Below are 72,089 nucleotides of genomic sequence, written 5' to 3'. Positions count from 1 at the left end.
GGGCTTGGATCGGGTTGTGACCTAACACCCGTATCTATTTTGCAACCCATCTAGTTTAATTCTCAAATTCTCAAAACTTATGTATTATATACGCATTATGATTTATATAATGGTTTTGGAGTTTTGAACCTTTGTAACTCTAACCCTAATGGCTAGAATTGATGACATTCGATGACCCTAGTGATGTTAACCTCCATGGCTAAGGCTCTCTCCTACTAGTATAAATAAAGGTCTTTCTCTTCCAACTTAGTAGGTTGTTTTAGAAAGGTTTTGTGATGGAAAATGAGATGGTGTTTTGAATTAAAAAGTTAGAGATGATTTTTTACACCAAAGAAATTTTTTCCTATCTTCTTTTGTTAGCCTCTTCTTTGGTTCTTGTTAGAGAGAGTACATCCATTGTCAAGTTCGCCGAAGTTATTCAGAAGGTGTTTCTGCATTATCTGGTTTCGACCATTGTATCTTGGGAGACAGACGCCGGCGTACCTCTAACATCCATCGAGAGGCGATAAATCTGTTTTAAGGAAACTGTTGTATCACACGAGTTTCGATTTGCTTCTTTTCTTATTATTTGTTCTTTAATTTTTCAGAATTTAGTTTACCTCGACTAGTTCTAATTTTTAGTTATCTATGTTAATAATTTGTTCTTCTAGTAATGTAATCTAATTTATTTATGTATTTAGTTGTGTGATTTATTTTGTATTTTATCCTTTAATAAATAAATAAACAATTATTTTCTCATTTCTATTTAATTTATTTTATATATTTTTTGTGTATTATTATGAAAAAATATCACCACTGCTTATAATCTCCAATTGAATAAAAAAGTGTTATATGTCTTGCAATAAATAATAATAAAAATTATAAATTTATGATGTCAACAGAATTTTTAAATTTATATAACTAAAGAATTGACTTAGTAGATAGAGCACTCCCTTACCAGGAGTGATGATTATAAGTGCCACTTTCCTTGATTGTAAAAAATAAATAAATAAACTTTTGGATTGTATTTGTGTCATTTATACAACTTTTCTTCTATTAATAGGTTTATTTTGAAATATCTTTTTTCAGTACTATTTGTTTTAATACTTTTCTTAAACTTTTTAGTATTTAATTTTAGATTGAACTCAATTTCATATTTCTTATAATTTTTTTTGTTAATTATTTTGTACTCTACAAGAATAATAATTAGTCTATTATATATATATATATATATATATATAATCCTCTATGGAAGGCAATTTAGTCCTACTATTATTTTTTAGAATTTTCATATTTTTTTATGAATTCAAGGTTTTGTCTCCTGAATTCCAAAAAAAAAAGAATCGGATAAATACACATATCATTTTTCAAATTTTAATTTTATTAATTTGTCTTTAAAATTTTTAACCTAACTTAAGTTGGTCCAATTTCAAGTGGTGGTCAAAAGTCATTAATGAAATAATAATAAAATTCATCTATAATCTTTAGTCAAAAATCATTTCACTTACTTTTTCTCATTCCTTTTATTAAATTCCTATTCAAATTCCTATTCAAATTCATAATCTAAATACATTGTAAAAGTATATGTTTTTTATATCTTTAGTCCTCAAATTTTCAATTTATTTATTTGACACTAAAAAGCTCTATTTCATGTCTTCCTAAATGTGTAGGAACCAAAACGATAAAATTAAAATTTTTGAAAACCATAATGACACAAAACATACTTTAAATCATAGTGTACTTTATTTTTATTTCGTTCATAATTTAGACAATTCATTTGAAATGCGGTCAATTTGGTTCAATCTGATTCAAATTAATGATAAAATTGATAAAACTAAAACTTAAACAACCAAAAATGTCACATTACATATGTGGACTATAATTATCTTTTATCATCCCCCCCCCAGGTTAGATTTTAGGATTTTGGGAAATTTATGTCCATATTCCTCTTTGTTCACCCGTGGACAATACTTATGTCTAGCCACATAAAAATTAGTGAAATAAATTTTATTTTGTCATTTTATTTCAATTTTACATGTCTCTATGTAATAATGTCATATTTATATCTATACTAACGAGCTGCATATGCAATATGTGTGCAACGAGAAAAAAAACATTATAGTATAACAATTATAATAAAGAAATATATATAATATATATAGTGTTTTTTATTTAAGTAGTAAGAGCTCGCTTTGCTAAACTCATGGTCTTGGTTTCAATATTGGTTCTCTTCTTTTTTACAAAAATATCAACTATAGATGCATTTTCAGAATACCCAAAATATGAGACATAAATATGTCAACACCACCCGGAGCTTTCACTTTATATATTAAAATAAATATGACTCACCACATTTAAAAAATAGGGACAATTACATTATAAAAATAATAATTAAAAAAAAAACCCAAGGTTTGAGTATTGTAACAAAATAAATCCTAAATTTTTTATTTTGTCAATTTAAATCCTAATCTTTTGATTTCTTTTCTATTTAAATCATTTGCCTATTTTTTGTTAAATAAAATCGACGGAAAAAGAATATTTAATTATTAAACTTAATGTAGGCATTCATAAAATGTCTAAAATATATTTTTCATTTAGTTTTATGACTAAAATATCTATTTTTGATCGATTTTATCTAATAGACATAGATAAATGGTTTAGATTAAAAACAAATCAAAATTTTAAGATTTAAATTAATATTATTAAAAACTCAAGATGTATTTTGTTACAAAACTCAAACTCTGAATTTTTTTAAAATTTCTCTTAAAAAATAATAAGGCCCACCATGCTATATAAAACCATTAAAAAAATGTACGGTTTGAATGAAATACTTAAAAGTTATATAGACTAGAGTGCTTGCAGATGAGTTTGGATATGATGACTCGGACTATCGAAATCACTCATTTTGTAATGAATCGGTTTAGATAATTTGATTTTAGAAAATCTATATAGACACTCATTAAAAATTATACTCAAGCTTTGTTTAGGAGCAGATTTTTTTAGTAATTTTTTAGTTGGTTAAAATATGATGTAAAAAAAGTAATATATTTAAGATGACTTTTTTATTTTTTACGAAAGATGTGCAAAAAAGTAGAGAGAAAATGAAATTTTTAACTTTTTAATATAAATTATTAACTTTTTAATAATTTTTTAACTTTTAAACTAAAAAGAATATTGCCAAAGGAGGCTAGTGGTTTGTTTTTGCATCTGCATCAAATTTCTATTCCGTGTTTAGGCATGTAAATTAGACTCGTGACCCATGGGCTCAGGGCAGCCCAAACCCCTTCAGGTTGGGTCTAGGCAGATGTCTTTGAAACTGGCTCAAGGCCCGGCCCATCAGAGAAAGTCGTTTAATTTCTTTTGAAAGAGTTGTGCACTACGAGCAACAAATTATATTTCGTGGATTATTTTTTTGAGAAATTTACATGTAAATTCTAATAAGTAAATTTATTATTTACTGATTCTGTGAGAATTAATATCGCTTTCATCAAATACTACTAAAAAATATCACTAATTATTAATTTTTAACGATAATTTAAAAATTGTCACAAAAAATGTCACTAATTAAAAGTTTTAGCGACAGTTTAAAAAATTCGTCACAAAAAAAGTCACAAATTATAAATTTTAATGACAATTTATAAGAATCTTGACATCAAAAAGTCACTAATTATCAATTTTTAACGATATATGTAAAAAATGACCACAAAAAATTATTTTTAATTACAATTTTACTATAACTTATTTTTAATAGGATTTGGTATAATTAAATTCAATTATTAGGATATATTAGTAGTTTATCCTATTTTTTATTGACACTCCGTTTGTTTCGGAACCAAAATCATTTTTTACGAAAAAAAATTTCTAAAAAATATTTTCAGTAAAAAATATTTTGTTATGTTGGGTTGAGTCTTTAAAATTAAAGTGTTCATAATTGTAGTAGTATGACAACGAACGTCACGATACTGGCGTTGGTGCTGGTGTTGAGAGGAGTGGTGGTATTAATAAAACTGCTTAGAAAATATTTTTTACTTTTTAAAAATAAAATTTATTTTTCACTCGAATAAATTTGTTTTTATATTAATCAGAAAAAAATATTTTAGTTTATTTTCATTTTTTATTATACCAAACACCATAATTTTTCAAAATCACCCAGACAAGCAGGGCGTCATAACATATGGATGCTCCCTTGAATAATTTACAAATTAAAAAATAATAATAATAAATAAATAAAAAAAAGAGTTGAATAAGTTGAATAAGTAGTTCCAATAAGTACAATGCCTCACTCATGTTTTGAGAATCAATTTTTTTAATAATTTTTAAATTTTTTATAAAAGGTTGTTAAAAAATAATAATAATTTTTTAGAATATTTCTTTAACTTTTTAATGAAAATAGTAACTTTTCAAAAAAGGCCGCAGTGGGTGGCCAGTTATTCCAAAAGGCAACTAATCGAACTCATTTTGTTTGGATACGTAAGGGGTGTTTGGCGAAAGTTTTTTTTTTATTTTTTGGGTTAAAATTCACAAAATGATAAAATAGGTTAAAATAGTTAATAAGACAAAATATCACATCAATTCTATAATTATTTCACTTTTTCTCTCACAAACATCATATCCAACTAAAAAAAATCCAACTATCTTCCCAAATATAAAAATTTTAACTTACTAAAATAGTCAAAAACTAAAATAGTAACTTCTCAAACACCCACTAACGCTTATATTATGGGTCACGCTTCTTTACAATTCGAGATCGAACTGGAGTGTACTAATAGATTTGTGGAGATCTAGTACAGGTCTTGTTTTGATAATCCGAACCGTGCAATATGTAAAATTCGTCGAGTATTTTATTCATGTAAAAAATCACATTGATCGGATATCGATAGTTACTTGATCAAATGAGATTTCTGTCAATGGTAAATATAATTTTCAAAATAATTATTAACAAAAATCTGATCCAATCAAGTAGTTATCAATATCCGACCAACGTGATATTTTACAGAAATAAAGTACTCAACAAGTTCTATATATTAAACAGTTCAAATTATCGACACAGAATCCATGGTAGATCTCATTGACTCAACAGTACCGTCTAATTCATAAAGTGAACTAAAAACAAGCCTAGCATTACCTTATATATTCTTTCTTCCTTGATGCCAAATCTAACTCGAAAACTTGAAGAAGTTACACTTCTTAGCCATAAATCAAGAATTGAAGGGCAATCAATATCTACACGACACGTCATCCAAATATTAAAAGTAAGTTACACTTTTTCTCTCTCTAAAATGTCTTTTCCTTTAATCTCTTCTAGTTCGAAGTCTTCTTTACCAAATTACATATTTTGAGGACCTAAAGCAGCAATGATAGATGACCCCGTATTGCAATTTCCAGATCACACTAAGCCATTTGAAGTAAACACGGATGCATCAGGCATGCCATAGGCGGTGAGCTAGTTTAATAAGGTAAGCCTATCGCATATGAGAGTCAAAAGCTCAATGAGACTACGAGACGCTATCCAAGAAAGGAGATGACAACAATAGTGCACTACTTAAGAATGTGGAGGTGGGCCATGATTCGCGATCAAGACAAATAATGTGGTGACAAGTGACTTCTTGCCCCAGAAGAAACTCACGCCAAAGCAGGAACGATGGCAAGCAAGACAAACTTGACAAGTTTGATTGATATGGTGCTAGAGTATAAACTTGGACGGACTAACCAGGTTGCGGATGCCTAAAATAGGAAGGCAAAGCTGGTGGCATTTAAGTGTGAGGCAGTGGCAGCCACCAGCATCCCGAGTACCCTATCACATCATATTCGAGATGGACTTGAAAAAAGACTCGCGAGAAGCCTTTTGCACCAAGCTAAGGAATGCAAAACTCAGCTTGGATCAAGGATGGGTTGCTGGTGACAAAAAGGGAATCTATTTTTTTTCTTCCAAAACCTTTCTTTTTTCGCGTTTCATCATCCAAATCTCAATAATCAATTATCTCTTCTTTTGATCTTACAACCCTTACCAAACTTCTCATTATCGACTGCTCCATATAAACCACACAAATGCCCTCCACAACCTCATATCATGGCTGAAAAAGTCTAAAAACAACACAGATAATAATGTTGATGATAGAGAACTCTAACTCGAAGAACGATGATGAGAAGAAGTCAACTACTATTTCTCAAAAAATACAAGTTTTCGAACCAAATCAAGAATTTTTTTAAAAATGATTTTATTTATGGATGAGATTAATTCAAAGAATTTTTCATTTTGAAACTCACAAAACCCACTTTTCAGTTAACTAAGCAAGAGACCCTTATCATTTTGTTGTCTATCTTTATTTTTCACTATCATTTTGTTGTGTTTTTTGTGGATGGTGACTGGTGATGTTTGTGAATAATTATTTTTCTTTTAATTATTTGATGGTGGTATTTATCAATTGAAAGAATCTGCTTCGAGTTTATGTTAATGGCGAATGGTAGTGTTTGTGATGGTGAGTACTGGGCAGGACTTGGATGGGAGAGACTTTTGAGAACTAAAGAGAAAGGGTTAATTTGACAAGTTCGGGATCCTCTGTACGATTTTCTTGCAAGTGATCCTGTAGTGCAAGCAAAATGATGTCGTTTTACTACTTTTTTTTTTTTTCAGCTCCTTATCAGAACCCCATCTTCCTCTTCATTTTCATCTTCCTCTTCCTCTACCTTTTCAATGAAACAAGAAGAATTATACAATAGTCTCGGTATACATGTAGTCATACTTCTTCACCAATCATCATTCATTATGTCCCCTTATATTTCTCAATTACTTAACACAAATAATCAATATTTCACTTTCACTACCAATCATACTATTATGAAATATCATGTGACCATACTTGCAAATTACTCAATAATTACCCAAAAGACAATATCTTACTGTGGGCCATACTTTTTGCTTATGTGTCAAATACATATTGGCGGTTCATAAAAAGCATTTCACGGCACAAGGCCACGTTTGGAAATATACTATTTTAATAATTTTTTAACTTTTTAAGAAAAGATATGTAGAAAAATAAAGAGAGTGATATGACAACTTATAGTAACTTTTTGACTTTACAACTAAAATGTTTAGTAAACACTACTAGAAATATGGTTTTTTGCGACTGACTATTTAAGCGTCGCAAAAAATCACTTTTTACTAATTTTACTTAAACTCCAAACGCATTATTTCCCAATCCTATCTTCATTTCATGCTTTCTTCAGCTGAAGAGAGACCTCCAACAGTATGTCTCTCTCTCTCTCTTTCTCTCTCTCTCTCTCTCTCAAAGTCTCACACACACACACTCTCTCTCTCTCTCTCAAAATCTCATTATCCACTCTCTCTCACTCAACTCTCTCTTTCGATTCTCCACTCTCAATTTTGTTGTTCATTTGAAAATTTCAATCAATTGTTGATGAAGATTTGAAGATTTTGATCGATTGTTGATAAAGATTTGAAGATTTCGATCGATTCATAATCGGTAAGCCTAATTTCTAAGAATGAATCCAACTCTCTCTGTCTCCCTCCGCTGCACCTTTTCTCCGTCACGAACGCTTCTCTTTCTCTTTCTCTTTCTCTTTCTCTCCAGAGCCGACTATGTAGACCTCTAATTTTTCAAGTCTAGGGTTTAATAGAGTATTTATTTTCAAATTCTTGAGATTTCTGGTGTGAAGCGGAGATCTCACAGCGCTTCCTCGAAGCTTCTCACTATAATGATCTGAAATCTACGCTTGATTGCATCTCTGATCAGTTCGTTGATGTTAACTTCGTTGGCGCTGTGTGCTTGAAGGTTTGAAAGGCGGAGCTATCATGTCGCAATGAATTGGCGAATGAGGTTCGTGTTGAGTATAAAGAGTTCAAGACTGATGTCACGATATTTTTCCTTGTTATTCATGCTTGAACTATGACTCTCATCAGGAAACCACTGGTAATGTGATTTTAGTCTTTGATTTTTATTGTATCTGTTTGATCAACTTCTTGTTTCTTGCTCTGTTCTGTATCACAAAAGTCATTTTTTATTTCATTCTACTTATTTTGAAGTGTTTCATATGTTAAAAATGCTAAGTGTTCGATGTGTTCGTTTACATATTTGTTTATCTGCATTTTGTTAATCTTTACCTTTCTGTTTTTTGTTTCAATCTCTTCATGTTTTTTGTTTGAATCTCTCATTTTTTCTCACTCTCTCTGCTTTTGTTTGAAATTATTTATTAAAAATGGACTTTGGTTCTCTTCTCTGTTTTAGAAACAATAATCAGATTGTTTTGCCTCTTAAACCTCGTCACCCTCTCTTTCTCTCTCTAGAATCGCTATTGTTAGGCTCAAAGAACTCATCTATATCCCGATCATTTTGCTAATTTCAGTATGTATTTGCATTTCTGTAACTTATATCTCGGTTTTAGTTTGATGTATTAGATTTTAGAAATTTTCAAGTCATTATCTCATATGATATGTCCCTATTTTGGTAGCTAAAAGACATTGTTCTTGTGAGTGTTTGTGGTTTCGGAGTCGATCTGATCTGATGTTTGTGATGTAATAAATTAATTCTGTTTTCATAGGAAATCTTGTAATTAAAAAGAAAATTGGGCCAAAAGAATAATAAAAGAAACTTGCAATTTCTTATTCCTTCAAATTGATGTGAATTCTTCTCTAATATGTACCTTCTTAGAAGAGAGAGAGTATGTCCGACGTGTGTTGGACACAAACACATCACCTTCTTAGAAGTGTCAATGCTTTTCTAATATGTACCTTTGGAATGGGTGAATTATCCTAGTTTGACTGGATGTAGGCTTAATGTTATTTGGTTACTGATATATGCTTGTTTAGATTATGGTAACCTTTCTTAGGTAATTGATTTCAGGTGAAGCTTGAAGCTGTGAAACAAAAATTTGGACGAGAAATCTGTGTGCTTGAAACACTAAATGCTTCTCCAACACCCAACAATGTGTCTAGGAGTGGTATGACCACTAAACCATTTATGCCATTATTGTTCATCATTACCTATGGAGTACTCTAATAATGTGGAATATGTATTGGAGTACCCTCTTCAAATACATAATTCACTTTGGTTAGCAGAGGAGCCAGATGACTTCTATGAATTAGTTTTGTGAGGAAGATGATAAATGTGTATAAGTACCATTTATGTAAGAATTGAAAACTTTGTCCTATTTATACCAATTCAAATGCATATCTGAACCTTTATGGAAATCGAGGGATGAGACTTAGCATATCAGTTCACTTATAATGGGGTCATTAAATGTAACCGCAAATTGGTATAAGCGTTGGTGGTTGTGCTATGTAGGATCTCTATATATCTATATTCCCACATATGTAATTCAAAGGTTTAGATTGTCTTGATTTCAATCTCTGCTATCACTGCTTGAGTGTCCCTATCTCTCACGGTTTTATTTATTTATATTTTACTTTTCTTGCTCTATGTTTTAATTTAAATGATCACTGATCCCTTTTAAAGGATGAGAAACTTCAAGATGTTTTTAGACATTTTCAAAAAGATTTTGAAGGTGGAGTTTCAGCTTAGAACCTGGGCAAGTCAAACACAAAAACTACAAAATTTTGTCGTATTCAAAGACCCACATTTATGTAGAGCTATGCTATGAAATGATGCGTTTAGGATTTATTCATTTTAACTGGGACAAAATTTGGCGGTTATGGTTCATTTCTACCCACCTATCAGCGCTTTCCTGTTTGGTCTCATCCAAGATCTCCACCAAAAAATCATAACTACAGCACGCCCAAATCCCCAAACAATTTGCACCTAGAGGTAGAAAATTAATGAATTTGGGCCTTCTTTTGTTTTTGTGAACTGTTCTTTGTTGTTAAGGAGGAAGTAGGACCGTCTTGGTTAAAATGAGAATTCTGGTTTACCTGAGCAATTTGAGTTGTCTAATTATACAGGGTAGCTGTCATAACTCTGTAGTTCCATATAGTGCATCTCTGTCAGTGAGACATGGGCTGTCTTCTACAAATGCCGCATTGCTCCCTTTGCTGAGGTCTTCCAATAATGTTTCATCAAAAAAAGACATAGGCATGTCATCAGCACATTGTGCTGAGGAATCTAGTTCAAGATGTGAACTTGTGAAAAACTGTGCTCAGCCTTCTGACCAAAAAACACTGAACGTTCGAATCAAAGTGGGTTCTGATAATTTGTCGACACAAAAAAATGCTAAAATCTACACTGGTCTTGGCCTTGATATCTCACCCTCTTCGTCATTGAATGAAAGCCCCACCGACAGTGAAGGATTTTCACACGAACCTTTGGATGCCCCAGAAGAATCCCCAACTAGTATTCTTCAAGTAAGTCATGTCCCTGTATCAGTTTATTATAGTATTCCAGTTTCTATTTTCCTAAATTGACCTGAAAATTATCTGATTATCTTACTTGTTTTGGCTTATATGTTGGAGCAGATTATGACATCATTTCCAGTGCATGGCAATCTATTGCAATCCTCTCTTCCGGATGATCTGATTTACATGACTAAGAAGGAAAAGCTTAAAGGAGAAATTAAACCTAAACGTGTGATCAAAAGTAGCCAAGAAAGTTCAAATGGATTTGATTCTGCTAGGGGCAATGACAAAGTTTTAGGAGGCAAGAAACTTAAGTCATTTGAGAGAAATGCCGTTTCAGTGGAATTGAAGAATCATATTGATAAGGGCACTCAAAACGACATTGGTGTTCTGTTGAAGAAAGAAACAAACATTGACACTTCGGCTTGTGAAGAACTTGTTGCTAATACTCTAAAGCTTCCACTTCTCTCTAATTCATATTCTAATTTTGCCAACCCTAACAAGGGTACTGCGAGTAGGGCTGTGCATAATACCGCCAAAATCGCACCAAATCGCTCTCAATTGTGCAAAATTTCAACTCTGGCAGGCGGGTTGGGCGGGTGGGAGGCCCAACACTGGCAGGTTGGCACGGGTGGCTATAGACGCGCCCTCGGGCCTCACTACAGTTTGGACTTAATTTGTGTCATGGTCTTGTATCTAATCTCGCAGAGTACAATGCAAGACCGATGAATCATCAAAGAGTCCAAATCTGGCAAATCGTTTTTGAAAATAGATTTTTTTGAAAGAAGTGCCAAACATGGACTGCTTTTCCAGATACAGAGTCGCCACCTAAATATTTTATTTTGGAAAATTTAGGAAACCCTGACTCGTTGCCTAAGGCCACGTGTCCGTCATCACCAAAGTTGCCTCGGCTCGGGAACTTAGGTACGATTGGGGAAGGTCACTTCGTGAGCACCCCCGCTCGCCCGATCAAAGATCGGCCTCTACTAACCATGATATCAAGTTTTGAAAACATTATGTGATCTTATTCCGGTTATTAGCCTAGATTTACTACGTGATGCGCACAGCATACAAGTATAGACTGGGTCGCCTGAATTGGAACAAAACATTTCATGTTTGTTTATTTGAAAATGGTTTGATGGTGCTACCCGCAAGTAGGCTAAGATGTGAATTTGCCACCCTCGGGTGGACTTAGAAAAATATGATTTTGCCACTATCTAGTGGGTTTTAAAACTCGCATTTAATAAATTGTTCCAATTCGAATAACCCAACCTTCACCCACGGGCATTCAGGCAGTTATGTCACATAAGTAATTAGCCTCATGGTAAGCATGCTATCATGGCAGTCACTCACACACATGCAAGGATGCTAAAGCATAAAACTTACCGAGTACACCAAGCCAAAACAAAAGCTATGTTAGAAATCCATGCATGATCCTAACTATGCTGAAATGCCTAATGCAACACATGCAAAATGCAACTAAGATAGGTTCGGCTATTCTAAACATGGCATATGATGATGCTACAGCTAACACGTATTCAATTTGGAATTGAAATACAAGTGCAGTTAGTATGATGCGCCGAGCCCGGTGCATGCAAGACAGATGAATGAATGCAAACATGCTATCATACTGTATGCTAATTGAAACATGCCATAATCTAACCATCATAAGCTGGTAAATAAAAGGGAGAAAGACGTGGGGTTGGAAGACATATATCACACACACGCACACTTATTACAATTGTGCCCTCGCTCGGAGGGTCCGAATAAATAATATACAGTCCGAAATGAATAATAAAATATTACAAAACCCTAATTAATTAACAAATTAACTAGGAAAGCGATAAATCAGCATGCAAGCCTATGGACTGCCTCAGCTCTGTTCCGAATGATGGGAGATGCATGCTTGAGTTGCCTTGTGCGGAAATCGATTGCGATGCCTTGATTCACCTCTGTTTGCAATTGTTTTCGGAATATTGCGCAACGCTCCAGAAGGCCGCTGATTTCTGATTTACTGCAACAGAGAGCAACAAAGGGGCATGGCAAAGTATTTCACACATGTATGCATGACTACTCTTCAAGGAGTGTAGTCCTCGATCCTCGTGCCACAAATCACGCATATCGATGCATGATGGTCGAGGAGTCGAATTGCACGACTCGATATGAAATGAATGCACATATAAACACAACAAGACCTAAACTCTATCATGGGTAATCCGGAGTGTCGGCGACCGGGAATTGAGACACGTTCCGTCACTCGGAGTACGAAACGTCCCTCGTTTCCCATGCTTGGGCTAACTCCTATCCCAAACACAATGCAAATGAGATGGCATACACAATGCGACTAACATACAACCTAGCATACGCAATGCTATGAAATGGCATACATAATGCTCGATGCAACATGGCATACACAATGCTCTAACATGCGACCTGGCATACGCAATGCTATGAACTGAAATGGCATACAGAATGCATGATGGACTTACACCAACATGAGTGGACCTTAGCCACACTCACATCAGTGGCCATAAGATGAAAATGAGATGACCGAAATGCGTGCACACATGCACGCAAACCGAGGACCGAACCAAAGGCATTAAATGCCACTCTACCAAAACATGGCAAGGATGAAGCATGGTATTCAAACATGTAATTTTCAGCACTGAAAAATAATGCTAAATGGTCCCGAAACATGGAAATATGGCACCCGATGCATGGAATAAGCCCCGAAACTCAAAACTAGTCCAATGCATTGAACCACAAGTATACAAAGCAAGCATTATTTGATCATGAAGTCTAAAGACAGAGCCAAGGCAGTCCCAAAACATGCACATTTCTAGTTTAGAGCATAGCCAAAAGATGCTAACATGATGGACTAAAATAGCATGCAACGTTGGCTAGCAAGCATGGTTTACATGGCATGTATATGAAGCAAATGAGAACTCATCAAACCAGCCAAAAACAGTGAATAAAACATGCCAAAATATGCCTAAATAATCACTAAAATGCAACCAATGCATGCAAAAATGAGGGGCTTCTTTGGAAGGCCATTCAAGGGGTCGTTAAGCACATATAAGATAGACATGTAGCATGACCAAAACAACTCTAGAAATGAGTTATGATAGTCCTAAAACTCACATAATTGGCCCTGAAATCAGTCAAGGAAGCATACGATGAAAGGCCCCCTCAAAAGGCCTTGAATGAAATTGTTCTACACATGCACTATAGAAATAAAATATGATCAAAAGGGCCCCGGACGGACCTAAGGAAGACCTTAAAACCCACAAAATTGGGCCCAAAAAATGACTTCAATGCATGCAAAATAGAGCCCCTTTGGAAAGCCAATGATGCTAGTAAAGAAAATGAGGGGTGAGAGGGTCACCCCTCTATGATTTCAAAGCTCAAAACCTCATTCAGTGGCTAAGAGGCCAAAACAAGTCCAATGCAAATGCTCTAATGCATAGCCCTAAATATGAAGGAATGAAGCATGCAAGGAAGGAGATGACTCCAAAAAGAAAAGTGACCTCAAGAAAACTTAAAGAGGAGGTCAAAACAAGGCCTTTTCTAGTTTATAACAAATCTCGAAAATGTTCACAAGTAAGGATAAAGTATGATGCAAAAACAGCCCTAAAAGAGAGATAGAGGGTAAGGGGAAGTAGATGACCTCAAACAGCAAAGTGCCCTTAAACAAAGTTGAAGAGGAGCTCAAAATATGACACTTTCTAGTTTATGACAAAGCCCAGAAATACTTGCAAGTGAATCTAAGTAATGAAGAAAAAAAATACAAGTTTAAGGGAAATAGACCCTTACCCTTGAAAAGCTGACCTCCAGCTGCTTTTAGACCAAGTTGGTGAGCTTTCAACCTCTGCAAATGACTTCCAAGGTACTGGAATGGATGATGGAGGTGTGGTGCTAAGGGTTGTAGTGCAAATGGACCAAGAAAATCAGGGTTTTGGAGCTTGGAATAGTGACAATGGAGAAGGGAGGTTATAAGCCTTAAGCAAAAATGTTCGACCCCCTCATATGAAGAGGAGGGCCTCTCTTATAGAGAAGAGAGGCCAAAGCTTCTCTTGGAAGCTTCAATGATCCTCCATACACGTGTATAGATGATGCACCAAATGCCCCCCAGCTGGCACAGCTGTAAAGCATTCAGAGAGGGCAAAAAGCAAGAAGCAGGCCGGCCAGTTCAAGTGGCCGGCTCGCCACCCCCCCTGGTCGGCCAACTGGGGGTCAAAAGGTTCAAGCCCCAAAGCTGGTCTTCCATGAAGTCCTTGAAGTTAGCTTTCCAAGGCTGCAAACCTTGCATTAAAATTCCTCCTGTGCAAAAAGTTATGCTAGTTTTGGTGAAGCCGCGTAGATTCGGTCCAAACGGACTTCAACCAACCATATCTCCCCTACCAGGACTTGTCCTTAGGAGATTCTTGAGTGAAAAATGAAGCCCCAGAAGTAAGCTTTCCAACGGTGATGGCCTCATATCTTAATTCCTCCTATGCAAAGAGTTATGCCCGTTTTGGTGAAGCCGCGCAGATGTTTTCTCTCCTTCCTAGATTCATACTGAACCACTTTTGACCAAAACAGCTGGTCGGCCATCTGATTTTCTGATTTTCCATGTGGCCATATTGAAGCCCCAGAAGTTAGCTTTTCAATGGCGCCAACCTCGCATTAACATTCCTCCTGTGCAAAGAGTTATGCCCGTTTCGGTGAAGCCGCGCAGATTTGGTCCTATCCGGATTCATGCTGAACTTCTCCCAAACTAGTTTTGCTTTCTCTTCTCCTCTTTTCTTCAACTCCAAACCCCTAGACAAGGTGTTTTGAAATATTTTTGAAAGATTTCATCTCTCTTTCTTTCATTTCCACTTTGTCCTTGCTCGGTTTACCGAAAAGCGCAACATTTGACAAAATGCGAGCCTCGGAACATCGTAAAAACTTTATTTCAAAAACGTTTTGAAAGAGAGGGTTTTAAGGTCTAAAATATTTTGATTAAGATTATTTTGGTCCAAAAAGGGGTATGAAGTTGAGATTTGACTCTCCTCTTACCGAAGAAATTGACCCTTTGCACTGCACAACTTCCAAAACCGTCAGTCGCGTCCAAGTCTTAAAGGCGGTCAAAAATGGGGTGTCTACAGTTGCCCCTCTTTGACAGAACTCGGAAGTCAAGAAGTGACGGGAGTGAGTGTCAAAGTCCAGAGACGACCCATTTTTTACAAGGCCAAAGACTTGGACAAACAAACAAAATAACAAAGACGTACCCGCAGGCATGCCTGCAGGCAGGGGCAAAATGCAAAACGATATGCACAAAGCCGAATATAACTCATGATCATGCAAAGAAAGCTGTGACGAAGCATAACATGCAACAGTTTTAAGCAAGCATACACAAATCTAACTACATTACATGCAGAAATGGTGTAAGAGAATTACTGCGAATACAGTGTGCATGTGTGATAGATACACAAAGTGAACGTGTGATAGATACACAAAGTGAGTAAGCACGTGTGATAGATACACAAAGGGTGAACACAAGGTGTGATAGATGCACTTAGTGAACAAGTGTGATGGATACACAAAAGGATGAACACAAAGTGTAATAGATGCACTAAGTGAACAGAGTATGATAGATATACTGAAAATGAACACAAAGGGTGATAGATGCACTATGTGAACAGAGTATGATTGATGTACTAAATGTGAACACGAAGTGTGATAGATGCACTTAGTGAACAGAGTATGATAGATATACTGAAAATGAACACAAAGTGTGATAGATGCACTATGTGAATAGAGTATGATTGATATACTAAATGTGAACACGAAGTGTGATAGTTGCACTTAGTGAACAGAGTATGATTGATGTACTGAAAATGAACACAAAGTGTGATAGATGCACTATGTGAACAGAGTATGATTGATATACTAAATGTGAACACAAAGTGTGATAGATGCACTATGTGAACAGAGTATGATTGATATACTAAATGTGAACACGAAGTGTGATCGATGCACTTAGTGAACAGAGTATGATTGATATACTGAAAATGAACACAAAGTGTGATAGATGCACTATGTGAACAGAGTATGATTGATATACTGAAAATGAACACAAAGTGTGATAGATGCACTTAGTGAACGAGTGTGATGGATACACTAAATGTGAACACGAAGTGTGATAGATGCACTTAGTGAACGAGTATGATAGATATACAAAAGGTGAACACGAAGTATGATAGATGCACTTAGTGAACAAGTGTGATGGATACACAAAAGGTGAACACGAAGTGTGATAGATGCACTTAGTGAACAAGTGTGATGGATACACAAAAGGTGAACACAAAGTGTGATAGATGCACTTAGTGAACAAGTGTGATGGATACACAAAAGGATGAACACGAAGTGTGATAGATACAGAAAATGAGAATGTGTGTGATACACTAAGTGAAGAGAGTGTGATTGATACACTAAATAAATGAAGTGTGATTGATACACTAAACGAATGAAGAAAGTGTGATTGATACACTATGGGGGAATGAGGTGTGATTGATACACTAAATAAATGAAGTGTGATTGATGCACTAACTAAATGGAGTGTGATTGATACACTAAATAAATGATCTCAAATGGAACTTCTTTGAATGAACCGTACATACAATATCGTGCATGAATGAGAAAGAAGCTTGATAGGTACAGTGCAATACAATGCATGATATTTAAAGAACGCAATAAACAAGCGTAGCGGCGCTTTAGAAAGCACCTCATGGGGTGAGTGGCGATGAACCGCTCTACTCTGATGGGGATCTCCCCTTGTGCTCTTCGAACACTTACCTTCAACTTACAGTATAAAGGCTCTGAAATATTGACAAGGGCTTTTCACGTAGAACACTTTGAATGTTGCCTTTCTTCCTGATCATATTCACAACTTTCCCTATTCTCCAACGGGGTGACAGACTAGGTTGGTTCGGTATCCAGAATTGAGGTGCATACACGCTATCTTAAACTATGAGGCTTCCATACAGATTTCAAGTTGAGGACACGCCTCTGGGTATTTAAACCAGACTTTAGTCTCGGAAATCCTGAACCTTTGCATTCTAGGCAACAGCCATTCGAACTCTAGTTTCCACCGTCGCAGTTGGTCTCCTAGGAACTCATTGCAAACATGGCCACAATGCCTCTGGCAGGGAATGGAACTCAGGGAGAGCACTTTTGATCGCCATTCTGGCTTGAAGCAGACTTGATCTTGAGCTTGAGGTAGAGGCACACTTGTACTTTAGAGCAATGGCAAGACCCGAAGAGGTACACACGGAATGTAGTCTCAGAACTTACTGAAGCTGAAACAAACTCAGATACCCGACATTTTCCCTTTTCTTTTGCTTTGTAGTCTGGAACCCATATAGCTTCAAATAGGTCCTGGTTTTACTGTTCTGACATGACCTAGGTTGAACCCTGCGGTTTTATGAAAGAACGAATCTTGTTTTGTACAGATGTGGAGAACGGCACGGCACTCGGAGCGCAAAACGATTTTATTTTGAAATTGATAAATGAGTTCTCGACCGGGTATTGAGCCTACGACTGAACATAGCGCACTACGACTCAACAACGGAAAACAAAAGGTAAACAACCTAAACACAAACACAGACACTCAAAAACGACTCAAGACAAGAATCGAGATAAAACAAAAAGACACGACACTCAGACGTGCACAGGGAGCTTGCTTCTCTGGGTATTGTTTCTCACCCTTTCTCATTTGTGATTCTCACATCACTCGGCCCTCAAGCTCTGTTTTTCTGAAAAAGTCATTTTCCTCACTTTTTCTCTCAGCGCACATCTCTCTATTTTTCAATCTCTCTTTTTTTCATCCCTCTCTCGAGTGGCTGATGGATAAACAAGAAATTGCGGGCTCTTGTCCCTAGCTTGCTGCTAGATTCTTTTTGTTTCGCTCACAGCCAGTGAGTTCCTCCCACAGAGGGGTTGCACTAAGACTGGGCGTGTAGCAAATCTGCAACTGACATCCGTTGATGATGCTTTGCTGGGGAGTTTGGACGTGATCAGATCTGTCCAGACGATGGAGTGGAATATCTTGCCCCATTCAAGTTCGTGCTTCGCACTTGGCTTGATACCTCGCTGCTCAGAGGATATGAGAGCTTTCAGCCCTTTTGTGGTCAGCTTCAGTGGTCCCCCTTTCTGGGAGGTAGAATGCCCTTCTTGGCAAGTATGGTGCCCTTTCTGGCAAATGCATTGGCAACGGGGAACAGACAGGAAACCTGACTCAACTGTGCCCCTAGTTCATCATTTTGACCATTTTTTGTTTTTGACTTTCTGTTAAAACAATTTTGACCAAAATAAGAGTTAGATTAACACGCTTGTTCAATTTTCTGATTCAAGATCATGTAAGTCAGGCTATGAGCACTGAAAATTTTCCTTTTTTTGGGTCCAAGAAAAAGGTCCAGTTTTGAAAAAATGAAATAGTTTTCGAGAGAAAGTCAACCTTAGTAAAAATTCTCAAAAACTGTTTTTGCAAACGGCCACTGCTCAACGAGCATAGAACCCACTCTCGAGATGCACAACCTCAGATTCAAAGGAAAATTGCCCCTTACTTGAGGGGAGTTGCATGGCAACGGAAAGTTGCCCCTTGTTTGAATAACGCCACAGCACGTGGTATGGCAACGGAAAGTTGCCCCTTGTCTGAATGGCACTGCAGCGCATTGCAATCAACCCTCAGGGTGATGATCACAACCGAATTCTCGGATACAAAGAAGACAAAGATGACCAGAACCATCACATGGACACAGTCGGATTTGAAGTGTTTTACGGCTGGACTTCAGAATGAAGTTGCCTACGTATCCCAAAGACGGGAATCAAGCCTTACGTAGTTCGAGGTTAAGGTACACTCATGTATTTAACCTCTCCTTTTGTCAAGGCCGCCCTTTGCGGGTTTTCAACCTTGCGAGCTCAGTTCTTCTTTTTTCTCATCTTTTCTTTTTATTTTCTTCTTTTCTTTTCTTCATTCTTTGCATTTTTCTTTTTTCTTCTTTTTTGTTCTTTTTCTTCTTTTTCTTGCTCTAACTTTTGCCTGGGTCGCCCTTTTGGGTTTTCGGCCCAGCGAGCCTCTCAAGCGTAAAGGTGCAGCTTTGTCCATGTCAAATGGTTTTGAGATCCTGAAGTCATCTGAATCCAGGAGAATGGCTGTTGTTCGCTGACGATGTAGAAGTCTATCCAATAGAGGGTGAATTTGCCCCTAGTGTTGTGGATAGGAACTCGGTTGTCCTTTAGCAATGTCTTCTTCTTTCCTCCCTTCTGGGGTTTGGCATTCTTGCCGATCTTCGTCTTTGACTTCTTCGAGCACATCTAACATTTTTGCCCTTAGTTTGAGGGTTGCTCCTGATCTAGCTTCACAAGCTTCTTGATCTGACTCTTCTTGCCCCTAGTTCGCGGGCTGCTTCAAATCTAGCCACACATCATGATTGGCCTTGGAACATTCTGAATCCAAGTTCAAGGTTTTAAAATTAATAGGGATCGAGTCTCGAGGCTGAGAGCGATCCTAAGCAGCACAATCTCAAGAGTGATTCCACACAAGTCTTCGTAGGACCGCGCAAAATATTTTTTGAAATCTTTTAAGAAAGCGACTAGTCGCTCGCGCTGAAGACAATGTTGAACCAATCTGGATCAAGCCAGGATCCTTCTCAGTACTCACATTAACAAGCATGATTTCATTCATTAAAGGCTTAGCATGCTTCTCTTTCTCTCAATTGATCAAACTTCACAAAACCCGAGGAATTCCTTCCTCTTCGTTTTCACTGCAGTGTACAAAAAAGTTTTGAAAAACTTAGGACAATGCAACAATTTCAAGGCACAGAAGAGCAGGTGAAAAGTATTGCCGCTTTATTCAAACTTTTTGGCACAACTGGCGCAAGGCAGAAGCAAACACAAGAGTGTGAAAATCACTGCTGTTTCATTCAAGTGTTTTGGTGTTACTGGCTCCTTGGCAGAAACAGACTCAAAAGAAAACAAAAAGACAAACACAAAACAAGCAAGTGATGTCCGAGATAATACCCCCGAAATCACCCGACTCTAACAAAACAGGACTGACTCGATACAACAAGACAAACCCAACTAACTCAGTACAAAAAGACTGACTATATACAAAACAACAGACTGACCCAATACCCAAGTCAGAAAGTACAAAAACTAGCATTCACAAATGCTTGAAACAGTGCGTGCCATACGCTACATCAGGAGTAAACTGAGCGCCGCCCGCAGGTGATTCATCCCTTGATCACATCACATTGTCCCCCACAAGTTCACTGATCAAGTGCCGATAGACTTTACAGAACCTGGTGCGGCAATGACCCCGTTGTCAAACAGATCTTGTACATCATGGCACAGGCGAAAGCAACTGTCGGTGTCATGACCGGTTTGTTGATGGTAGGCACAGTATTTAGTCTGATCATGCTTTGCAGGGATAGGATCGGGTAAGGGTCGTTATTCCAATGGTTTCAGATGTCCTTTCCGAATTAAGACCTCTAGAGCCTTTGACAAAGGCATATGAAGTGGGATGAAAACCCTTTTGACTCGAGGTGGGTATTTGGTTTCTTGTGAGCTACTTCCGAACGCACCGGTGAATGGGGTAGCTGTTTTTTATACGATGGTGGTGACCATGCCCACTTCAGAAGATCTTACAGCTGTATCACCATTGGTGGTCGCATTCGAACTGTGGGAAAACGCCCTCCTGGGCTGCTCCTTCTCCTGGTCAAGAAGGCCCTGCTTCGTAGCGTCCTCGATCTGTACTCCCATCTCATGTAAATCTGAAAAGGTAGGGAAGGGGAGAACAATCATCTTCTGCATGAGCTTGGGCTAGAGGTTGCGCACAATCATCCGGATTTGATCCTTATCAGCGGGCCTACGGGTCATCATTGAGGCCTTGGCCCTCCAGTGGGCTACGAAATCAGAAAAACTCTCTTTAGGCTCTTGCCTTGTTGTCTCAAGATCACGAGTTGTAATCTCGATTTGCGTGTTATAAGAGTACTGCGCAACGACGGCGTCGGCCATCTCATCCCAGTTCCGTTTGACATCATCTTCTAATTTTGCATACCAGATAGCGGCCACACCCGACAGGGTCCGGCCGAATAATGAAAGCTTCTGCGGTCTGGTAAGGCCCATTGGCTGTAGTATATCTGAGAACAACCGGAGATGCACCATGGGATCCCCAGATCCGTCAAAGCGGTCGATATGTGGCATTTTAAAGCGGTCTAGCAGCGTCACAACCGCATCGGTATATCCATCCTCAATGTCCGGGATGGACTTGACGCCCTGAGATTTCTTGAACAGTTTTTCAAGCTTGCTTACTTTTAGTGCTGTGGGGCCCACCTCAGACTCAAAGGGAGAATCCGGCAGGTTGGTGGGTGTTTTGGATAATTGGGGTAGGATTGGGGGCGGAGCAGGCCCCATCGAAATGTCCGTACCTTCCTGGACATTTGGTGTCTCCCCAGGTGCTGGAGCTCCTGGTGAGGGAGGAGCCTGATGCGAAGCAGATGCTTCGTTTTGCTGTTGCAGTCTGGTGATTAGCTCAGCCTGCTAGGCCATGATTGCAGCCTGCTGTTTGGCAAATTCCGTCTGGCGGGCAGTATCTTGCTGCATGAGTTTCATACTTTCTTGGAGTTGACGCATCATTTCCTCCATCTTTACCATGTTCTGTTGTTCTGGCTGGCTGACTGACTGGTGGGGTGACTAAAAACTGATAAAAACTGAGGCCTCAGCCTGACTATTCACTGGTGGGGTGGATAAGGGCCACTGATCTGGTAACTGCTGAACCGGTGATCTGTGCCTAACTGGCCCCTTTTACCCTGCCTCTGGCAGAGGAACACTGATTTTCCCTTGAACTGAATCTCTGACCTGACAAAGTCTATTAGCACAAGTCCGATGAACCTCGGGGGATATCGGAGCCTTCTGAAGCTATGGTTCCAAGACTACCTAGCAAAAGAGAAAACATGCAGCATCTCAGCCTGATTTCACCTGAACAGATATGAGAATAGTTGAATGAGTGTGCTCTCTACTGAATTCTGCCCAAAATTCTGCCGGTGAACTGATACCCTCAGGTAAAACTAATTCCCAGATACTGATGCCCGCAGGCCTAATACCCAGACTTGCAAACAGTTACTTGCATTCCTGTAGGGACACACCTTAAAAGCACATAGCAAGCAAGTGAGAGCCAAAACAACCCTATGGAGGGGTAGGGTTTCCCTGTCCTATTTTGTCAAGAGCTAGGGTTTCACTACGCACACAGCGGTTTCAAACAACCTATGATCGGGTAAGCAACCTGTCCTAATTTGGAATTGTCACTATGGATTCCGATATGCACTAGGTCGAATGGTCAAAGAGGGTGCCTCGGTAAAACCAGGGTTTGTGTTCCCGTCGTGGCAGAGCCCGCAACCGGTCAGCCTTATGGCACATTTCTCGAAACGAGCCTCCGGCAAACCGTTCAGAAATAGCATACGGCAAACACAGTGTCCTAGGCGCACCAATGCAAATGCAATGCAAAGAAACACATAAGTGTAGTCAAAACAAGATATCATGAGTTCGAGTCAAGTTCTCTAAATCCCCAGCAGAGTCGCCAGAAACTGTAGACGCGCCCTCGGGCCTCAATACAGTTTGGACTCAATTTGTGTCATGGTCTTGTATCTAATCTCGCAGAGTACAATGCAAGACCGATGAATCATCAAAGAGTCCAAATCTGGCAAATCGTTTTTGAAAACAGATTTGTTTGAAAGAAGTGCCAAACATGAACTGCTTTGCCAGATACAAAGTCGCCACCTAAATATTTTATTTTGGAAAATTTAGGAAACCCTGACTCGTTGCTTAAGGCCACGTGTCCGTCATCACCAAAGTTGCCTCGGCTCGGGAACTTGGGTACGATTGGGAAAGGTCACTTCGTGAGCACCCCCGCTCGCCCGATCAAAGATCGGCCTCTACTAACCATGATATCAAGTTTTGAAAACATTATGTGATCTTATTATGGTTATTAGCCTAGATTTACTACGTGATGCGCACAGCATACAAGTATAGACTAGGTCGCCTGAATTGGAACAAAACATTTCATGTTTGTTTATTTGAAAATGGTTTGATGGTGCCACCCGCAAGTAGGCTAAGGCATAGATTTTCCACCCTCGGGTGGGCTTAGAAAAACATGATTTTGTCACTATCTAGTGGGCATTAAAACTCGCATTTAATGAATTGTTCCAATTCGGATAACCCAACCTTCACCCACGGGCATTCAGGCAGTTATGTCACATAAGTAATTAGCCTCATGGTAAGCATACTATCATGGCAGTCACTCACACACATGCAAGGATGCTAAAGCATAAACACTTACCGAGTACTCCAAGCCAAAACAAAAGCTATGTTAGAAATCCATGCATGATCCTAACTATGTTGAAATGCCTAATGCAACTAAGATAGGCTCGACTATTCTAAACATGGCATATGATGATGCTACCGCTAACATGTATTCAATTTGGAATTGAAATACAAGTACAGTTAGTATGATGAGCCGAGCCCGATGCATGTAAGACAGATGAATGAATGCAAACACACTATCATACTGTATGCTAATTGAAACATGCCCTAATCTAACCATCATAAGCTGGTAAATAAAATGGAGAAAGACGTGGGGTTGGAAGGCATATATTACACACACGCACACTTATTACAATTGTGCCCTCGCTCGGAGGGTCCGAATAAATAATATACAGTCCGAAATGAATAATAAAATATTACAAAACCCTAATTAATTAACAAATTAACTAGGAAAGCGATAAATCAGCATGCAAGCCTATGGACTGCCTCAGCTCTGTTCCGAATGATGGGAGATGCATGCTTGAGTTGCCTTGTGCGGAAATCGATTGCGATGCCTTGATTCACCTCTGTTTGCAATTGTTTTCGGAATATTGCGCAATGCTCCAGAAGGCCGCTGATTTCTGATTTACTGCAACAGAGAGCAACAAAGGGGCATGGCAAAGTATTTCACACATGTATGCATGACTACTCTTCAAGGAGTGTAGTCCTCGATCCTCGTGCCACAAATCACGCATATCGATGCATGATGGTCGAGGAGTCGAATTGCATGACTCGATATGAAATGAATGCACATATAAACACAACAAGACCTAAACTCTATCATGGGTAATCCGGAGTGTCGGCGACCGGGAATTGAGACACGTTCCGTCACTCGGAGTACGAAACGTCCCTCGTTTCCCATGCTTGGGCTAACTCCTATCCCAAACACAATGCAAATGAGATGGCATACACAATGCGACTAACATACAACCTAGCATACGCAATGCTATGAAATGGCATACATAATGCTCAATGCAACATGGCATACACAATGCTCTAACATGCGACCTGGCATACGCAATGCTATGAACTGAAATGGCATACACAATGCATGATGGACTTACACCAACATGAGTGGACCTCATCCACACTCACATCAGTGGCCATAAGATGAAAATGAGATGACCGAAATGCGTGCACACATGTACGCAAACCGAGGACCGAACCTAAGGCATTAAATGCCACTCTACTAAAACATGGCAAGGATGAAGCGTGGTATTCAAACATGTAATTTTCAGCACTGAAAAATAATGCTAAATGGTCCCGAAACATGGAAATATGGCACCCGATGCATGGAATAAGCCCCGAAACTCAAAACTAGTCCAATGCATTGAACCACAAGTATACAAAGCAAGCATTATTTGATCATGAAGTCTAAAGACAGAGCCAAGGCAATCCCAAAACATGTACATTTCTAGTTTAGAGCATGGCCAAAAGATGCTAACATGATGGACTAAAATAGCATGCAACGTTGGCTAGCAAGCATGGTTTACATGGCATGTATATGAAGCAAATGAGAACTCATCAAACTAGCCAAAAACAATGAATAAAATATACCAAAATATGCCTAAATAATTACTAAAATGCAACCAATGCATGCAAAAATGAGGAGATTCTTTGGAAGGCCATTCAAGGGGTCGTTAAGCACATATAAGATAGACACTTAGCATGACCAAACCAACTCTAGAAATGAGTTATGACAATCCTAAAACTCACATAATTGGCCCTGAAATCAGTCAAGGAAGCATACGATGAAAGGCCCTCTCAAAAGGCCTTGAATGAAATTGTTCTACACATGCACTATAGAAATAAAATATGATCAAAAGGGCCCTAGACAGACCTAAGGAAGACCTTAAAACCCACAAAATTGGGCCCAAAAAATGACTTCAATGCATGCAAAATAGAGCCCCTTTGGAAAGCCAATGATGCTAGTAAAGAAAATGAGGGGTGAGAGGGTCACCCCTCTATGATTTCAAAGCTCAAAACCTCAGTGGCTAAGAGGCCAAAAAAAAGTCCAATGCAAATGCTCTAATGCATAGCCCTAAATATGAAGGAATGAAGCATGCAAGGAAGGAGATGACTCTAAAAAGAAAAGTGACCTAAGAAAACTTAAAGAGGAGGTCAAAACAAGGCCTTTTCCAGTTTATAACAAATCTCGAAAATCTTCACAAGTAAGGATAAAGTATGATGCAAAAATAGCCCTAAAAGAGAGATAGAGGGTAAGGAGAAGTAGATGACCTCAAACAGCAAAATGCCCTTAAACAAAGTTGAAGAGGAGCTCAAAATATGACACTTTCTAGTTTATGCCAAAGCTCAGAAATACTTGCAAGTGAAGCTAAGTAATGAAGAAAAAAAAATACAAGTTTAAGGGAAATAGACACTTACCCTTGAAGAGCCGACCTCCAGCTGCTTTTGGACCAAGTTGGTGAGCTTTCAACCTCTGCAAAGGACTTCCAAGGTACTGGAATGGATGATGGAGGTGTGGTGCTAAGGGTTGTAGTGCAAATGGACCTAGAAAATTAGGGTTTTGAAGCTTGGAATAGTGACAATGGAGGAGGGAGGTTATAAGCCTTAAGCAAAAATGTTCGAACCCCTCATATGAAGAGGAGGGCCTCTCTTATAGAGAAGAAAGGCCAAAGCTTCTCTTGGAAGCTTCAAAGATCCTCCATACACGTGTATGGAGGATGCACCAAATGCCCCCCAGCTGGCACAGCTATAAAGCATTCAGAAAGGGTAAAAAGCAAGAAACAGGCCGGCCAGTTCAAGTGGCCGGCCGGCCACTCCCCCTGGTCTGCCGACCAGGAGTCAAAAGGTTCAAGCCCCAAAGCTGGTCTTCCATGAAGCCCTTTAAGTTAGCTTTCCAATGCCACAAACCTTGCATTAAAATTCCTCCTGTGCAAAAAGTTATGCCAGTTTTGGTGAAGCCGCGTAGATTCGGTCCAAACGGACTTCAACCAACCATATCTCCCCTACCCGGACTTGTCCTTAGGAGATTCTTGAGTGAAAAATGAAGCCCCAGAAGTAAGCTTTCCAACCGTGGTGGCCTCATATCTTAATTCCTCCTGTGCAAAGAGTTATGCCCGTTTCGGTGAAGCCGCGCAGATGTTTTCTCTCCTTTCCAAATTCATGCTGATCCACTTTTGACCAAAAAATCTGGTCGGCCATCTGATTTTCTGATTTTCCATGTGGCCACATTGAAGCCCCAGAAGTTAGCTTTTCAATGGCGCCAACCTCGCATTAAAATTCCTCCTGTGCAAAGAGTTATGCCCGTTTTGGTGAAGCCGCGCAGATTTGGTCCTATCCGGATTCATGCCGAACTTCTCCCAAACTAGTTTTGCTTTCTCTTCTCCTCTTTTCTTCAACTCCAAACTCCTAGACAAGGTGTTTTGAAATATTTTTCAAAGATTTCATCTCTCTTTCGTTCATTTCCACTTTGTCCTTGCTTGGTTTACCGAAAAGCGCAACATTTGACAAAATGCGAGCCTCGGAACATCGTAAAAACTTTATTTCAAAAACGTTTTGAAAGAGAGGGTTTTAAGGTCTAAAATATTTTGATCAAGTTTGTTTTGGTCCAAAAAGGGGTATGAAGTTGAGATTTGACTCTCCTCTTGCCGAAGAAATCGACCCTTTGCACTGCACGACTTCCAAAACCATCAGTCGCGTCCAAGTCTTAAAGGCGGTCAAAAATGGGGTGTCTACAGTGGCGGGTGAAATTTCCCAACCTGCAAGTCTAACCGACCCGACCCGCCTATGTTTCAAAAAAAAAAATTCACTTGTTATACACACACACACAATAATTCCTCAATTAAACCTAATACCCACACATTTCAATTTCATTTCATTCACACACACACATCGTCGCTGTTATGCACAACATTGCATCGATTCACACACACACAGATTCATCGTCGTTGTTGTGCCGATCAGCTCACCGATGTTCGCCTATCCTCACCGCCGCTGCTCGTTTCTCTTTCCCTTGCTGATCGGCTCACCGCTGTTAGGCTCTTCTCCTCGTTGTCGACTCGTCGGTACTCTCGCTGCTCTCTCTTGCTCTCTCTCTCTCTCTCTCTCTCTCTCTTCTTTCACTGCTCTCTCTATTCTATATACATATACTAGTGTATGCTCGTGCCTAAAGGCACAGTGTAAATAATATTGAGATTAAAATGTAGTTGTAATTTGTACGTATCATATTAAAATTTGTAAAGTCTGTAGCACCTGATAAAAGTTTAAGTCAGCACTTCTACCATTAGTTTGTGGCTAACACCTAATACATTGGTGAGTTTCATAGTACCCCGAACCATAAATATCTGATTGAAATAATATAATACACAGAACATAAATACCATAACCTCGTAAATAGTAGTCTTTAGAAATTGTTTACAAATTAAGATACGAAAATCAAATATTTTGAAATAATTTTCCAATCAAGATACAGAAAGCATTGAAAAACTAAATGCATCATATCATGAAGAAGAAATCAACTCTATGCTATAGCATCCCAACAATAAATGGTAAAAAAAATAACTCCCACAACTCATTTGGTTTGTCAAATTAATGTGAAAATCATCAATTACATCAACTGTAGAATACAAATTGTTGCTTTACAAAATAGTCAAATTAAAAAGATTTTAAAGTCATCTAATAGCAATCAAGTATTTCTAGTATCAATACTTGAAAGAGTAAATTAAATAGGAAAAATTATAAATAGGTGATAACTTCAAAAAATATTTAAATACTCATTAATTTATAATTTTCTCAATGAAATAAGAAGATGAGTAAAGAGAGCCCATATAACAGTTTGGTGCAAATCTCCATCATCCTATGAAAATAAAAGAGAACATAATTTTATACAAAAAGGGGGAAAAAAAAGTGTATACAAAGTAGTGGCAACTGACATGTCCAAAGTAGTGACAACTTACATGTCCAAAGTAATAAATCAACTTACATGTCGTAATAACTCAATTGTAAAAGATCAAGTCAGCACTCTTAAATCAAACTTAGCTATACTAGAAATGCAAAAATATAGGGGAATAAAAGGCTTCACAAAAATATTTGAAATGCAACAAAGTCCACATAGGTGGAGAGCTTTACAAAAAGTGGGTCATAGCTTTACAAAATGTATATACTTTACAAAAATATGTGTTTGATAATGTCTTCAAATTTGTTCTTTCCCACAATTCTTATGAACGCCTCATCAATTTCCGAAAGGTCTTCATAACAAAACTTCAGGGTAAACAATATTTGTAGTGGAATCTGGCTCATCATTAGGCAGGAGGATACTTATACGATCGAAAGATGTGCATCTGGATAATGCCACATATAGTTGCCCATGACTAAAAACAGGTGTACGCAAATCAACCCTAACAAATTTCACAGATTGTCCTTGAGATTTGTTAATGGTCAAAGCGTATGCCAATCGAACTGGAAATTGACGTCTTGTCGTTCTGAAAGGCATTTCTGCAGAAGACGGAGTCAATGATATCCTTGGTATAAATGCCAAATTGCCAAACTTCTCTCCAGTTAAGATTCGAGCTTCAATTATGCGAGTGTCGCACCTTGATACCATCAATCTTGTGCCATTACACAGTCCATCTTTCAGTGCAATGTTTCTTAATAACATTATAGGACAACCCACTTTCAACTCTACCTTAAAAGCTGGTAGCCCAGGAGGATCCAATGAATTTAAAAACTCATTAGGATATCTGTTTGTAATGGAAGGATCAATTTCATCATCTTCAGCCATCTTAGCTGCAGCAAGATACGTATATGTATTCCCTGGAAAAATATTCAACGCAGCAATATTGATAGCACTGACATCATCATTTCGTGCAGAAAGAATTGTACGTTCCGTTAAGAATGATGGGGTTGATGTATCTGCCATATCCAATTGTGGATAAACTGCTGAGAGTAATTCCTTTAGATCCTAGTATTTGTGTATTGTTGATGGAATTTTAATGATTTCTTGCGGATTGGTTCCAATCTAATAAATAAAATAAAATAAATTTTTAAAAATAGTGTAATCAAAGTATCCTCAAATGGTATAATCAAAGTTTGAATGAGTATAACCTCCGTCAAGAATTTTGCAAAAATAGCATTTCCAAGGTTTGCATGATTCAAGCGCATATTCAAATCTAAAGATAAAACATGTAGATCCTTCCACAAAACAGAGTGTCTCAATGATGCATTCACAATTTGCTCACGAACTCCTTTGGTTATAACTGGTAAGATTTGTCGAAAATCTCCACCAAGAACAACAGTGATACCCCCAAATGGCTTTTCACAATCACAAATATCTCGAAGTGTGCGATCAACCGCCTCAACACAATGTCTATGTTGTATAGGAATTTCATCCCAGATTATGAGTTTTGTTTCTCTAAACAATTCAGCCTGTAATGATTGCTTGCTAAACCCACAAACTGAATTTTCCAAGACATCCAATGGAATGGAATGGAAAATATTGAATGTGCAGTGCAACCTCCTACTAATAACAATGATGCAATTCCAGATGAAGCCACGGTAACAACAATATGGCCAAGGCTGCGACATTTTAATGCAATCGTATTGTACAAAAATATTTTTCCCGTTTCGGCACGCCATTCAAAAAGAAAATAGTCCCTTTACTTTCAAAGACTAAAGAAGTGATTGCGTTATAAGCAGTTCGTTGTCCATTATTGAGGTGATCAATAGTAATTTGCACATCTGTCTGTTGTGCCTCATTATGTAGTTGTTGATGTTCGAATATCAATCGGTTACCAACTATTGCACTCCAATTTGCTCTAGGTTGTGGCATGGGCGGGAAGTCAATTAAACTCTTTCCTGATTCTTGAAGCATTTGATTCAAAAGATACAAACCATAATCTTCAATTTGAGCCTCAGTTGGGTTAGAAATGGCAAACAATGTACGAAGCTTATGTGCAAGATCATCACAGATATGCATTGAAAATTGATTCCATAACACATGTTGTTGTAGTGGAAAACATTGGGTCAGAATAATACAAAACAATCTCCTCAATTGATATCCGGTTTTCATAACTGCAGCCTCTTTCAGGCATTGTATCCATTCTTCATCATCTTCTAAGAGTCCTCTTGCAACACATGCTGATTTAAACATCTCATGCAAAACATTGTTAACTGTACGTAAACATTGAAACGATCTTGGCCCTTTGACAACAGTTAACAACAAACGCAGATAAAATCTTTCACCACAGTTAGGGCTAGCAAAGTACATTCTACCAATTGCATATCCATGTTCTCTTGGTTTCCATCTATGTTCTGACTTGAGCCAAACAAAATGTTGCAAAAATTCTTGGTAAGTGAATTGACATTCATTTTCATTAGAAGCACAATAATCAAAAAAACCAGTAAGAGTCGATTTTTGTTGCGCAGCTCTAGAAAGAATCATTTCCAATGAGTCATTAGGATTGAAAAGAACATGATGCATTCCAGGTAGAAGAAGTGCCAAGCGAACAACTGTTGCCATCTCTGCATGCAAATGATGGCCGAATATTCGCCAAGTAGCTTCTGGTGGTCCAATATACCTCGCATCAAGATATTGTCGGATCTCATTAATCAATCCCAAAACCATTGTTGTGCGATCATAACCCTTGTAAATATACTTATGTATATACTTAACACATCTCACTCCAGCACAAACTTCTACATTTATATGACAGTTGAACCATTTAGAAAGATATGCATTGTACAGTACCACATCCCTATTAGCAACTTCCTGTCCTCTCACAGTATATACTTGACCACTATTGCGACGACGATAGATTGGATATCCATCTTGGTCCATAGTTGTTGATTCTTCAAAGGCTCGAGGGTATTTCTTAGTACATCTACCATTTTCCATACATGGTGCTTGGGGATTTCGAGCACCACATGGTCCATGTACCATGCAACACTTGACAGTTTCAAAAAGTGTAGGATCATCTTTTGGATCTGAAAATTCTGCACAAACTAATTTGTCTACTTGAGCACATGTTCGAATTTTGTCTGGACCTTTAAGAAAGAGAAGCGCATGCATATGTGGTAGGCCTCGTTTTTGGAATTCAATTGTAAAAACATGTGCAACTTTATTACCGAACACTTTGTTTGTCTCTATCTCCTTCATAAAACACTTTCTTTTTAGCTCAAAAACACAGGCAATCAAATCCAGACGATCAATAGCTTTTTGGTGTGGTAATAATGCTGAAGTAATTTCTGGCCAATTGGGATTTGCAGTCATGGTGAGAAAAATATCTGGGTTCTGGTTGTATCGCGTGATAGCCATTGAATCTTGAAAGATTTCAAACATATGTCTAGGACTATCAGTAAATGAAGATGGCAAAATAAACCTTTGACCAATTTGATTTGGTCGCAAGTCATTTGGATCAATATCGCTTAAATCTTAGTAAAGTTCAGCCCGAATTTTTTTTGATTAAGCTTGTAGTATGTCAACCGATTTTGCTCAGTTGCAGCCCAAGCATCTACCAAAAACTCTTGGAATAGTTTTCCACCTCTCAAAATTGTTGAATACTCTGTAGGTCGCTCAAACAAACGATAACTATAAAAATCCATTTGAGTAAGTTGATCAGTTGAAGGCCGATCATGTTTAACGTCCCACAATTTCAACTCAGGTTCCTATCCGAGCTCACCATACGGGAATAATAAAACATAATGCAATAGAAAATACGCTGGGTGACATTCATTAATTTGCATCAGTTCATTATTTCCCTGTAGATGTAAAACAACATCTCTCATTCCAGTAACCTCAGTTCCATCACCTGGTATTACAATTGCAATCTCATCAGCAGTTGGTAGGTTATACCGTCGTCGGTCTGTTGCTGAACTGTAGTGAAGATGAACACGTAGATTTTGTCCAGTGAAGGCTAATTGATTCAAAATTGCATGAGCTTGGCGAAATTTGTCTACAAATGCATTAACTCGCAACAAACTATCTTGAATAGTTTTAAGAACATCCCTTTGTAAGTGAGGATTTCTACGATTTCGAACTTCTAAAGCTGAATCAGGATCATAAATGCACAACTAAGCATAAGTCGCATCCTGACCTGGCTGTGGTAGAAGTGATCCTGTTCGATGTCTGTAACAAGCCCGCGGGGGGATCTCGCTACAGCTCGGACTCGACTTTTGTTGTCACGGTTCTAAATCTGAACCAAAGAGTCCAAATCCGGCAAATCGTTTTAGGAAAACTGATTTTTGAAAGAAGTGCCAAACATGGACTGCTTTGCCAGATACAGAGTCGCCACCTAAATATTTTATTTTGGGAAATTTAGGAAACCCTGACTCGGTGCCAAAAGGCCACGTGTCCGTCATCACCAAAGTTGCCTCGGCTCGGGAACTTGGGTACGATTGGGGAAGGTCACTTCGTGAGCACCCCCGCTCGCCCGGTCATAGACCGGCCTCTACTAACCATGATATCAATTTTTGAAAACATTGTGAGTTCTTAATCCGGTTATTAGCCTAGGTTACTATGTGATGCTCACAGCATATAAGTATAGACCGGGTCGTCCGAATTGGAACAAAACATTTCATGTTTGCTTTTTGAAAATGGTTTGCTACCCGTAGGTAGGTTTGAAACATTTTGATGATTCATTCCAATTCACATAACCCAACCTTCACCCACAGGCATTCAGGCAGATATATCAGATAAGCACGTAGCCTCATGGTAAGCATGCTATTCATGGCAACACTCACACGCATGCAAGGATGCTAAAGCATAAAACTTACCGGGTACTCCAAGCCAAAATAGAAACTATATTAGAAATCATGCATGATCCTAAGTGTACAGAAATGCCTAATGCAACACATGCAAAATGCAACTATAGTAGGCTCGGCTATTCTAAGATGGCATATGAAATGCTACAACTAACATGTATTCAATTTGGTATTGAAAGTACGATGCAGTTAGTATGATGCGCCGAGCCCGGTGCATGCAAAACAGATGAATGATGTAGACATGCTGTCATACTGTATGCTAATTTAAATATGCCCTAATCTAACCATCATAATCGGATAAATAAAAGGGAGAAAGACGTGGGGTTGGAAGACATACAACACACTCACGCACACTTATTACAGTTATGCCCTCACTCGGAGGGTCCAAATAAATAATACAGTCCGAATATTACAGTCCCGAATAAAAGAATATTACAGAATTCTAACTAATGAATTAACTAGAAAGCAAATAAACTGGCGTGCCAGCCAGGGACTGCCTTGCTTCTGATGGATGATGCATATCCGGATTGTCTTGCGCGGAAATCCACCGGAATGCCCCAATTAGCCTCTGTTTACACCTATCCTTGAAATGCGCGCCAAGTCCCGAAAAGTTGTTGATTCCTGATTTTGCTGCAACAGAGAGCAGGAAAGGGGCATAGCAATGTATTTGCACAGATATATGCATGTCTCGATCCTCGTGCCACCAATCGCACAAACCGAGGCATGATGGCCGAGGAATCGAAATGCACAACTCAATATAGGATGAATGCACATGAAACTACAGCTAAAACCTAACTCCATCATGGATAATCCGAAGTGTCGGTGACTGGGGAATTGAGACACACTCCGTCACTCGGAGTACGAAATGTACCTCGTTTCCCGTGTCCGGGCTAACCCCTATTCCGGACACGATGCAATACGCATGATATGCATGAAATGTAACTAAGATGCGATCCTAACATACACAATGCTAAAAATGAGATGCCTCGAAATGCGTGCACACGGGCACGCAAACCGAGGCGATGGCAGATACAATGAAAATGAGATGCCTCGAAGTACGTGCACACGGGCACGCAAATCGAGGCAATGATAAATGCAATGAAAATGAGATGCCTCGAAATGCGTGCACGCGGGCACGCAAACCGAGGCGATGACAGAATGATGGAAATGAGATGCCTCGAAGTACGTGCACACGGGCACGCAAACCGAGGCAATGATAAATGCAATGAAAATGAGATGCCTCGAAGTACGTGCACACGGGCACGCAAACCGAGGCAATGATAAATGCAATGAAAATGAGATGCCTCGAAGTACGTGCACACGGGCACGCAAACCGAGGCGATGACAGAATGATGGAAATGAGATGCCTCGAAGTACGTGCACACAGGCACGCAAACCGAGGCGATGACAGAATGATGGAAATGAGATGCCTCGAAGTACGTGCACACGGGCACGCAAACCGAGACAGTGATAAAATGACATGGAAATGACAAATGGGCTTACACCAACATGAGTGAGCCTCAGCCACACTCACATCGGATGCCGATGGCAGAAAATGAAGTGCCTCGAAATGCGTGCACACGGGCACGCAAACCGAGGCAATGCATACGCAATGCAAATGACATGGAAAATGACAAAAATGATATGCAAGCACACTAACCGAATTTCAGCAACAAAATGTGGGGAAAAACAGTCCCGAAATGTAGCGAAATGATACCGAATGCACGAAATTGTCCCGAAATGCAACATTAAGCACCCGAAATGGCCTATAGCCATGCCAAACATGCACAATATGGACATGCAATGCAAAGACAGAAGCTAGACAGTCCCAAAAGACGCACTTTCACAGTTATAAACATGGCCAAACAGCAAGCGTAGATAAGGGAAACATAGCATGCAAGAATAGGGGCCAAAAGAGAGGTAATGAAACAAGTGGTATAAGCAAAACTCAAACTGAAAAATTTCCTTCTATAACATTGAAGATGAACCAAAAATATGAATATTTACAGTGTATGGCAGACCTCAAATCAGTATACAATCATGCTAAAAATGTGATGCAAAACAAGGCTCAAAAGGTGCTATAACATGAAGTATATAAAATAATCACCAAACAGAAAAAAGGTGTGAATGAAACATGAAGTATAGGCCAAAATAAGGCCACTTTCAGTTCGGACCAAGGTCCAAAAACAGAAGCAAAGAGGGCTATCAATTTATACAAAAAATGGGGCCAAATGAGAGATTGAACTACAAGTGTCACATGGAAACACCAAACAATGTTGAGCCCTTCTCCAATGTTGAAGAGGGGCTCAAAATAAGCCTTATATCAATTTACAACATGCTCGAAAATAAATTTCTCATAGGTCAAAAAAAGCATACAAAATCATGACATACAACATGGTCAATGAAGCAAGTATATTATGGAGGGCTCAAACAAGGTTGAGCCCTTAATGAGAAGTGAAGATGAGCTCAAAATATGGCCCTTTTCAGTTAGGACCGAAGCTTGAAACCAAAAAGAAATGAGGCTTAGAAATAGATCAAAGGAAAGGGTCAAAAGGATCAAAGTGTAACTTACCCTTGAAGATCTAGACTTTGGTTGCTTCTTGGATGGATTTGCTGCTCCTTTGGCCTTCAAGAACCCTTCCTAGCTGCTGGAAATGAGATAGTGGTGGTAGAGCTTGGTGGTATAGAAGGAATGGAGGTTAATGGACTTAGGGTTTTTGAAGAATTGAAGAAGATGAAGATGGAGTTGGCTATGGAGCTTTTAAGATCAAATTTTCTAACCCTCAAGAAGAAGGCCCTCAGCTGGTTATAAGGTCAAGAAAGGGGGTGTAAAAGGGGGGTGCAAAGGAGAGCAAAACTCTCTCCCAAAATATCCCCCGGATACAGAAAATATCTGGGGGATATTGCCTCACAGCTGGAAGGGGCACAGTGAGGAGAGCACGGCCGGCCGCTCACTTTTGCTGAAGGTGGCCGGCCGCTCACTTTTGCTGAAGGTGGCCGGCCGGCCACACCCCCTAGCCGGCCGGCTAGGGGTCAAAAGGGTCAACCATCTTTTCTGGCCGGCCAGGTATTGGGGAGGTAGGCCTTTGTGTGTACAACACAACCATGTAATTGAAATTCCAAGAAAGTGGGCCCAAGGGGTTCAACAGTGGCTCGGAAAGAGGGGGTCAAAAGGGTCAGGTGACCTTAATGGCCGGCCATGAACTTTTAGGGGCCTCTCAGATGTGTAGATCACAGATATGTGATCGAAAGTTGGCAACGCTAGCTCTAAGGTATTCAACATTAGCCCGGAAGTGCGAAAAACGGGCGCCGGGAGGCTCGGGAGGAGAGATAACTGGCTGCTGCAACAATTGCTGGCCTCCCACCCTTCAGTGACCTTCCCTGTGATAAAACAGAGGTACCTGCCAAAAATGAGCGAAAACCGTTGCAAAATGAATGTTCCGGAGCCAAAACACGCAGTTCGGGGTCCCGGAAATGGGCTGTTAAGCACCGAAAATTGTATTTGACCTCGAAGTGGGTTTCTCAGCCCCCAGTGTCCCTCAAAATGGATGAAATAGGATGTATGCCAAAAATCAGAGCAATAGGAGATGGTTAAGCGGTCCCGAACCGAGGCACACGGCCTGACGGCTCCGAAAACCGGGAACCGGACTCCGAAATGGGCAAAATGGCCTACGGCCACCAAATGTAGCCTACGGACATTGAGAGATGGTCTACGGGACCTCTCCCTCCCCTCAGGAAAAGAAACGGAGAAAACCGAGTCTGGTTCGCAAACCGAGACAAGGCGCAGAAAAGGGTTTGGAAGTCCGGAGGCAGGGCTCACAGCCGCGACTCTGAAACTTCTGAACAAGCACATTATGCAACATCACCAAGCGCTTAATCGGTGACGTCTGAGTCTTAAGGTCGGTCAAAAATGGGGTGTCTACAGTTGCCCCTCTTTGACAGAACTCGGAAGTCACAAGTGACGGGAGTGAATGTCAAAGCCTAGAGACGACCCATTTTTGACAAGGCCGAAGACTCAGACAAACATATAAGATAGAAAAAGATGTGCCCGCAGGCATGCCCGCAGGCAGGGGGGGGCAAAATGCAAATGACATGCAAGAAGCCGAAGATAGCCCAATGATCGTGCAAATGCAGCTAGCTGTAATGAGGCAAGTATTCGCAAATAGATGCAACAATTTTAAGCAAGAATGCAAAGCAAAAACTACATTTCATGCAGTTAAGAATGCGGAGGATTATTCAATCCCCGCCACGTCTCACACGGAGAAGATACGATACCTGCGCGATTCGTCTGGTCGCACCAACCTCAATTGAACCGTACATACAATATCGTGCCTGCAAGAGAGAGAAATTGCAACAAGCACAATATGCTAACAACATATATTCAATGTGATTCCGAAAGTTTGACACACGCAGTGCTGGTGAGTGGATGCATCGTAATGCAAGAATGAGATATGTGTGACGACGCATGCTCAAACACAGAGATACACAAATATCAAGAAATGTACATGACAATGTGAGTATGCCCATGAGAGTGCAAGACGTGTGCATGAAAGTACAAAACGAGCATGAATCGGAGTGTCATTCGTCGTGAAACAACGAGTATGGAAATGCGTGTTTCGGCGAAGGTAACTCGATCACGACCTCTGATCTGCTTCTTTGAAAGGTTACAGCTCATTCAAAAAGGATACACTTTGATTTCGATGAATGATGATGAGACACATGTCAGCACTCGAAACCGAAGTCCCGACGGAGCAATTTCGCGACCGGAAGTGTACTTTTCTTGAACTTTTTCAGGTCCCGGGAACTCCGATCTTCCTCAAAATTTGCAGAGAGCTAGGTGAGCATGTGGGGAGCATGGCCGGCCGTTTATCTTCCCAAGGGGGGGTGTCCAACCGTTTTCCAAAAAAGCTAATGGCTGGCCGGCCATTTCTGCAAAAAGCAGATGGCTGGCCAGCTATTTTTAGAGGCCGGCCGGCCGTGCCCTTTTCCCAGGGGCATTTTCGTCTTTTTGCCTCCTTTTTGCATGCGTTTCATCCAAGGCTTGAAGCCTATAAATGGCAGCCGAACCCCATTTCATTCCTTGCCTCTTTCAACACTTTTCTCTCCAGTTTTGAGTTTTACGCGCGTTTTCCAACACCTCGCGCAAATTGTTTTCGTAAAAACACTTAGTTTTAAACACTTTGGAGCGACTAAATTCCGGTTTTGAAGCTTCTTTTTGCATTTCCACCACTTGAGGTAAGTTCATCTTAATATTTAGAATATTTTCTCGGGAGTTGACTTTTGTTGACTTTTTATTTCCCGAGAGTTGACTTTTGTTGACTTTTTCCAATTTTTGCGCATTTTGTTCATTTTTGCTCCCCTTTTGCAGATTCTTGAAAATGGCGGGTATTTCTTCTCACGGTGGGGGTTTCCCAGGTGCCGGAGATGACTTCGATCCCATGACTCTACCTCCGAGGACCCGACCTTTTATTCCCGGGAGGTATCGTCCACCAGTACACGTTCTTCCACGTGCCGTTTTCCGTCATTTTACCAGTTTTGACGAGAGAGCACCCGCGGATCTGCTTCTCAGAGAGCCGGAGCAGCATCTCTCTCACGAGGCCCGAGAGGTATTTACCTTATCTTCTGTATTTCACATTTCGCACCTTTGCCATGCTTGAATATGTAGTTTAGCTTATGACATAGTACTTTGCTTACATTTTGAACATGTAGTTTCAACACTTGAATTTCTGAACACTCGGCTCATTAATTAATTGCGAACACACAGCCCACATTAAAACACATGGCTCAAACACTGATTTGTCGAACACTCAGCCCGAATTCGAAAGTGAACACACAGCCCACACTTTAAATGGAAGTTGAACACGCAGCCCGAACTTCAAATTTTTCTGAACACACAGCTCAGATAGATAGTGAACACGCACCCCTCAAATTAACTGAAAGTTGAACACGCAGCCCAAAATTCAAATTCTCTGAACACGCAGCCCAGGTAGATAGTGATTTGCATGCAGCCCACAAATTAACTGAAAGTTGAACACGCAGCCCAAAATTCAAAATTCTCTGAACACGCAGCCCAGGTAGATAGTGAACACGCAGCCCACAAATTAACTGAAAGTTGAACACGCAGCCCAAAATTCAAATTCTCTGAACACGCAGCCCGGGTAGATAGTGAACACGCAGCCCACAAATTAACTGAAAGTTGAACACGCAGCCCAAAATTCAAATTCTCTGAACACGCAGCCCAGGTAGATAGTGAACACGCAGCCCACAACTTAACTGAAAGTTGAACACGCAGCCCAAAATTCAAAATTCTCTGAACACGCAGCCCAGGTAGATAGTGAACACGCAGCCCACAAATTAACTGAAAGTTGAACACGCAGCCCAAAATTCAAAATTCTCTGAACACGCAGCCCAGGTAGATAGTGAACACGCAGCCCACTACTTAACTGAAAGTTGAACACGCAGCCCAGAATTCAAAATTCTCTGAACACGCAGCCCAGGTAGATAGTGAACACGCAGCCCACAAATTAACTGAAAGTTGAACACGCAGCCCAAAATTCAAAATTCTCTGAACACGCAGCCCAGGTAGATAGTGAACACGCAGCCCACAAATTAACTGAAAGTTGAACACGCAGCCCAAAATTCAAATTCTCTGAACTCGCAGCCCAGGTAGATAGTGATTTGCATGTAGCTTATTTTACTTCATCGGCACACAGCCCATTTCACCTTATTGGCACACAGCCCATTTCATTATCATTGGTATACAGCCCATTTATTTCATTATTGACACATATATTCATTCTGAATGCAGGGTGGTTCCCGCAGCGTGCGAGGATATGGTTCCACCATGGCGCGGGATTGGTATGCTGAGCTCCCGGAGGGCGTCAGGGATTTGGTAGACTTGGCAGGGTTTGGGCCCTTCTGCGCCGGGTTGTCACGCTGTCCTGCCAGGAGGACCTTGATGGCAGCTCTGGTAGAGAGATGGTGGGACACCACCAATTCCTTTCATTTCTCTGCCACCGGGGACATGACTATGACCCCTTTTGACTTTGCTGTATTAACCGGCCTTGATGTTGGAGGTTGGGCCATCCCCTATGACGAGGATATGGGCGAGTGGGAGGCCGCCTGGATGTATTTGTTGGGGGCTCGCCCACCTGTTGATAGGGTTTCAGGGAGAGTCAGGTATACTTGGTTCTCCTCCCATTTCCGGCGGGCGGAGATGGTGCCCGAGACCCCTGAGGAGACAGAGCAGTATGCTCGTGGCTTCCTGATGTTCCTCTTCGGGACTACTCTGTTTGCCGACAGAGGGAACACCATTGGGTTATACCTGTTGAGCGCTCTGGTTGACCTATCACAGGTCAGTAGATATGATTGGGGTGGCGCTGGCCTGGCTACCCTCTACTTTTACATGAGCGCGACCTCCCGCGGGCGGGGCGATTTGCTTGGCGGCTACTGGAGAGCTTGGGAGGTACTTTCTGTCCCCTCGATTTACATTTCTGCTCTTCATTACTTGTACATTGCACACACAGCGTACTTTTACAGTCTGCATTTTGCTCTCAGCATTTCGTATTTACATTCTGCACTGCTTTTCTCAGCTATGGGCTTATGTATATTTCCCATCGTTAGCCCCAGTGCTGGAGGTGGTGGGGATTCCCGTGACCCCATATTCATTGATTTTTGAGGGCCCGCACCGGGCGAGGCCTCGAGAGACCCTGGTTCGCCTGCGACAGTACTTCGACACTGTGCGACACTCAGAGGTATTTCAGAACTTTCAGTTCTTTTCATTTTCATCTTTGATTTGCTCTGTATATTCTCGTTTTCTGATTGGTTTATACATTTATCATCCGCAGATTACTTGGCAGCCTTGGGCACCTCTGGGTGATGATCTCCTACTTCAGTATACCGGAGCATCAGGCATCTCCCGGTATAGGGTCCTGCTCGAAGGGCCAGTTGGCAGAGTCTGGTTCCTGGGGGAGCGCTTTCTGTGCCAGGTACGGGGGTATCTTTCCCAGGATGTTCCCGCAGTACCTCCGGCTAGTATGCGGACCGCTGACAGGCTCTCTTACTCAGAGGTAGTCGGCGCCATGCTAGGCAGCGATGCTTTGTTATATGTTGCGGAGGGGGACTACGCCACCTATCGTCACATATATTTGATGCCTCCACTGACAGAGGCTCGTATTCCGATGATGAGACCTGCCGGTATGTCATCCTCGGATCAGGCTCAGGCTCGGGCTACAGACATCCCTTCTTCTAGCAGGGCTGGCGCATCTAGAGGTGGGAGTAGACCGTTTCCTCCGAACCCGTCGATTCATCCTCATCTGGGATGGCCAGATATGCCTACTGAGTTGATGGCGTGGCAGTATGGGACTAGCTCTCCGATTCCAGTTCCACTAGAGCCTCGGATGCCCAGTGATCGATATGCCATTGATCCGGACTCACCGCCGGTACGCTCCACTTTCGTCATTCATCATTTCAGATGTTTAAATACTCATTTGTTCACTGATGATTATGAACTCATTTTTGCAGCCATCGCGAGGGTACATGGAGGAGATGGTTGAGCTGGTGGCCACACTCGAGGGCATGGTCCTACGCAGGGAGGCACAGTTGTCTGTTGCGGGCATTCAGGTACCCTTCAGTTTTTCCTGGCATTTATCATACTTCTGATGACATGCTGATTTCTACTGCATTGATAGACTACTTGTGTAGAGCACATCTGACACACACCTCACTTGTACACTGTATTTACACGCACCCACTTCATGTAGCTTTTGCTCGTATCTGTATCCGATGTACATATTTGGACTGATGTATTTGATTTGAACTCCTCGTTTTCAGATGCCTACATGGTCCGGTCAGCCGCAGGCCAGGCCACCTGGGCCTCATTGGGGAGCTGGGCCATCCGGGCCTTATCAGGGAGCTGGGCCATCCGGGCCTTATCAGGGGGAGGGGCCATCTCGGCCTTCCCGAGGAGCCGGGCCATCTAGGCCTTATCGAGGAGCTCGAGGAGGACCGGTCCGCAGGCGCAGGGCTCACGTCGTGGAGGTGGAGCCTGATGAGGAGGAGGAGGAGGAGGAGGCTACCGACCGCCAGTTCGAGACATCTGTTGAGGAGGGAGGCTCCGGTTTTGGCTCGGGGAACAGAGGCGAGGCTGAGGAGGATCCTGAGGATGACAGCTCCGACTCTGACGATGGTGTGGAGGTTGTCCCGCAAAAGAGGACTAGGCGTGCTTCTCGTTCCCGCTCCCGAGGATTTTGATGCTGCTATTTCCATGCTTTATTTTTCTTTTTACTAGTAGTTTGTAGCACTTTGCACATTGTTAGGCGGTTTTATTTTTGTAAAACTTGTACCTTTATTTGTTGTAATGCATGATGAAATGAAATAGCTTTTGGAAAGGTGTTTGTACTTTTAGCATCGTATCGCATCAATTTGTTTTGCACAAGAAATGAATTTGAATGGTAATGCGCATTGTAATCACCAAATCAGGTAGTGAACCGACGCAACAAACTAAACAACCCAACTTACTAAGATATAACAGAATCTTTAGCAAGTTTACAACTCGATAAGCAAAAAGCAACAATGCAAACAAACAAGACTTTAACAAAATTTGCTTAAACAGAGAGCAAGGACTCAAAACACAAAACACGTCCGCTCGACAAACAACTCGATAAACAAAGTACAACAACTCGATAAGCAAAAAGCTCAAAAACAAAAGGTGTACTTCTGACGATCTGGGCATCGGAACGCGTCTGAAATGAAGGCCTTCGGCTCTCCTGTTGTATGGTAATGCTTGGAGTTCTCCTTCGAAGAGCAAGACAAGGCCGAGGGGACACACTGCAACATTGCCAGTCATCCATGGGAGCTGGCCGGCCAGAGATATGCCACGGCATGGAGGACTAGAGAGTTTCTGGCCCCTGTTTCAACCTTCAGTTGCACTTTGTTAGATGAATATGTGGATTGGCTCAAAAAAGGAGGTACAAGTTGGGCCCAGCTTGGCATCAGATATCCCGTCCAACTCTGGAGTGGGACATAGAGATACTTGATTCAACTATGCCCCAAATTTATTGCTTATTAGTATTTTCAAGTTTTCTTTATGATTGTACTAAAAAGCAACCTCGATTGTAATGCAAGAGCAGGAGAACTCTATTTTGAAATCAATGAAATTGAAAGTTATGGTACTGAAAATTTTCCACTTTTGGTCCAAAAATGGTCTAAGTCATAAAAAGATTGATTTGAACAAAGTCAACTTTTATTAAAACTTTTCAAAACCATTTTCGATGTGGATCAGAACTGGACATGCCGAAAATCTGTCACTGAGATACACAACCCCAGATCCTTGCAACTGGAAAGTTGCCCCTAGTCTGAAGAACAATGCGGCACTCCAAAGCAACGGAAAGTTGCCCCTTGTCTGAGTAACTCTGCACCGTCGCGGCAACGGAAAGTTGCCCCTAGTTTGAACAGCACTGTACCGGAGATCACGGTAAACGCTGATAGATAAAGATGACTGAGATGATCGAATTGGACAAAGTTGATCGGGGAAAAGTTTATGACTGAACTTCAAGACGAAGCTGCCTACGTATCCCAAAGATGGGAATCAAGTCTTACGTAGTTCAGGCTTAGGTTCGCTCGAGTATTTTCACTCTCCTTTTGCGCTCTAACTTTTGCCAAGGCCGCCCTTTGCGGGTTTTCAACCTTGCGAGCTCAGTTTTTATATTTTCTAATTTTTTTTGTGCTCTGAATCTTGCCTAGGTCGCCCTTTCGGGTTTTCGGCCTAGCGAGCCTCTCAAGGATAGTATTTCTTTAACTTGTCCATATTGATCGGTTGTGAGAACTCCAAGCCATCTAGATCCATCAGAACCGCAGCCCCACCTGACCAGATAGCTTTGATGATATAAGGACCAGTCCAATTGGGTTTGAACTTGCCCCTTGGGTCGTGGATGGGAGCTCGGTTGTCTTTGAGTACCAAATCTCCCTCTTTCAGATTCCTGGACTTAACCTTCTTGTTGAAAGCCCGGGCAATTCTGCGTTGATAGCCTTGGATGTGGTACAGTGCTTTCAGTCTTCTTTCATCAAAAAGCATGAGTTCTTCGAATCTGCTTTGCTGCCAATCTGCTTCGGCTATCTGGCATTCAGCCAATACTCGTAATGATGGGACCTCAATCTCAATGGGTAGAACAGCCTCCATTCCATAGACCAATGAATATGGAGTTGCTCCAGTAGAAGTTCTGATTGAAGTCCTGTAGCCCCACAGAGCAAATGGCAGCTTGTCTGGCCAATCTCGATAGGTTTCCACCATCTTCTGTAGTATATGCTTGATATTCTTGTTGGCGGCCTCAACCGCTCCGTTGGTCTGCGGCCTGTATGTAGAGGACTTATGGAAAGCCACATTGTATTTCTCCAACAAGTCTATCACTTCTTTCTTGAAGTGGGAACCATTGTCTGAAATTATTTCGTTTGGCACCCCGTAGCGACAGATGATGTTGTTCCTGATGAACTTTGCGACATGCGACGCCTTCAACACTGCGTATGATTGGGCCTCGACCCACTTTGTAAAATAATCTATCGCTACCAGGATAAACTCATGCCCGTTTGACCCCTTCGGGGTAACAGCTCCGATCACATCAATTCCCCAGACTGAAAAAGGCCACGGCGAAGTCATGTTGTATAGTTTTGACGGTGGGATGTTCATGCGATTTGCATGAATTTGACATTTGTGGCATCGCCGAACAAAACCAATGCAATCCTCCTCCATGGTTGACCAGTAGTAGCCCTGTCTGAGGATCTTTCTGGCCAACATTACTCCATTCATGTGTGCACCGCACTCCCCCCCATGGATGGCTTCCATCAGGCGTTTTGACTCTTCAGCTTCTACGCAGAGCTTATGCATTCCCAGATGACCCCTTTTGTACAGCTTTCCCCCGCAGATAACGAACTGAGCAGCCATTCTTCTGACAGCCCTCTTATCCTTGGCATTTGCCCCTAGTGGATATATCTCCTTTTCCAAGAAGTTCCAGATGTCGTAGTACCAGGGGTTGCCGTCTTGAACCTCATCTATGGCGGAAATCGACTCGTACGCTGGCGCAAACTTCTGATCAATAATGACTGGACGCATCCAGACTCCGGACGGGATGTCTATCATAGAAGATAGAGTTGCTAATGAATCTGCAAACCTGTTGTTCTCTCTTACGAGGTGGGTGAAATTTAGCTTCTCAAACCGAGGAATTAACAAATCCAAGGTTTGGTGGTAGGTTATCATCCTTTCCTCTTTGACCTTCCAATCTCCTTTTGCTTGAGACACAACGAGGTTCGAGTCCCCAATGACGTCCACTCGTCTCGCCCCTAGTTCTAGGGCTGCTTCTAGGCCAGCAATACATGCCTCATACTCTGCTTCATTGTTGGAAACTTTGAACCGGAGCTTGAATGCTAAAGGAATACGGGAATCATCAGGCGCTATCAGCAACACCCCTATCCCATACCCATACTGGTTTGACGCTCCGTCAAAGTACATTGTCCAAGTTTCATCTTCGACGTGCAGAATGGCTTCATCTGGGAATAGATACTCAACCGCTTCATCCCCCTCAACCGGGTGGTCGGCAAGGAACTCCGCTACCGCTCTGCCTTTTACTGACTTGCGCGTCACATACTTCAAATCAAATTCGGAGAGCAACAGCAGCCAACGAGCTAGCCTACCTGTAAGTGCTGGTTTCTCGAAAAGATATTTGATGGGATCCAAACGCGAAACCAACATTACAGAGTGGGCTAACAGGTAGTGCCGCAGCTTCCTGGTTGCCCATACCAAGGCCAAACAAGCCTTCTCCAGCGGTGTATAGCGGGTCTCGTAATCCAACATCTTTTTGCTCAGATAGTAGATGGCTCTTTCTACTTTGTCTTCTGATTCCTGCGCAAGCATGCAACCCATGGTGGTCTCAGTTACTGAAAGGTATAGTATCAACGGTCTCCCCGGCTCTAGCGGTGACAACACGGGTGGGTTCTGTAGGTACTCTTTGATCTGCTCAAAAGCTGCTTGACATCGGCCGTCCCATTGGAATTTCTTTCCTTTCTTCAAGAGACCAAAAAGTGGTTCACAAGTCAAGGTTAGTTTAGAAATAAACCGCCTTATGAATTGCACTTTACCTAGAAAGCCTCGCACCTCCTTTTCAGTCCTTGGTGGTGGCATTTCTAAGATGGCCTTGATTTTGGAAGGGTCGACCTCGATGCCCCTTTGTGTGATCAGAAACCCTAACATCTTCCCTGCTGTAACACCAAACGTGCATTTCTGGGGGTTCAGTCGCAGCCGAAACTCTTTGATCCTTTGAAAGAATTTTTGTAAGGCGGTGTAGTGGCCCTCTCTATCTTTGGACTTGACAATCATGTCGTCCACGTACACTTCGACCTCCTTATGGATCATATCATGTAATATTGTAGTTGCTGCCCGTTGATACGTAGCTCCAGCATTTTTCAAACCGAATGGCATCACTCGATAACAATATGTCCCCCACGGGGTAGTGAACGCAGTCTTCTCTCGGTCTTCGGGTGCCATTACTATCTGATTGTAGCCTGAGAAACCATCCATAAACGAAAGCAAGGCGTGTCCTGCCGTGAAATCCACCAATTCATCGATGTGCGGCAAGGGGAAGTCGTCCTTCGGACTGGCCTTGTTCAAATCCCTGAAGTCTACACAGACCCGAATTCTGCCGTCCTTCTTTGGCACCGGGACTATGTTGGCCAACCAAGTTGGATATTCAGACACCAACAGGAACCCTGCGTCAATTTGTTTGGTGACCTCTTCCTTAATCTTGAGGGCCCAGTCCGGGCGAATCCTTCTGAGTTTCTGTTTGACAGGGCGGGCCTCTGGATCAAGAGGGATCCGGTGCTGTACAATCTCAGGATCGATTCCAGGCATGTCTTCATAGGACCACGCGAAAACATCTTTGAAATCCTTTAATAAAGCGACTAAGCGCTCGCGCTCCTCTGAAGACAACGTGGACCCGATCTGGACCAGCCGCGGGTCCTTCTCAGTACCAATATTCACAGAAGTGATTTCATCGATTAAAGGTTTAACAAATCTTTCCTGCTCTTGATCAATTAATCGTTGCAAAACTGGAGGAATTTCTTCCTCACTATTTTCATCAAAATTTTGAAAATCCTGATTTAAGCAATAAATCAAAGGCACAGAAAAATACTCGGAAACCACATCCGCATCATTCTCATTAAATACTTCCAAGCCGTCAGATTCCTCTGTTACAACAGACTCAAAAGAAAATGAAAAAGACGACTTAGACAGGACTGTGGTATCCGGGTTATCACCCCCAGGAATACCGGACTCAGACTCAGTTGAGCTGGAATCTGATTCCGACGCAGAAGATTCGGTAGAATCAGATTCCGGCTCACTACCTGACCCGGAACTGCTAGATAAAAAGCCTTCTTCATACTGCCAGATGAGAGAAGGTGCGATAGATGCATCCAAGATCGGCGCTGGAAAGCCCGCGGCTATTTCATCTCCAATCACAGAAACCGAAGAGTTATCCCCCAAGCACTCTTGGCTGATCGGAGGATCTGATAGTAGACTCGCCAGTGCTACCCCCATTTCCAGCTCTGTACTCTCGGGATCCACTGCTTTACATTGCTCAACCCCGGTTGGTGGGTCTGTCTGCGCCTCGGCAACGTCATCCCCAGATAATTGTATGTCGAAGAAGATTTCAAAACCAGGCACGCGCTTCCCCTTTGCGTTTAGCCATGGCTCCGGGAAGCCGCAGAATGGAAAATCTTCCCCCTCCCGGACGAAACGTCCGTTCAGGGTACCCCAGATGGGCCTGTGCATTAAATCAAATGGCTTCCCGGCCTTCTTTGCTCTGGCCCTTCCGGCCATTTCTTTCCCTTTCCTCACCCAATCTTCCTTGGTGGGCAGATAACCCAGTCCAAAGGCGTGGGGGTTGTGTGGCACTTCGGCCAACACTGAGACGCCCTTCCGGCCGCTTCTCCCTAATCCCATCCCAGGGGTATGTTTTAGCTTGTTCATGAGGTATATGGATTATGCACTAACATACATGCCCTCATTCGCAGCCATGACATTCTGCACTACTTGAGCTTCGGCCAAAGTGAACCCCGACAAAAACACATCCTCCGTGCCGTGTTCGATCTCCAAGACGGGTGTAGACACCTCTGGCGGGGGATGGATCGATGAATTTCCAAAAACGATTGCTACCCCTTTCCCGTGAGGGTATTTCAGCATTTGATGAAGGGTGGAGGAGACTGCTTTGACCTGGTGCAACCACGGTCGCCCCAAAAGTAAGTTAAAGGTTGCGGGAACGTCCAAAATATGAAATTCGATACTGTGTTGTCCTGGACCAACCTTAGTTTGAATTTTAACAGTCCCCATCACCTCTCTGCTGGTATTGTCATATGCCCTGATCACTTGGGTGGTTGGGACGAAATCTACAGGCTTCAACCCGATTGCATATGCCGTTCTGGTCGGGCAGACGTTAATCGCAGACCCGGTATCAACAAGTACCACCGGTATCCACTTATCTCTACATTCCACAGAGATGTAGAGAGGCTTATTATGATTTGCGCCCTCAGGCGGTAGCTCCTTGTCTGAAAAAGTTAATGCCGGGGAACCTCCTCCCGGAAAAACCAGCCCAACCAGCTGTTCGGGCGTGGTGTCTATAGAAAGTTTCGACTTGTCCATGGCAGATAGGACAGCTTCCCTGTGCACTCGTGATGCCATTAGCAGTCCCCAGATGGAGATGTCTGCTTGTATTTTCTTTAATTGTTTCAACACAGCCTCGTCTTCAATCTGCTTCTCCTTCTGTCTCTCTACTTCTCTGTCTTTCCCAGATGCTTCGGGTTGGTCTAAGTGTGGGGGCTTGAAGTACCGCCCACTTCTTGTCATGTGGTCCACTTCATCAAGATACCAAGTATCATCTGGTTGGCCATTTCCCCAGTCTTCATCGGTGTGGGCAAGACACAAATCGTCATCTTCCCACCACATTCCGCTGGCAGCCAACAGACATCTGTCCGGCTCCAGTCTACTCGCACTTTCAGTGCTCTCTGTCCAAATGCTCGCAGCGTTGTCTGTCTTTGTGCACACAGCACTTCCGGTCCCCTCAGGGCCCTTCGCCTTTCTGGCTCTCTCAGCTTCCTCAAACTTTGCTTGTTCCAACTGCGTCAGTACAGTTGTTTGTTCAACAGTTCCCACATCCGTAATGCCCATGTCCTGAGCGGAATTCTTAACACCGGCGCTCTCCGGCGGTACAACTTGATTTTCGGCCGTTCCGGTCACAAGTGATGTTTCTGCCCCCGCCGGGCTCTGTTCTGGTTGGGCTTCCCCCACTGCATCCGGTTGATCTTCAAGCCATCCAGTGGCCTCCTCTGATCCCTCATAATCATTCCAGTTAATGGACGCGTCCTCCAACTCCTGATCATCGCGAAATTGCAAGTTAGCAAAGTCCTCTTCTATGGTTGTCGGCTCATCTGCCCATAGCCTAGATCCATCCTCTCGGATCATGCACAATTCTCCTGTCTCGGGAAATTCTACAATTAGCCCACTTCGGCTCGTTGATAGGATGTGCCTGCTCGGATCATAAGCTCTCTCAGCGAAACTCTGCCCAGTCCCAGATTCAACAGACTCGGTCTCTCCCAAAATCTGCCCTGCCCTGCCTTCGACGGTCACCACCATCGGTTCTGGTTGGGTTTTGGAGGTGTCCACCATGCACAAGAAGTCAGTGCAATCGGGGAGGAGCACCTCTGGCTTGGGTAGGTGGGTGGGAGTAATGTAGATGCTAGGATCGTAAGATGCGACCCCAGTCTGGATAAAGTTAATTCTTTTGGGAGGAGGAGCTTGGTTATGTGATGGGAGAGGGTTGGTCGTAACATTGGGTTGGTCGGGAGGTGCGATCACCTGTTTGTCAATAAGATCTTGGATCTCATGACGCAGTCTGTAACAACGGTCGGTGTCATGACCGTGTTGTTGGTGGTATGCACAGTATTTTGACGAGTCATATGAGGGGGGGAGTGGATTTGGTAACGGCTTTGGTTCCAGGGGTTTCAAATGATTCTTTCTGATCAGTATTCCTAGAACTTTGGTCAGAGGCATATATAGTGGAGTAAAGGTTCTTTGGCCTCGGGGTTGGAATCGGCTGTTTTGTGAGTTGCTTCCGGACGCGCCGGAGAATGGTGTGGCAGTCGTGGGTCTTGGAGGGGGAGGGGGAGTGGTGGTGACCATACCAACTTCCGAGGCTCTCGTATTTGCAGCGCCGCTCGGGCCTGCGTTGTTGTTGCGATTGAAGGTCCTCCTCGGTTGTTCTCTGTCCTGGTCAAGCAGTCCTTGCCTCATAGCATCTTCTATTTGCACCCCCATATCATGTAAATCTGCGAAAGTAGGGAAGGGGACCACAATCATTCTTTGCATTAACTTGGGGTGGAGATTGCGCACAATCATCCGAATTTGATCCCTGTCAGTGGGCCTTAAGGTCATCGTCGACGCTTTTGCCCTCCATCGGATCACAAAGTCCGAGAAAGATTCCTTGGGCTCTTGCCTCGTTGTTTCAAGATCACGGGTTGTGATCTCGATCTGTGTGTTGTATGAATATTGTGTGACAAAGGCCTCAGCCATCTCGTCCCAATTCTTTTTCACCTCATCCGATAATCTTGCGTACCAATGGGAGGCCACACCTGACAGGGTTCGGCCGAATAGTGAGAGCTTTTGTTGTCGTGTTAGGCCCATTGGCCGCAAGACATCCGCAAACAGTCGGATATGGACCATGGGGTCACCAGTCCCGTCAAAACGGTCTATTTGTGGCATTTTGAACCTATCGGGGAGTGTCACGGCCTCCTCGGTATATCCATCTCCGATATCCGGCATAGCCTTAGCCCCTTGGGATTTCTTAAAGAGTTTCTCCAATTTGCTCAATTTCAGAGCCGTAGGATCAACCTCGTCCTCGGATGGAGAGTCCGGGTGATTGGATGTATGAGCCTTGGACAGTTGTGGTGGAATTGGGGGCGGGACAGGCCCCGTTGGAAGACTTGTGTCCTCTTGCAAAATTTGGACAGCCGGTACAGTATTCGGGGTGTTGGGAGGGACGTCTTGAATAACAGGAGCCTTCTCGGGTAATGGGGCCCTTGCCGGGGGAGGGACTTGTTGCGAAGCAGATGCCTCATTCTGCTGTTGCAGTCTGGTAATCAGCTCAGCCTGATGGGTCATAATTTCAGACTGTTGCTTAGCGAGTTCATCCCGGCGAACGGCATCTTGCTGCATGGCCTGCATAGTTTCTTGCATTTGGCGCATCATCTCCTCAATTCCTGTTGGTGCCGTCATACTGTTTTGATTTGTCTGAACTACTGACAGATTTGTCTCAAGGGGGATCTCAGTCCAACTGTCCACTGGTGGGGGATACCACTGTTCTGGTGCTCTCAATTCAGATGTACTGCGCTTCCTTTGTTTCCTTCTTGTAACAGGGGGTAAAGAATGGAACACTGGCTGTCCGTCGATTAGATCCTCAGATCGGTGGAGTCGACGACCTCGCGTCCAAGGTGCTTGGGGAATGCCTGTTGGGTCGGAAGCAATCGTGCTAAAACTGACCTAGCAAAAGATAAATAAAGCGAAAAGGAAATAAATAAACAGATGAATGGACAGCGCAACAGCTTAAAATAAAATGCATGACACGCAGTCGGGCACACAGTCAAAAAGCTGAACAACATACTGTCCTCAAACACTGGTTATTATCCCTGTATCACTGTCCCCTAACACTGAATCTGATACCCGCAGATACCTGATTCTCAAATACTGGCTGATGCTCGCAGGTCTGATACCCACAATGCTGAACTGATGCCCGCAGGCTCGGTACTCAAACTTGTATACTGATCTGATGCCCGCAGGCCTGATACTGACAATACTGAATTGATGCCCGCAGGCCTGTTGCCCAAACCCATATGCTGATACATGCATTCCCTGTAGAGACGCACTCCTAAGCACATAACAGATAAGTGAGAGCCAAAACACCCCTATGTTTGGGGTAGGGTTTCCCTGTCCTATTTTGTCAGGAGCTAGGGTTTCACTATGTACGCAGCGGTTTCAAACAACCTATAAACGGGTAAGCAACCTGTCCTAATTTAGAATGGTCACTATGGATCCGAATATGCACTAGGTCGAATGGTCAAAGAGGGTGCCCCGGTAAAACCGGGGTTTGTGTTCCCATACTGGCAGAGCCCACAACCGGTCAGCCTTATGGTCATGCCTTGACAAGACAAGCCTCCGGCAAACCGTTCAGGAATAGCAGATGGCAAACACGGTGTCCTAGGCGCACCAATGCAAATGCAATGCAAAGAATCACACAAGTGTAGTCAAAAACAGATATCATGAGTTCGAGTCAAGTTCTCTAAATCCCCAGCAGAGTCGCCAGAAACTGTAACAAGCCCGCGGGGGGATCTCGCTACAGCTCGGACTCGACTTTTGTTGTCACGGTTCTAAATCTGAACCAAAGAGTCCAAATCCGGCAAATCGTTTTAGGAAAACTGATTTTTGAAAGAAGTGCCAAACATGGACTGCTTTGCCAGATACAGAGTCGCCACCTAAATATTTTATTTTGGGAAATTTAGGAAACCCTGACTCGGTGCCAAAAGGCCACGTGTCCGTCATCACCAAAGTTGCCTCGGCTCGGGAACTTGGGTACGATTGGGGAAGGTCACTTCGTGAGCACCCCCGCTCGCCCGGTCATAGACCGGCCTCTACTAACCATGATATCAATTTTTGAAAACATTGTGAGTTCTTAATCCGGTTATTAGCCTAGGTTACTATGTGATGCTCACAGCATATAAGTATAGACCGGGTCGTCCGAATTGGAACAAAACATTTCATGTTTGCTTTTTGAAAATGGTTTGCTACCCGTAGGTAGGTTTGAAACATTTTGATGATTCATTCCAATTCACATAACCCAACCTTCACCCACAGGCATTCAGGCAGATATATCAGATAAGCACGTAGCCTCATGGTAAGCATGCTATTCATGGCAACACTCACACGCATGCAAGGATGCTAAAGCATAAAACTTACCGGGTACTCCAAGCCAAAATAGAAACTATATTAGAAATCATGCATGATCCTAAGTGTACAGAAATGCCTAATGCAACACATGCAAAATGCAACTATAGTAGGCTCGGCTATTCTAAGATGGCATATGAAATGCTACAACTAACATGTATTCAATTTGGTATTGAAAGTACGATGCAGTTAGTATGATGCGCCGAGCCCGGTGCATGCAAAACAGATGAATGATGTAGACATGCTGTCATACTGTATGCTAATTTAAATATGCCCTAATCTAACCATCATAAGCGGATAAATAAAAGGGAGAAAGACGTGGGGTTGGAAGACATACAACACACTCACGCACACTTATTACAGTTATGCCCTCACTCGGAGGGTCCAAATAAATAATACAGTCCGAATATTACAGTCCCGAATAAAAGAATATTACAGAATTCTAACTAATGAATTAACTAGAAAGCAAATAAACTGGCGTGCAAGCCAGGGACTGCCTTGCTTCTGATGGATGATGCATATCCGGATTGTCTTGCGCGGAAATCCACCGGAATGCCCCAATTAGCCTCTGTTTACACCTATCCTTGAAATGCGCGCCAAGTCCCGAAAAGTTGTTGATTCCTGATTTTGCTGCAACAGAGAGCAGGAAAGGGGCATAGCAATGTATTTGCACAGATATATGCATGTCTCGATCCTCGTGCCACCAATCGCACAAACCGAGGCATGATGGCCGAGGAATCGAAATGCATAACTCAATATAGGATGAATGCACATGAAACTACCGCTAAAACCTAACTCCATCATGGATAATCCGAAGTGTCGGTGACTGGGGAATTGAGACACACTCCGTCACTCGGAGTACGAAATGTACCTCGTTTCCCGTGTCCGGGCTAACCCCTATTCCGGACACGATGCAATACGCATGATATGCATGAAATGTAACTAAGATGCGATCCTAACATACACAATGCTAAAAATGAGATGCCTCGAAATGCGTGCACACGGGCACGCAAACCGAGGCGATGGCAGATACAATGAAAATGAGATGCCTCGAAGTACGTGCACACGGGCACGCAAATCGAGGCAATGATAAATGCAATGAAAATGAGATGCCTCGAAATGCGTGCACGCGGGCACGCAAACCGAGGCGATGACAGAATGATAGAAATGAGATGCCTCGAAGTACGTGCACACGGGCACGCAAACCGAGGCAATGATAAATGCAATGAAAATGAGATGCCTCGAAGTACGTGCACACGGGCACGCAAACCGAGGCGATGACAGAATGATGGAAATGAGATGCCTCGAAGTACGTGCACACGGGCACGCAAACCGAGGCGATGACAGAATGATGGAAATGAGATGCCTCGAAGTACGTGCACACGGGCACGCAAACCGAGACAGTGATAAAATGACATGGAAATGACAAATGGGCTTACACCAACATGAGTGAGCCTCAGCCACACTCACATCGGATGCCGATGGCAGAAAATGAAGTGCCTCGAAATGCGTGCACACGGGTACGCAAACCGAGGCAATGCATACGCAATGCAAATGACATGGAAAATGACAAAAATGATATGCAAGCACACTAACCGAATTTCAGCAACAAAATGTGGGGAAAAACAGTCCCGAAATGTAGCGAAATGATACCGAATGCACGAAATTGTCCCGAAATGCAACATTAAGCACCCGAAATGGCCTATAGCCATGCCAAACATGCACAATATGGACATGCAATGCAAAGACAGAAGCTAGACAGTCCCAAAAGACGCACTTTCACAGTTATAAACATGGCCAAACAGCAAGCGTAGATAAGGGAAACATAGCATGCAAGAATAGGGGCCAAAAGAGAGGTAATGAAACAAGTGGTATAAGCAAAACTCAAACTGAAAAATTTCCTTCTATAACATTGAAGATGAACCAAAAATATGAATATTTACAGTGTATGGCAGACCTCAAATCAGTATACAATCATGCTAAAAATGTGATGCAAAACAAGGCTCAAAAGGTGCTATAACATGAAGTATATAAAATAATCACCAAACAGAAAAAAGGTGTGAATGAAACATGAAGTATAGGCCAAAATAAGGCCACTTTCAGTTCGGACCAAGGTCCAAAAACAGAAGCAAAGAGGGCTATCAATTTATACAAAAAATGGGGCCAAATGAGAGATTGAACTACAAGTGTCACATGGAAACACCAAACAATGTTGAGCCCTTCTCCAATGTTGAAGAGGGGCTCAAAATAAGCCTTATATCAATTTACAACATGCTCGAAAATAAATTTCTCATAGGTCAAAAAAAGCATACAAAATCATGACATACAACATGGTCAATGAAGCAAGTATATTATGGAGGGCTCAAACAAGGTTGAGCCCTTAATGAGAAGTGAAGATGAGCTCAAAATATGGCCCTTTTCAGTTAGGACCGAAGCTTGAAACCAAAAAGAAATGAGGCTTAGAAATAGATCAAAGGAAAGGGTCAAAAGGATCAAAGTGTAACTTACCCTTGAAGATCTAGACTTTGGTTGCTTCTTGGATGGATTTGCTGCTCCTTTGGCCTTCAAGAACCCTTCCTAGCTGCTGGAAATGAGATAGTGGTGGTAGAGCTTGGTGGTATAGAAGGAATGGAGGTTAATGGACTTAGGGTTTTTGAAGAATTGAAGAAGATGAAGATGGAGTTGGCTATGGAGCTTTTAAGATCAAATTTTCTAACCCTCAAGAAGAAGGCCCTCAGCTGGTTATAAGGTCAAGAAAGGGGGTGTAAAAGGGGGGTGCAAAGGAGAGCAAAACTCTCTCCCAAAATATCCCCCGGATACAGAAAATATCTGGGGGATATTGCCTCACAGCTGGAAGGGGCACAGTGAGGAGAGCACGGCCGGCCGCTCACTTTTGCTGAAGGTGGCCGGCCGGCCACACCCCCTAGCCGGCCGGCTAGGGGTCAAAAGGGTCAACCATCTTTTCTGGCCGGCCAGGTATTGGGGAGGTAGGCCTTTGTGTGTACAACACAACCATGTAATTGAAATTCCAAGAAAGTGGGCCCAAGGGGTTCAACAGTGGCTCGGAAAGAGGGGGTCAAAAGGGTCAGGTGACCTTAATGGCCGGCCATGAACTTTTAGGGGCCTCTCAGATGTGTAGATCACAGATATGTGATCGAAAGTTGGCAACGCTAGCTCTAAGGTATTCAACATTAGCCCGGAAGTGCGAAAAACGGGCGCCGGGAGGCTCGGGAGGAGAGATAACTGGCTGCTGCAACAATTGCTGGCCTCCCACCCTTCAGTGACCTTCCCTGTGATAAAACAGAGGTACTTGCCAAAAATGAGCGAAAACCGTTGCAAAATGAATGTTCCGGAGCCAAAACACGCAGTTCGGGGTCCCGGAAATGGGCTGTTAAGCACCGAAAATTGTATTTGACCTCGAAGTGGGTTTCTCAGCCCCCAGTGTCCCTCAAAATGGATGAAATAGGATGTATGCCAAAAATCAGAGCAATAGGAGATGGTTAAGCGGTCCCGAACCGAGGCACACGGCCTGACGGCTCCGAAAACCGGGAACCGGACTCCGAAATGGGCAAAATGGCCTACGGCCACCAAATGTAGCCTACGGACATTGAGAGATGGTCTACGGGACCTCTCCCTCCCCTCAGGAAAAGAAACGGAGAAAACCGAGTCTGGTTCGCAAACCGAGACAAGGCGCAGAAAAGGGTTTGGAAGTCCGGAGGCAGGGCTCACAGCCGCGACTCTGAAACTTCTGAACAAGCACATTATGCAACATCACCAAGCGCTTAATCGGTGACGTCTGAGTCTTAAGGTCGGTCAAAAATGGGGTGTCTACAATGTCGCAATTCCCCATGGATAATAAATGGTTTAGGGCCGTTTCCCCTTAGTACTCTTGGATCCAATGTAGCACCAAGACTTGTAAAAGCATTGGCTGCATTGTATACTTGAGTATAACGTCGAAACGATCTTGCTTGATCATCATCCCCATCATATAATGCTTGAAGCGGTGGAGGGGGTGTCATAAGCAGAGGTAGCCTAGTCTTTCCTTTTGAACAGCAAGTTCCAAATAGGGGACGCTTTCGAGATGATTGTGCTAATTTTTCGTCCATCCAATGTAAGGCTGAACAGTAAGGACATAACACATCCATCTTGCCGAGAGAATGACGATATGAATTCATGTGTGATTGAGTATTAATCGCAGTACTTATAGTCATATCTTCTAATTCATCATCTGTACATATATCCTCTTGAAGAAATGTGACTGTAGCATTAGGCCTACAAATATTTATTGTGCATAAATTAAAATTTATACACATGTAAAAGTAAGAGTATTATTTAAAGAATTAAACATGTTTTACCAATTCCGAGCTAGAGATGTACTTTCCATAGAGAACGAACATGTGGATGCCTATGTAACCATGGTTCGTTTTTGTGCCAACGAAGTATTCACAAGTGTCTTTGTACCCTGTTCTAGGCAAGCATGACTGCGACGACTCGATGTTAATGAAGGAAAGTCTTTAACATATGCTCCTAATCTCTATCGTTCTTGTCGTAAGCGTTGTCCCGATTGATATGCAGAGCATGCATTTTCATTTCTTTCACGTTCTCGTCGTGCACGTTAAGCTAATACAGCTCTTGATATAACATAACCATTGGGTCCCTAAAATATGAATATTAAATCATTGGATGCTTAAAATGCAAATATTATCAAGTACCATTTTCCACTATCTAAAAAAAATACCAAGAATTTAGAGAAAATGTATTATGCTCTTGCCCATGACTACCCATAGTTTTATAATAATAATAAAATGTGTGGTTTTGTTACACTAATGAACAAATGTTCGACCAACTTATGAGAATAATAAACGTTCAACCAGCAGATTGTGTGGTTTTGTAACAGTGATGAACAAATGTTCGATCAGCAGATAAGCTTCATAAAAAAAAATTTCCTTTTCTTGTAGGGCGCATGCACTTACAGGAGACACTATATATTCCTTTCTCACTATATATTCCTTCATAAAGTATCCCCTATATATTTATTTCTTCTTAAGAATATACAGGAGACACTAAAAAATGTACATAGTTTTAAAAATGAAATACAATTATGGCTAAATAAAATACAATATATGAAGATATAAAAATAAAAACTAAAAAAACTCTACAAAAATTAATAACAACCATACCGCTAAACATGCATTTTCCTTTCACTTGCCCTTGAAATCAGTCACCTTTGTCATTTATAATCTATATAATAAATTGTGTGGTTTTGGTATACAAACAAACAAATGTTTGGCCAACTTATGAACATCATAAAGTATCCCCATTCACATAGCTAGAAAAAAAAAATTGTTGCCCATTTTCTCCCTCCTCTCTTTATCTCTTTATCTTAAAATTTTCACCCACTTACATTGAAAAGTGGTGCAGATTTACACATATATACAGGAGACACTTAAAAAAGTGCACAGTTTAAAAGATAAAAATACAATTATGGTTTAAAATAAATAATTGGACAAGCATTTTCAAAAACACTCTACAATTATGGCTTAAAATAAACAATTGTTTATTGCTTAAAATAAACAATTCGATATACAATTATGTCTTAAAATACAAACATACAAAAACTAACAATTTTAAAAAAAAAAAAAAACCATTAAGAACTATACCGTTGGACATGCATTTTCCTTTCCCTTGCCCTTGGAAGCATAAGACACCTTTTCTTTTCCTTTCGACATTGCCTTTGCATTTTCCTTTTCCATTGCCTTTAAAAAATAACCAAAGTCTAAGAAATAACCAAAGTATAAGAAATAAAAATTTAAAAAAAAATGATAAGAAAGTGATTTTTGGGTTGACATTAGAAATACGAACGACATTGAAATCATGCTCATCACGAATCACTACACCGACATTTCTTTGTTGAAAAAACTGAACCTATATATACAAAAACAAATAAGTAGTTGATATGTACACAAAATGAAATTTTATAAGATGATGAGTAAAGGGAATGAATATTACAGTTCGTTGTAAGTCTCCATCTAGCTGTAAAAAATGAGAAATTTTTTTTTTTATAATCAGAACCTATAATACAAAAGTTTTTTTAAAATCTATGTACCAGTTTTTTTAAAAAAGACAACTTACATTATCCATAATGTTAGAGGTCATTCCAGCTTAGTATTGCCAAAATCTGTAATACAAAAGTTGACTTCAATAAATACATATTAATCCAATAATACATAATACAAAAGTTAACCTGTAAAGGTTTTGGAATACATAACTTATGTAAATACAAAAGTTATTTTAATTCACCAAGTGAAACCAAACGAAGCAATCAATAGATACTTAAATGGAATCAAACCTATCGATGGCTTAGGCTTTGTTGAAGAGGTTTAAATGGAACTACAAAATTTATAAAGCTAATTCATATGACAAACTAATAAAAAATCATTAATCATTTTGAAATCCACAGTTAATTCATATGATAAAATATCTCATTCAAGGAATTAATAAAAAATCACACTGGAAAAAAAAAAATGACAAACTAATAACCCAACAATCATTTTCCGCCACCAAAATGAGTTGTGTTTCCAAGAATGTATTTTTTGAAATTAACAAATAATAAAAGATTTGCAATAAATCCACAGTTTCAAAATAATAATTTAACTCCAAACATTTTTAGGTATTGGTAACACAATCTGAATCCAAACAACATCAAAAGAAAGTAGTAATGAATCTTACTATTTTTCTTACAAATTAATAAATATTAAAATTGTCCAAGATGCCACATCATCCCAACTTGGCAAAGGGTGCAAATGAGTCGAAACATGTGTAGTAGTAAAGTCAACAAATATATATTGTTGCACCTGAATTGGACAAACTCAATCTCACAATTTCAGAAGCTATGAAATTATCCTCTGTAATTTAATAAAGTCAAACTCAACCACCCCAATCTCACAATTTCAGAAGCCATGAAATTATCCTCTATTTTTTTCAATAATCAAACACCCAGAAAATCCAAAAACCAGCAAAGTAAGGACCAAAAAAAGTCAAAAAACCGGCATATTTGACTATCAAAGCCTATTGAAAGTTTATTTAGCAAAGTTGAGAGCTCCATCCACTCAACAGCAAGTTATGGACAGTAGAAGATAACTCGAAACTTAAAATTATATTTGAAACACATTATCATTATATTTGAGTCCCATTATTCGGAACATATTGAACACATTATATGTGAAACACATTATCATAAAATTAAATCCCACTATATCTCAACACATTTAGACTGTAAATCTATATAAATATAAAAAATGGCTGGCAATTTTAGAGGTTGATGCGGCTTAATATTATCAAAACCTGTAATACAAAAGTGAACTTAACTAAATAAATATTAAATAGATACTTAACATGTCAAACTGAACGAAGCAATCAATAGATACTTAATATATCAATGGCTCCTACATTATTGTTAGGAATCAAACATATCGATGGCTTAAGCTCTACTGAATTGTATTGAGCTCATTCAAGAAATTAATAAAAAATCACATAGATATGCAGATGCCAAACTAATAACCTACCAATCATTTTCCGCCACCAAATTTTACTAAAATTAAACAATTTATCAAAATGAGTTGTGTTTCCAACGGAAACTATCAATAAAACACATCAATCACTTAGTACTTTGCTTCCAAGAATCTATTTATTAAAATTAACAAATAACAAAAGCTTTGTACATCTACATAGTTTTAAAATAATAATTTCACTCCAAACATTAAATAAATAAAAAATAAATCTGTCTGTATGAGGACATTTTCAGGGATTGGTAACACAATTTGACTCCAAACAACAGCAAAAGAAAATATTAATGAATGTTACCATTTTTCTTAGCAAAGGGTGCAAATGAGTAGACATATATGTATTAGCAAAGGGTGAAAATATATACTTCTGCACCTAAAGCGAACAAAATGAACCACTAAAGTCAACTGCTAAAGTCAAAAAGCCAACAAATAATTTCATAAAAAATAATTCATCCACTAGGTGGTCAACCACTAAAATGTCTCCAAGATATAACTAAGCTAACTTTTTTTTCACAAAAGATAGATATGATAAAGAAATATTTCAATGTACATAAGAAAATAACCTTAAAAGATATAAGAATTGACTTTCCAAGATTGTTTCATTTTTGTGAGAAAAAACAAAAAAGAAGCGGAAAAGATAAAAAATAAATTGGTTTACTTAAATTTTTTTTTCTTCCATAACCTTAATTTATTTTTTGCTTCCTCAATTTAAGAAAAGTTATGATACACTGCTTTAGGCATTGAAACCATATAAATCCCCAAACATGTCATATGTTTAGCATAGGAAAACGTCTTAACCATGAATAACAATAAATAAAGCCAATCCCAAAAGATATGTTATATTTACCGTAAGTCTTAATGGCACTTCCAAACACAATCAGACTCAAATCAAAATTGGGTGAATTCTTGTAGTGAAGCTAATTAATTTTAGAACTTGAGATCCAATTGATGCTATCTAAGACCTGGAACACATCTTATAGAAAAGGTAAGAACTGGAACACATCTAAGACATGAAACCAATACAGTGTATACAAACCAAACTGTTTTAAAAATAAAAAATGTAGTGATACTGTACGATTTCTTGAGCTGATAAATAAAATAAAATAAAATAAAAGATTCCCTAGGTTTATTACCAAATAGGATAAAATATTTTCCAAATCCTTAGAAACACAAACACAAACACATATGGAGGCTATTATTGGCCAAAAACAACCCTTTATTGGCCAAAAACTGTCCGATTTATTAATTAATCCCCAAAAACTGTTTGACACAAAAATTTTGGATTTATTAAAACTTGAACAGTATATAATACCACAAATTCAAACCAAATTATGAATTTAAGAAATCAAACAGTACGATACCACAGTATGAATTTAAAAAATTAACTCATGAATTCTATAAGGGCCTTTTCGTTGAAATAGAAAAATATGAAATGTGGTTTAGATTTCCATACTTACCACATCTGTAAAATTAATTTAACTCCTAATAAAATTAATAAAATTCAAACTAATAATAGATTAATTTAAGTCCTAATAGATTAATTTTACTAACTAATAAAATTCAAGTGTTATCGAATGTTACAAACTAATAAATTCGAATGTTATCAAAATGCTATACAAACTAATAAACATGTGTTTTATGCAATAAACAAAACTCAAACTAAGGCCTTGTTTGATTAACAGGTTAATAAAATAGTACCACTAATACTACCAATCAAACATGCCCTAAGTGTCATTCAAGTGTCATAGATACATATACATCCATAATCATATATAAAAATAAAAATAAAAATAAAAGATTAATTTAACACCTATCTATATTGGTTAAATTTGAAGCATTAGCTAAAAAGTCAAAAATTAATACAAAAAACCAACCCATTCTTTTCTCAACCCACAAAAAATAAACCCATCCACCACAAAAAATGTATGTTTCTTTTCTTCTTCCAATTTCCATTTTTTTTTAAAAAAAAAAAACACCCTCTGTTTCGTTATGTAAAATTAGAATTCTCTACTCAGAAAGACCCACTTAAGTCTTCGTTCCAATGATTTTATCAATCAAAAGCTTTTCAAAACCATAGAAAATCAACACCCATTTCTCATTAAAGAATCAAACCCATTGGATGATGTTTCCACAATAGATGTTTATCTGCCACTATAGATGTTTATTTTACCAACTATTGGTTCAAAAGATAATTAAAGATAGGTCTAAGAAACTTTCACAAATTATCACAAATTAAAGCCACAGCATCAAGAATATCATATTGGTTCAGAGGATAATTACCAACTACAACAAACATAATTTGAAAAAGTGAGCAATAACAAAAAATTTTACATCAAGAAGATGAATAATGGGTGTTTCAATAAAGAGTCACAGGGGACCAAAAAAACTTTTTAGCTAATGTTTCAATCCGTGCAAGATGTGTGTGTGTGTGTGTGTGTGTGTGTGTGTGAGAGAGAGAGAGAGAGAGAGAGAGAGAGAGAAAGAGATCTTACAGATAAGAGAAGGAGAGGATTCAAGCGAAAGGTATGAAGAGCTGTGAGGAAAAAGTTGTACTGAATCCTGAAGTTCTAAAAGCAACAAATGTAAAGAAAATTGTTAATTTGCCAAACACAACATAGTGTTTTCCCAAAGAAAATTTGAAAGAGATGAGAGGAGTACGTGTGTGAGAGAGAGAGAGGGTGTGTTTTCAAAAACAGAGCCATCATATTAAATTTTCAGACATTTTGACAAAGAGACAAAAACAGAGGGTGTGTGTTCAAAATTATATATATAATACACACAAATAAATACATATTAGCTTTTGAATAATCAAACCCATTTCATAAATCAAAACCATGTAAAAAAGAAAACATTTCAAACTAACCATATCAGATTAAGAGAAACAGGAAATTATATAACTCTTCTTGATAAAAGCATATATATATGCAGGAAATGTTTATAACATAACTCATTCAAATGTTTCAAAACAGGAAACATTTTTTTAGAGGAAACTGTTCTTGAGAAACATTTGAAGAAGAGTTTTGAAATGTTAACTCTTCTTGAGAGGGTGTGCTTTTATCAAGCAGAGTTTTGAAATGTTTCTCAAGAACAGTTTTGAGATGTTAACATGTTTATAATATAACTCATTCAAATAGGAAATGTTTCTTAGGAAATTAATTTGAAATGTTTCAAATTAACCATATCAAGAAGAGTTATTTTAAATATTAGGAGTTAAATGTTAAATGTTTAAATATTAGGAGTTAACTGTTCTTGAGAAACATTCTTGAGAAACATTAGGGGTTAAACGTTTATAATACCAAGATTCCACTTATAATACAAAGCAAAGAAAAGAAATTGCACTCATATCCCATCACAATTCCAATTCCAACAAATTGGGAATCAAATCTCACTTTCTAATTCCCTATACCAATTAGACCCAATTCACAAACGAAAATTCCTATAAAATAACAAACGAAAAAATACAACTAAAGTTTTCCACTTTTCCAATAGTTTTACCCAAACCAAGCAAATTCCAGAAGAATTAAATCCAGAATACATTTTTTTCCTGAGAAAATCAAAGGGAAAATAAATTGGGGGTTTAAGCAAGGGAAAGTAAATATACCTGCTGGGTGAGGTGTAGCGAATCTGAATAATTGCACCAGGCAACAATACCTTGTTCCTGAATGGAAGAACAGGCAACAATACATATTTTAAACTGTTTTGGTATGCACATATATATACATACATAGTGTTGGATATATACATACCAGATGGGACATATGTATACATATATATACATACACATATACACAAATTAACCATAGCAAGAAGAGTTATTTTAAATTTTTACATATATATATATACATACATATATACACATATGCATATATATACATCCAAAATGCAAATTATATATATTATACACACAAATACATACAAACTTCGGTCCGGGGACAGTGACGCTCTGGCCGGGGACAGACTTCGGTCCGGTTCTGGCAGTTAAAAAAAATAATAATTTAATTCCTATCTATATTGGTTAAATTTGAAACATTAGATAAAAAGTCAAAAACTAATACAAAAAATAAACTCATTCAACACAAAAAACATGCCCTAAGAGGCAAAAGAAGGTATGTTTATTTTCTTCTTCCAATTTTTCATTTTTTTATATAAAAAAAAATGCCCTTTTGTTTGGTTGCCTAGAAAGCAGAAACCCACTTCAATTTGTTAATTAATTAGCACAGGTTTTGTTAGACATGGCTTCATAGACATATTTATACATCCATATATATACTGTTAAATCATATATATAGATATATAGACAAATCTCAGGTCAGGAGTTGTATGCCAGAGTCATACTCATACATACAAATGGAACATTTTCTTTTATCCTCTCCTAAGAAAAGCAAGTTTCAAGTTGTTAGACAGACTTGATACATCAATCACTGTTAAAACTATATCAATTGTCAACCTAACAACATTCAATTATTTTCGGTGAAAAAAATAATGTTTTTAACAAAAAAATAGAAAAAAATGAAAAAACAAAAAAGAAAGGAAAGAAATAAGAGAAAAGAAAATAGTAGCAAAAAACAAAAAACACAATTATTCAGTAATGAACCAAATACCCAAATCATTCAACATTCTAAAAGGGTTAAAAGATAAATGTCCCAAGTGTTCAAGTTGTTTATAAACATAAAGATACATCCCTAATAGTTGAGAAAAACATGCTATCATAGATTTTCAGTACACAACAATACATAATCCTTTTAATCATTACTACATGGTGTTAGATCAAGATTTTTGCAATTTTAAGGAGATTAACAGTTAACCAAGTTTTTCTAATGAAATCAGGATCAAGATTTTGGAAGAAAGCCACTTAGTTCTGACATCAACCCTTAATAGTTTTAATTTCAACTTATAATTCATCGAAAGAGTCTTTTAATTCATCAAAATACCAACACACACACAAAAAAATGCGAGATTCAAACATATTCTAATAGACATCACAAATACGTCATGGCTTTCAAAATATGCAAGTAGTAATCAACATGTCCAGAAGGAAGTGAGAAAAAGTCCAATCTTTAATAACGCAGAATTAAAAAATCAAATTATTATGAAACCATTCCACTTTCTTTCATATCATTAACATGCGAACATGTTGTTCCAACCCACTCTTTTTTGATTAAATAAAAGCACTCTAAGGCGACCAAAATTTGGGCATTTTGAAATGAAATTACTGTTAAATTTTATTGGGTCATTCTATCAAACACTTGCAATACATGACTTATTTAGTCATTTTATAAGAAGAAAAAGATGAACAAAAAATAAGATGAAAAAATTAAGGGTTTAAAAACTGTCTAACCTAGAACAGAAATTAAAAAAAAAAAAAGAAAGCAAACCTTCCCTACCAAAACAAAAAACTGTCTAGTTGTAGAGCTCTTGATCTAACACCTATCCAAAAACTGTGACTCTGGTTTTTGGATGATACAAAACTCTGGTTTTTTAACAAATTAAGGGTTTAACACCTATACAAAAAATCTGTGAACCCTCCTCCAAAAACCAGAGCTCTTGATTTTTATGAGAGAAAACAACTAAGAAAATCAATAAATTTATAAATGATTAAACAACAAATAAAATTCTTTACCTTTGTGGATTTGGAGGAGGGTTCACAGATCTGACTCTGGTTTTTGGATGATTGGGAGAAATTCTTTACCTCTGTGCCAGAGCCACGCTAGTTGTAGAGATCGGATTCAGCCACCGGCGAAGTTAAAGAATTTTGGGGCAGTTCAAAGGGATTGAGATGGGTTTATTGTGGCGGTTCAGAGGGATGGGGGAAGAGAGAAGATGAAGAGAGTGATGTAGAGAGAGAGATTCTGAGCGTGTGTTTTCAAAATTTGAAAGGGGAGTGTGTGTGTGTGTGTGTGAGAGAGAGAGAGAGGGGATCTGTATTGACAAAGAGATATGTATTGTGTGTGTTCAAAACGTTGTAAGCCATTGGATTGAATTCAATCTAATGGTCCATGTATTGACAAAGGGACAAAAGTCCCATCAGGAGTAAAAATTTGAGCTTCCATGTTATATAGATATATCTATATATATATATATAACATCAGTGATACTAGTTTGAGTTGGTATTAGGTAAATAAATGGCCTAGCTGGGGCTAACCCCTATTAAAAATTAAAAAAAAAAAAAAAAAAAAAAAAAAAGAATCTTCAGATCCACTAAGCCTCCAATTTCTTCCACTTTTCCAAATACTTCTTTTTTAAAATTAAAAAAAAAAATTAAGCAAATTCACAAGGCATTGTTGAAGTGAAAAATATTTTAAAAGAAAATAAAAAAGTTAAATAGTGATTAAAAATTTCAATAAAAAGCGTACTGAATTTAATTTTTTTTTATCTCTCTTATATTTCAAGAACACTTATAAGTAAAACATTTTGTGCATAGTCCAGTCCAGTCCAGTCCAGTGACTTGCTATAAAGCCTTGTTTGGCAAACACTTTTAAGCCAAAAAGCCTAGAAAAACATGTTTGGTAAATGCTGCCATTTCCTTTGACAATATTTTATTTGCAACTTATTTAATTTTAATTATATGTTTTACAAACCGTCAATCCGCCACGGTTTTTTATAAGAAAAATGGCAAATTCTAATAACATTTTTATCAATCCGCCACCCGCCATGCGGTTTCTATTTTTCTCTTAAACCGCACCGACCTGCACTGCGCACACCCCTAATTGCGAGAGAGGCTAATAACTCTATGGTAGCTAACAAGGTGAAAGAAGAATCTTTCTCTGATCTAGCTAAAGTGGAAACCTTGGAGGGATTACCGAACCAAGAGATTGGCTTGGTTGAGAAGCCTAATGCGTTGTCCGATGTTAAGGTTTGGAAAGAGAAGAAAGTGAATTTTCTCAATGACATTTCAGCCTATCCAAGGAAAGATAGTAATTTCAAAATAAAAAAAGCTGATGGCTTTGCCACAGATAACTCAAATGTCTCTAAGGCGAGGAAAGCTCAAAGTGCTGAACCCATTGATCTTTTGGAGCAGAAGGCTAGCAAAAAAGCTGTATCTCATGATGAGGATAACAAACAACTGGTTACCAGGAAAGAGCATTCATCCTTGGGGGGCAAAAAGAAATCGAAAGGAAGTCAAAGTGCAAAGGTTCCAAAAGACAGCTCACAGATGGATTCTTCTTTGGGGTCCAAAAATAGGATGAGCACATATGCCAATAATTATCTGTCTAAAGGTGAAGTGGAGGAATCCAAATTGCAGAAAGTATCTATTCATCTTTGTGGACAAAATGTTTGTGAAATCTTATCCCACAACCTTGTTGGTTAAACCATATATTAGCAAAAATAAAGGACATTCTGATATTATTTTTTACATCTTATGTGAACTATATATATTCTCTCTTGTTGTATAGAAATAGGAAATAAATAATGTATATAAAGCCTTATTGTGTATATATGTTCCTAAGCATACATAGATCCATGTATGAGATTGTTACTATCGAATACTTCTATTCTTTTAATTGCATCAACTGGAATTATGAGCAGATAAATTCTTGAAGACAAGAAAAATCTGAGAAACTCAAGAGGCTGCTCGCAGATCAAGGATGACAAAGGTTTGTGTTAGGTCATTTGTGATATATATATATATATATTTAAAATTAGTTTAGACTTCCTTTTTCTTCTTTGTTTTTTGCGATGGCAACATAGTTGTCGCCATAAGTAGTTTAGGCGGTCGCGAATAATTTGCGACCGTTGGTTTGCCATTGCAAAAAGTATTTGCCACCCCCACATTCGCAACTCCCATTTGCCGTCACATGGGCCGTTACAAAAGGTTTTTTATGACTGTATTTTTATTATTTGCGACGACTTGTAGCATCGCAAAAAATGTTTTTTTTAGTAGTGAAACAAGGCTAATCCCTTCTTGTTTAGCCCAGTTAGTGTTTGGGAAATGACTATTTTCCACATCATTATTCTTCATATTTTATTTTATGAATTTTATTTTAGACTCACAATAATAATTTGAGTTGTTTATCTCGTAGTTTTAATAATAAAAATAAATTATACAAAAAAAATCAATTTCATCATATATTATTAGATAGTAGAATAATATATATATATATATATATTAAATATACGACAATTATAAATTTAAACATGGAATACCATTTTATTCGACTGTAACAAGCCCGCGGGGGGACCTCGCTACAGCTCGGACTCGACTTTCGCAGTCACGGTTCTAAATCTGAACCAAAGAGTCCAAATCCGGCAAATCATTTTAGGAAAACTGATTTTTGAAAGAAGTGCCAAACATGGACTGCTTTGCCAGATACAGAGTCGCCACCTAAATATTTTATTTTGGGAAATTTAGGAAACCCTGACTCGGTGCCAAAAGGCCACGTGTCCGTCATCACCAAAGTTGCCTCGGCTCGGGAACTTGGGTACGATTGGGGAAGGTCACTTCGTGAGCACCCCCGCTCGCCCGGTCATAGACCGGCCTCTACTAACCATGATATCAATTTTTGAAAACATTGTGAGTTCTTATACCGGTTATTAGCCTAGGTTACTATGTGATGCGCACAGCATATAAGTATAGATCGGGTCGCCCGAATTGGAACAAAACATTTCATGTTTGCCTTTTTTTTAAAGAGGTTTTGCTACCCGCAGGTAGGCTTGAAACATTTGATGATTTACTCCAATTCAGATAACCCGACCTTCACCCACAGGCATTCAGGCAGTTATATCATATAAGCACATAGCCTCATGGTAAGCATGCTATCATGGCATTCATTCACACGCATGCAAGGATGCTAAAGCATAAAACTCACCGAGTACTCCAAGCCAAAATAGAAACTATATTAGAAATCATGCATGATCCTAAGTGTACAGAAATGCCTAATGCAACACATGCAAAATGCAACTATAGCAGGCTCGGTTATTCTAAGATGGCATATGGAATGCTATAACTACCATGTATTCAATTTGGAATTGAAAGTACAATGCAGTTAGTATGATACGCCGAGCCCGATGCATGCAATACAGATGAATGATGCAAACATGCTGTCATACTGTATGCTAATTGAAATATGCCCTAATCTAACCATCAAAAGCGGATAAATAAAAGGGAGAAAGGCGTGGGGTTGGAAGACATACATCACACTCACCCACACTTATTACAGTTGTGCCCTCACTCGGAGGGTCCAAATAAATAATACAGTCCAAATATTACAGTCCCGAAAATATTACAAGATTCTTAATTAATTAATGAATTAACTAAGAAAACAAGTAAAACTGGCGTGCAAGCCAGGGACTGCCTTGCTTCTGATGGATGATGCATGTCCGGATTGTCTTGCGCGGAAATCCACCGGAATGCCCCGATTAGCCTCTGTTTACACCTGTTCTTGAAATGCGTGCCAAGTTCCAAAAAGTTGCTGATTCCTCGTTTTGCTGCAACAGAGAGCAGAAAAGGGGCATAGCAATGTATTTGCACAAATATATGCATGTCTCGATCCTCGTGCCACCAATCACGCATACCGAGGCATGATGGCCGAGGAGTCGAAATGCACAACTCAATATAGGATGAATGCACATGAAACTACAGCTAAAACCTAACTCCATCATGGGTAATCTGGAGTGTCGGTGACTGGGGAATTGAGACACATTCCGTCACTCGGAGTACGAAATGTACCTCGTTTCCCGCGCCCGGGCTAACTCCTATTCCGAGCACGATGCAATATGCATGATATGCATGAAATGCAACTAAGATGCAATCCTAACATACACAATGCTATGAAAATGAGATGCCTTGAAATGCGTGCACGCGGGCACGCAAACCGAGGCGATGAAATGTGTCTCGAAATGCGTGCACGTGGGCACGCAAACCGAGGCGATGATATGTGTCTCGAAATGCGTGCACGCGGGCACGCAAACCGAGGCGATGATATGATGTGATGAAAATAAGATGCCTCGAAATGCGTGCACACGGGCACGCGAACCGAGGCAATGACAGAATGCTATGAAATGACATGGAAACATGATATGGACTTATACCAACATGAGTGAGCCTCAGCCACACTCATATAAGATGCCGGTTGATGAAAATGAAGTGCCTCGAAATGCGTGCACACGGGCACGCAAACCGAGGCGATGATAAAATGTGATGAAATGACATGAAAATGACAAATGGGCTTATACCAACATGAATGAGCCTCAGCCACACTCACATAGGATGCCGGCGGATAAAAATGAGGTGCCTTGAAATGCGTGCACACGGGCACGCAAACCGAGGCAATGATAAAATGCGATGAAATGACATGAAAATGACAAATGGGCTTATACCAACATGAATGAGCCTCAGCCACACTCACATAGGATGCCGGCGGATAAAAATGAAGTGCCTCGAAATGCGTGCACACGGGCACGCAAACCGAGGCAATGATAAAATGCGATGAAACATGGAAAAAATGATACGCAAGCATGCTAATGGAATTTCAGCAACAAAATATGGGGGAAAACAGTCCCGAAATGAAGCGAAATGACATGAAATGCAAGGAAATGGTCCCGAAATACGAATTTAGGCACCCGAAATGGCCTATAGCTATGCAATGCGTGCACAATATGGACATGGAATGTAAAGACAGAAGCAAGGCAGCCCCAAAATTAGCATTTTACTAGTTTATAGCATGTCCAAACAGTGGACAAAAACAGGGCAAAACAAGCATGCAAAAATGGGGAATAAACATGAGATTAAGAAGTAACTCATAGCTACTGTCCTCGAACAGGTTCGGGCCCTTCTACAATATTGAAGAGGGGCCAAAAATATGCACATTTACAGAACTGTAAAATCCTCAAAAACAAACATAGATAAGGCTAAGCTTTTATGCAAGAAAACGGACCAAAAGGTGGCCAAAGAGGCAAGTGGTATATACAATGCTCAAACTGAAAAATTCCCTTCTACAACATTGAAGAGGGACCAAAAATAAGCATATTTCCAGAACTGTAAAATGGCCAAAACAGTATAAAAACATGCTAGAAATGCAATGCAAAATAAGGCTCAAAAGAGGCTATAACATGAGGTATGCAAAATATTCCACAAATGGCCAAAGACCCTTAATGAAACATGTTA

General features: G+C 40.1%; 2 protein-coding genes and 1 long non-coding RNA gene across 4 annotated transcripts; 1 reads left to right on the top strand and 2 right to left on the bottom strand.

Moving 5' to 3' along the window:
• Positions 1 to 28,880: 28,880 nt before the first annotated feature.
• LOC145799398 (uncharacterized) lies at positions 28,881 to 31,943 on the bottom strand. The gene is made up of 3 exons (XM_082888969.1): positions 30,665 to 31,943; positions 29,735 to 30,084; positions 28,881 to 29,591 (listed from the first exon to the last, which is right to left on the bottom strand). Exons 1-3 carry the CDS (start codon positions 31,941 to 31,943, stop codon positions 28,881 to 28,883), a joined length of 2,340 nt encoding a protein of 779 aa, XP_082745095.1.
• Positions 31,944 to 41,563: 9,620 nt separating this feature from the next.
• Positions 41,564 to 42,700, top strand: LOC145799079 (uncharacterized). The gene is made up of 3 exons (XM_082888643.1): positions 41,564 to 41,829; positions 41,912 to 42,010; positions 42,221 to 42,700. The coding sequence occupies exons 1-3, from the start codon at positions 41,569 to 41,571 to the stop codon at positions 42,638 to 42,640; spliced, it is 780 nt and encodes a 259-aa protein (XP_082744769.1). The 5' UTR covers positions 41,564 to 41,568; the 3' UTR covers positions 42,641 to 42,700.
• Positions 42,701 to 59,059: 16,359 nt separating this feature from the next.
• On the bottom strand, positions 59,060 to 67,016 carry LOC145799078 (uncharacterized). 2 transcript variants are annotated; one of them, XR_014341076.1, is made up of 7 exons: positions 66,606 to 67,016; positions 64,587 to 64,643; positions 63,478 to 63,552; positions 59,770 to 59,810; positions 59,553 to 59,598; positions 59,268 to 59,345; positions 59,060 to 59,176 (listed from the first exon to the last, which is right to left on the bottom strand). It is a non-coding gene; the product is annotated as an uncharacterized LOC145799078 (long non-coding RNA). The 2 variants fall into 2 exon arrangements; XR_014341077.1 differs by lacking the exon at positions 59,770 to 59,810.
• Positions 67,017 to 72,089: the final 5,073 nt, after the last annotated feature.

Source organism: Camellia sinensis, chromosome 9, assembly GCF_055761805.1.
Source record: "Camellia sinensis isolate YWXY chromosome 9, ASM5576180v1, whole genome shotgun sequence".
Taxonomy (NCBI): domain Eukaryota; kingdom Viridiplantae; phylum Streptophyta; class Magnoliopsida; order Ericales; family Theaceae; genus Camellia; species Camellia sinensis.
Note: the sequence above shows the minus strand (reverse complement) of the source record. Positions and strands in the feature narration are given on the sequence as shown.

Bases quoted from the DNA above. Each gene is read 5' to 3' on its own strand.
- LOC145799079 (XM_082888643.1), top strand. From the start codon at position 41,569: ATGATGAGACCTGCCGGTATGTCATCCTCGGATCAGGCTCAGGCTCGG. The intron at 41,830-41,911 runs GTACGCTCCACT...TCATTTTTGCAG, and splicing joins TTGATCCGGACTCACCGCCG to CCATCGCGAGGGTACATGGA. The intron at 42,011-42,220 runs GTACCCTTCAGT...CCTCGTTTTCAG, and splicing joins TGTCTGTTGCGGGCATTCAG to ATGCCTACATGGTCCGGTCA.
- LOC145799398 (XM_082888969.1), bottom strand. From the start codon at position 31,943: ATGGCTATCACGCGATACAACCAGAACCCAGATATTTTTCTCACCATG. The intron at 30,085-30,664 runs GTATTATTCTGA...TGGAAAATTCAG, and splicing joins TCAATTGAGGAGATTGTTTT to TTTGTGGGTTTAGCAAGCAA. The intron at 29,592-29,734 runs GTTATACTCATT...CACAAATACTAG, and splicing joins TTGCAAAATTCTTGACGGAG to GATCTAAAGGAATTACTCTC.